At 38.5% G+C, this 72,089-nt stretch overlaps 2 protein-coding genes across 2 annotated transcripts; one reads left to right on the forward strand and one right to left on the reverse strand.

Annotated features, from left to right (window-relative positions):
- Window positions 1–5,015: 5,015 nt before the first annotated feature.
- On the reverse strand, window positions 5,016–11,200 carry DLX5 (distal-less homeobox 5). Its single transcript, XM_053467752.1, has 3 exons — window positions 10,641–11,200; window positions 7,445–7,629; window positions 5,016–5,727 (listed from the first exon to the last, which is right to left on the reverse strand). The coding sequence occupies exons 1-3, from the start codon at window positions 11,011–11,013 to the stop codon at window positions 5,395–5,397; spliced, it is 891 nt and encodes a 296-aa protein (XP_053323727.1). The 5' UTR covers window positions 11,014–11,200; the 3' UTR covers window positions 5,016–5,394.
- A 33,555-nt stretch (window positions 11,201–44,755) lies between these two features.
- On the forward strand, window positions 44,756–60,884 carry SDHAF3 (succinate dehydrogenase complex assembly factor 3). The gene is made up of 3 exons (XM_053466280.1): window positions 44,756–44,806; window positions 45,845–46,036; window positions 60,667–60,884. Exons 2-3 carry the CDS (start codon window positions 45,857–45,859, stop codon window positions 60,862–60,864), a joined length of 378 nt encoding a protein of 125 aa, XP_053322255.1. The 5' UTR covers window positions 44,756–44,806; window positions 45,845–45,856; the 3' UTR covers window positions 60,865–60,884.
- Window positions 60,885–72,089: the final 11,205 nt, after the last annotated feature.

A 72,089-nucleotide genomic window follows, 5' to 3' on the forward strand; every position in this document is an offset into this window, starting at 1 on the left:
ACTGCTGTAATCAAGACCTGGAGCATCTTTGCAAATTACAGATAATTGTAAACGTCCAGATTATGATAATAGCATCATAATCCAGCCTGCAATATAATTATTACCGAGTGTTACATGTGAAACTGTCCAGTAGGGCTCATTCAGTCATTATTTGGACCCTATTTTGCACTGCAGACTGGTTGCTGAGTGGAAAATGTACAATTGTAATTTCACTGGGCACTCAATGAGTAATAGTTTTGGGGAGAGAGAGATACAAAAAGTGAAATGTGAACAGCAGTGATCAGTGACAGAGAAATGATTTCTTCTTACTGCAGCAAGATTGGAGACATTCTCACACAGCTAGAAATCTCCTACAGAAGAGATACAATTGGCACAATCTTATCTGAAGCCTGTCCATTTATTTATCATAGAAATATAGAAATACAGGGTGGATAAGAACCATTCTGCTCACCTAGTTTTTCCTCCTGTAAAGAGTTAAACCTTAATCAGTCCTTTCTCTTGTCTTACATCCAGAATAGCTTTATGCTTATCCGATGCATGTTTAAATTCTCTCACTGCATTAAACTCTACCACATCTGATGGGAGGCTATTCCACTGATCTACCACCCTCTCAATAAAGTGAAACGTCCTTACATTACATCTATTCCTTTTTGTTTATCTCTAACATTTGTCCTCCTTTGAAATAACCCCCACCCATATTTTGTATAATCCCTTCATATATTTAGATGTTTCTATCACATCCCCCCTCTCTTCTCCAGGCTTCACATATTGAGCTCCCTTGGGTTTTCCTTATAATGCTTTGTTTCAGATAGAACTAGTTGTCTTGTTCTTAAGAAGAAAAAAAAATAGAGAAAAAAAACAATTACATGATCTGTCAGGCTAATTATTGTGGAATGAAGGACATGGATTAAAAGGTTTAGTGACGTTGTGCATGCACAGGCTGATTGTTTAACAAATGCTATAAATACCATTCACACACGAATATGACGTCACATACCGGATAACCAAGCAGGCCTGCAATTCACTTTCAAAGGAGAAACCTTTAGTGGTTATAGATGAAGCCATTAAGGAATATATACAGCCCTAATTAATCTGATATTCCGATGATAATTATATATATAAAAAAAACATTTTAAAGTCAATATATTCTACAGATTTTTTATCTCTCTATATTTCGATCTATCTATCTATCTATCTATCTATCTATCTATCTATCTATCTATCTATCTACCTATCTATCTATCTATCTATCTCTCTATCTATCTATCTATCTATCTATCTATCTATCTCTCTATCTATCTATCTATCTATCTATCTATCTATCTATCTATCTATCTATCTATCTATCTATCTATCTATCTATCTCAATCTAATATAGCTATGTAATAATCCTGTCCGTGCCTTCCTGTATAATAGCTTTTTGAAATACTAATATTTTTTTCTAGATTTTTGTTCTTTTAGTAAAGCCATGGGATTCAGGGAAACAGCATATTTTCTAATAAAACAACTACACTTGATTTATGTCTCTGGTCAGTAATTGCATGGTGGTTAACGAAAGAAGAAATACAAAACACACGGGTTTTCTGTAGCTTGTGGGGGGACAGACTACATGTGCTGGATCCCTGCCAGAGAGCTGTGACTCATAACATTACTTAAGGAAATCAGAGCAGTTCTGGAAGACACCCTGAGCCTCTGTGAGCCTCTATCACATACACAATGTATATGAAACAAACTCATTTACTGTCACTGGTGGATCACTCATGCCAGTGCCAGCTGTCTGATGAAAGGGCCATGTGTATTAAGGGCTGAAAATGAAAATCTCTTCTTCATACTAGTGAGTGGAAATTCTTAACCCTTTGTGTACCAGTGCACTCTTCTAGATCAACAATATTTTTATTGCCTCCAATGAGCATACTGGCATGAAAATGCAGAAAATGTTCAGGCGAGAGGGATACATACAAGGAATGTATCTCTTGTGAAAGGATTCACATTCTATACAATTAAAGGGATTGCAGTGAGAGTAGATTTACTATTAGGTATCCAGCAAGCTGTACTTTAAGGAAGTTTATCCTCACTATTAATATTCACATTTCCTGCAGTTATATTCCCTGATTTGATCATTAACCATTTTAGAACTAGGGTTTTTGGAGGCACTTGCAATGCCTTGTGGACCAAGAGGCTGGTGTTATGTTATTTTATCGTTGCCAAATGATTTATTGTAAGTAATAATAATTAGAAGAAATAATAATAATAATAATAATAGTTTTGTATTAGCAGAAGTGGTAGTAGCAGTAGTAGTAGTAGTTCTAGTAGTAGTAGTATCAGTAGTGACATGAGAGCTCAGTCCCATAAGCAGGTTGCGTATAATAGTAGAAGGCCCATGCACAGTGAATCCAATAGATCAGAGGGTTCGTCATACTGAATAACCCTCCTACATTCCTCTCAGACCAAAAAGAAAAGGAAACTGACATCACCCCAATTTCTCCCCCTGCTTTACTGTAGCAGTTTCACTTGTGTACTCTATAACTGCACAACATTGTCTGGCAGTTTCCAAACGATGTGGTTAACTAAAAACACATGTGTGATCCCCAGTTCTGGTCCCATATCTCCCTTCATGCATCGGAATACATATGTTTACAGGAATTCACACTGTGTACTGAATGACAAGGAGTCTGCCGCACAGAGAGGGTTCGTCCAGAAGGAAAGACAGAAAATGCCCCCATTCCCCATCTCGCCTAATATCTAATAGGATAAATCGTCTTAAATACTGATATTTTCAACATTAACACTATGGAACTAAAATATTTTATTATATTTATTATATTTTATTGCAATTTAAAGCAACTGTCTGTTGTTTTTTTTTTGTTTGTTTTTTTAAAAAAATAATATTTAGGGATACATCTGAAGGAGTCCTATATTCACTACTGCAATGGCTAAATCGTATTGATGACATCATCAAACATATTGGAAACAAACTCCAAAACAGTTTTTTTAAGTTACCCCAGTTCTAGTTATCAATAACAACTGCTCGATATAATGTAACCTGTTAAAAAAATCCCTCTCTTTCTGCAATTAATTTAGTAACCCCAATGTCATCTAGCAGACATGATACTTTGGGCTAAATAATCGGCAATAACTTTGGTGGAAAATGCTGCATTTTGATGATTTACAACATCAAAAAAAAACATGTTGATTTGAGAATTCAGTAAGAAACTATTTTATTTCATTGTGTTTATGTGATATATATATATATATATATATATATATATATATATATATATATATATATCGCATGATTGTTTTTATATTGGGCGATAAGTGGCTATGGATCTGAACTTTACATAACAAGGCCCCTTTAAACCCATTTGATTAGCTTAGTGATAAAGGGATCAATGAACTGCAAACTCAATTGTTATTGAAATGCGACTAACATAACAATTCGTTTTTCTAGCGGCACAACAAGCTCTGTGGTGACCAAATGTTTGGAGGCTGACTGAGAAAACCAGGATTGCAGCTCAATGTTTCAAGAGGTAGTCTGATTCTGATTTGGATTCTGATCCGGATACTGAGCTGGAGATAGCGAAATAATTGTGTGTGTGTGTGTGTAAGGGGGATCCAAATGAGACAATATTACAATATTGATCTTTGATATGGCTTTTTTTAGTTAAAATGGTAATTAAGGGCATTAACGTAATCACTCATAGTAATTTATAAAAATTAAATGTTCACTTTATCAAGAGCTGCTAGAATAAGTAATTTATTAAATGCATGCATTGTATAAAACCCGCTGCTCCAGTGTATAAATGTCAGTTCACATATACATAAACACAAGAAAGCCAACACATACCCCCACTCATATATAGTGTAGCTCCTACATACATTTAGATTTATATAGGGGCACACTGTACGCTCGTCCTTTCACACAATACATTCTAGGAAAAAAACAATCTAAGGGTTTCAGACAAAGCTAAGGCAACAGTCTTACATTTAATTTAACAGAAAAAAAAAGAAGCGGCAGCAATAACAAAGAGACAGACAGGGAGGGAGGGGGCAGACAAAAAGAAGATAAAAGCGTGGAGACAGGTAATAGCGCCCGGGGGCAGACAGCGCGTCTTTTCAGGTTGTGTCTACGGCGCTGCTAGCAGCGCTTACTGAAATCCTTAACTGACAGCAGGTAATTCTCTGCACTGGCTCCACTACCCCCTGCTGCCTCATGAACTACCTGTCTGATCACCTTCAACTGTCTGATCACCTGCCAACCATGTGATCACCTACCTACCTCTCTGATCACATACCGCTCTGATCACCCACCGACCTCTCTGATCACCCACCGACCTCTCTGATCACGTACCTACCTGTCTGATCACCTACAACCTGACTGATCACCCATCGACCTCTCTGATCACCTACCTAACTGTCTGATCACCTTGGTGTACCAGGTGTATTTTTTCCTGGGCATATTAAATGTTTACCAGTAAAGAAATAAGATTATATTTTAAAAAATGCACAATACATTTACCGCAATTAAGTAAATAAAAAACCTTCATACGTATTTGCAGCTTATAAAAGTGTTTTTTTAGGCACTGGTTTCAGAAGACACATTCAAGTTACCGTCTCGTTAAGATATATATATATATATATATATATATATATATATATATATATATATATATATATATATATATATATATATATATTAACACAGAGGAGCATTATTGTGGTTACGTGCAATCCTCTGTCACCTAGGTATTTTATCTGCACAATAAGACCCAGTAACTGTCACAGCTGCTTCCAGTCTGCAGACTGAATAGAGACCGTTCGAATACTATCATCAGGATGGTTGCCATGGAGACAGGAGATCTGTGCTTATCTCCCCTAAAGTAAGATTTTTTTTTGGAAGAATAAAGAAATACGTACTTGTACCCACCAGTTTGACACACACGGGTAAATACAGAAACATGCATGTGTGCATTTTAAATGAGCACGAAAGAATACACATCGAAAATATTCTGTACTAAATTCTGTTGACCAAAGAATAATTTTTCCTCATGGTCGAAATAATTTTATTTATCCAGAATATACAGTTTAATTCATCTATCTACATTTATTTACACGATTGAAATAAACATTGGAAAAAAAGTCTCTGGAGGGAAAAATGAGGTCATAGATTCAAGGCACCATTGTCATAGTGTCCACAGTTGCTTTAAAGTCAATCTGTAAAAAAAAGTCTCCTTTGAAATGCAATAAGTTACATGCAACAAGCTTTACACAATATACTTTGCTTTAAAAAAAATCCATGTATGCATTGGTTTGTAATTCTCCTTAATAATAAAACATGATAGTCCAAAAAATAATAATAATAATGATAAAAAATAAAAAAAAATCAAGATGGTTTTAGTAGAGTGTCCCTGATGCCAAAGCCAATGGGTGTTGTAGGGTACTATGGTTCTGCAGATGGGAGCTAAGGGAATTGGCTGAGGGGTACCAGACACCGGAGTTCTCCAGGTAAGTTGTGGCTGGGGAGTTGTTGGAGCTCTGAGGATGTGAATGCACATGAGGATGGTGGCTGAGGGACCTGGAGGATCCTTGGGGTTCCCAAACCACAGGAGACTGGGGGGAATTGCAAGCCATGGGGTCGCTTGAACTGGGACTATGCTCTGGAGGCAGCTCTCCATTTTTCATTATCTTCTTGATCTTTGATCTTTTATTTTGAAACCAGATTTTCACCTGCAAAAGAAATAACATTCCATTAGGGAAATAATGTTATGTGTTAACACATATATATATAATAAACCATATTACATCTTTACACATTGAAGCCAGAAATTCCAAGAGATCACATGAGAAATCATGTAACAAAAACAACTTTGAAGTATTAGGAACGGTCAAATTATAGGTTCTCCAAAGTAATTTCCGTTGCTTTAGGTTAAAATGCATTGTAAAAATATTGTAATGTAGCAAGAGAACAATTTAAACACAAGGCCATAGCACCCTGCAGCATACAGCACATCAATCATCTGCAAGGTTTCCTTTAAATGTGCCAGGCATACAGCTAAGAGGCTGAAATACTTTTCTTACATTTTAGGACAGACATGTTAGCTACAAATCTAAAAAAAATATATAAATATCTGAAAAGGAGATCTCTGCGGTTCGAAAGCATATGTAGCATTTTTTTTAGTCAAATAAAAGTAATTTATTTTGACTAGTTTTAGGTTCGGAATTGTACAGAATACCGCATAGGTATTGTGTATCGGGTTGTTGACTTATCAAACATAGTGATAATTTATATATATATATATATATATATATATATACACATATATATATAGTAATGTATATGTATATAGATATTTAGATATAGATATATCTATCTATAGCTCTCTATATAGATATATCCATTGATCAGAATACATGCAAATACGCAAAATAGTAAAATAATTTATGACACCTAGATTTTCTATAAAATCGTATTATACATAATACATACATTTTCTTCCATCTGCCTGCACTCACATCTATAGAATACATCACTGCCATTTTCAGATGGATGGGATTACAATTAATTAATGTGTAATTCATTTTATTGCTGTCTATGGGACAATTGGTATCCAATTAACTAAAATAAACTTTATTCACAGGTTTAGAGGGGTGAATTAATTTATGTGATTTACTAAAATTCATTTTGGTAATTTCTATTCAAACACTGGTGACTTCAGTCTGTGAGTCAGTAAAATTGTAGGATTTCGCAAAGATTTAAATTGCAAAGACTGAAAATGCTTTAGTCACGAAATCATTTTCAGTTCAAATGAGGACATGATTTCAACAAACTAAATAAATAAATCTTTGTGTCAAATGGGCGTATTTGTCTGAAAGCCAAGGAGGTTCATGATAAACCTATATCTGGCTCACATATAAAATTAATTTCAAGAAAGGGGGGGTATTACTTTTAATTTGGCTTTCATTATCATATTTCCAAATTCCAAGACTCGAAAATGAATTTAAAAAATAACATATTCAAAAACAAGATAAAATAAGATATTCAAGCTTAATGTCCTGTTTAAATCAAGTGTTCGTGAAAAAATTCTAGATCACCATATTAAAATATCCATGTGTTTCGTCTAAACACAGAATAACGAATAAAACATGTTTTGCAATTATATTGTGTCTAACTATGCCGACAGCTTGTGTCTAAACACACAATAACGAATATAAGAAATGTGCTTTTCTAGCTTCCAGAAGGCAGATTATTATTTGTTGATTTATATAGCGCCAACATATTCCGCAGAGAAGGTAAATACTTGGACTTGGAAAATAAGGAGACGAATCTGTTTTATGAAATAATACAAATACATAAATTAACTAAAAAAATGTATATGACCCCCTTTATACAGTGTCTGGATCTTTTGATCTCGTCCACACACCAGAAAGTACCCCATGACCCTACCTGTGTCTGAGTAAGTCCCAAGGAGGCTGCCAACTCCGCTCTCTCCGGCAGCGCTAAGTACTGCGTCTTCTGGAACCTCCTCTGGAGAGCTGCGAGCTGGAAACTGGAATAGATGGTCCGTGGTTTTCGGATTTTCTTTGGTTTCCCGTTAACCATTCTCACCTCGGGCTCAGATACTTCTTTTTCTGAACGAAAAAAAAATATATGTATCAGGTATTGTTAGCTCACGGTCCCTCTTTAAGATTCAAATAAACCTTGCATGCCTGTGATGCTCTCCATTTGTACGCAATTGGTCGCATGTTATGTTTAAATGGATACTCTCCTCTGTATGATATTAAACATAGATGTATGTGCATTATTATGTGTATTCCTTCTGGACAAAAAAATGGCATGTATTTTCCACTGTTTTCTCAAATTTCAATTCAATAGCAGCATGAGATTCATAATTAAAGCTAAAGATGTGATATATATATACATATATATATTTATATATATATACGCACACACACATATATACACACACACACACACACATATATATATATATATATACACACATATATATATATATGTGTGTGTATATATATATACACATATATATATATATAAATATATACACAAAGATATATATATATATATATATATATATACGTATATATATATATATATATATATATATATATACATATGTAAAAAATCTAGTAGTGTCATGCCGTGGTATATAGATAATTGAGTGCATAAATAATTAATATATTATCTATTTATCTATTATTGATATACAGAGCTAATACTATCTTTTGGATTGGATCAGCCAGTATCTGTAGTATGGGACTGTGTGCCCGATGTGCTATATTAGCCTGGATATGATTATTTATGCTTGCAAGTGACTATAATTTGTGAGGAAGCAGTGGGATCTGGCCATTCTATTTTGCCCAGAGGGGATAGCATGAGGTTGTGGTCATCCAGAGCTGGCACAGACTGCGAAGCGGGCACGCAAGGCACCAGATGGTGGGTCCAAGGGAAACCCCAGCCCAAGCCAGACACAGGATCCAAGGAGGGACAACACGAAGTTCAAAGCCCCAGAAAAAAGGCTGCTCTGTAATTTCTCCACTCCGCGGTTACTCTGGTCAGAGGAGACAGAGACAGCGGTTCACATCTAAAACTGGAGCAAAGGCTCCTTACACAATGTCTGGAGCTGCTCCCCCTCCTCCCCCAATACAACCCAACAATGAGTCTTTACAGAGAGAGAGAGACCCCCAGAAACAGCCCAACAATGGCACTACACAGACACACAGCCCCCCAAACTTTATCACACAACACATCCACAAACACGCACGAAAAGCCTGAGAAAATTCACAAACAACCCAAAAAAGAAATTTACCCAAACCACAAATTCACTTTCAAAGACAATGTCCCATCATCTACAGAGTCCGCAATGGCGTTTCTTCTCTTTTAAGTCCAAATACCCTCTTAGAAAATACAGAATTAATCTTCCTAACGAATATCCTACATGTGGGTCCGAATTTCACAAATAACTTCGTGGCTATTATAGAAAAGATACTCAAAAAATATTCTAATTAACGCCCCCAAAATAATGTAACAATGTCTTCCCCACCAATAACATGCAGCTGACAAAATTTAACAGAAAATGTCATATTATGCATTACAAAAATTATTAGTGGGAAAAATAAACTTGGATAGAAGCTAAGAGAAACTGATAGCTTTTATTGGGCAAATACATATAAATCATGCAGTCACATAAACCTTCAGAACCGCAGAAATCTCTTCTTCAGATGGACCCTGAAAGCTTAACATATATTTTATGTTGGCCAAATAAAAGCTTCTCCATCAAAACATATATACACACATGACTAATGAATAACATCAATGTTCCTGTTGACACTCCCAGCCCTTTTGCCCTAAAAATAATTTGCTACTAGAAAAAAAAAGGGTGACGGGTTTGTTATGTGGCCGTTGCTGTGGTCTCTTTTTTTTGCCTGAGCAATACCGCGAACCCTTGCCGGGACTGCCGGCTTTGTAAGCACTACCGCTGCCGGCTATGCGAGCCGTGACTTTCATTGTGTTTAGCTTTGTTTGTTGTGTTCTTTGGAAATATCTCTGCGGTTTGTTATGGTGCTGACTGGAGGCGCCTCGGTTATAAATGGAAAGAGATAAAAACCTTGAAGGAAGAAGCTGAGACGTGGTGTGCAGACTGCAGCCGGACCACAACTAGGAATAACTACCCGCACAGACACTACGACTCAGTCCAAGCCACTCACTGCACAGCCAATGAAACATACACACATATACAATTCTGTACATTAAATATTGTGTGTGTATATATATATATATATATATATACACACACAAATACAATTATGTACATTAAATATTGTGTGTGTATATATATATATATATATATATATATATATACACACACAAATACAATTATGTACATTAAATATTGTATATATACCCACACACATATACAAATCAAATCAAATTATGTAACTTAATTATCGTATATATATATATATATATATACACACACAATTATGTACAAATATATTGTGTGTATATATATAATACACACACATATACACAGCCAATGAAACATACACACATTAAATAATGTATATATATACAACATACACACACATATACAATTATGTACATTAAATATCGTATGTATATATATATATATACACACACACACACATACACAATTATGTACATTAAATATCGTATGTATATATATATATATATATATATATATACACACACACACACACAATTATGTACATAAAATATTGTATATATACCTACACACATATACAAATACAATTATGTACATTAAGAATTGTATATATACACACACATATACAATGATGTACAAAAGATATTGTGTGAATATATATAATACACACACATATAAATTTATGTACATTAAATATTGTATATATATATATATATATATATATATAATGTGTTAAGGCAAAACGCACTCTTTAAAAAATATAACATATATATACACACACACACATATAATATTTTATATACATAAATGTATATAGGTGTTCATGCAATATGCATAGCACTCTTTTTATCCCCTTGCAGTTCATCCCAATAACTATTGCCATTTCCACCGGTAGGTTGGTGCCCCACAGCCCACATGTACCCCTCCATGTCCTCCTACCTGGCTGGCTGCTGGGTGGCTGTACCCTGTTGTAAGCCCCGCTGTACTGGTGATGAGGGTGATATGGACTCCCGTAGCTGTATTCAGCGTAAGCCTTGGCAGGATAGTTCCCGGCAGAGCCATTCATGCCATGATACTGGTACTGGTAAGCATTGAGAGCCTTTCCATATGTAGCCGAGGTGGGCGAACAGTAGCCATGGTGAGGGTGGGCACCGGCTCCTCCGGGGCTGTAATAGCCCGAATCTGTAGCTGTGGATTCAGGTAAAGTGGGGGAATCCTGCGATGGGTGATGCATGATGCTAGGCGCCTGGAAGGAGGTCTGGAAGTCACTCGCACGGATGGTGGGAACTCTCCTCTCATATACCCCTGTCATGCTCTGGGGGTGGGGTGGCTGAGATCAGGACTCTAGAAGCTGCTGGACGAGAAGTTTTGCTCAGGCAGCCATAGCAGAGCTGAAACTGTCTGTAAAATAATGAGAGGGAGTCTGAGGAGGGTTCCTGGGTGATCAAGTCAGTTTGAGCTGGAGGAGGAGGGAGAGGGAGGAGGAGAGGCTGTGAGTGGCTGTGTGTGCAGAGAGTGCTGGCTGAGGCTCTCCGTAGGCTTGGTTAAATCCATAATTGCCCTCTTACGCACAGCAGGGTGGAGAATGTGGTGCCATTGGCCAGGGCATCAGAAAGCAACAGCAACACCCTAACCCGTCCAACTAGTTCACAAAACAAAGCTGCACTACAACAACAAGCCAACGGGACACAAAGAGGTCCCACTTTGACCCCCCAATCACACCCACAGAGCAGCAGTCCAGATCCCACCACACAGTGGGACCGGCGCTTTACAGCCAGGACCAGCAATGCAAATAAAAGGAATGAGAAAACTTTACATAAAGTGCTTTTTGCAGACACAACTAAATGATTTTAGATTGAATACAGGGGTAACGTTACTGCCCCCTCCGTACCCTTGACGTTTATATGTCCAACTACACTTTACAGGGCTTTATCATATTTACTAACACATGGCAAGAAATAATGTAATTATTTTAACTTCTATAAAGAATACACAAGTAAATAAACACATCTATACTCATACTGTTCAGATGGTGTAAATCCAGAGCATCTAGAAGCAATGTGTGGTATCAGGTCATATACATCTAGAGCATTGATCCAAAAGCAATGCATGGATCGGCTAATATGAATCCAGATCATCCATCCAGAAGCAATGTATGGCTGAAATCATAGAAATAGAGGGCACATATCCAGAAGCAATGTATAGACCAGATAATATAACCCAGAGCACATATCCAGTAGCAATGTATGGATCAGATAATATAACCCAGAGCACATATCCAGTAGCAATGTATGGATCAGATAATATAAATCCAGAGCACCTATCCGGAAGCAATGTATGCATCAGATAATAAAAATCCAAACCAATCCAACCAGTAGCAGGCTATTGATCAGATATACGTCCAGACTTTTGATGCCAGATACCTCCTAATCATGCGTTGTTACCACTTCCAATATCTGATCACTAATTGCCTAGCGATTTGCTCCTGTTTGGGGATAAACAGATGTCTGGACAGACTGGCTATCAGCACATTGTTATTTATGGAACAAATTAGGTGTTTTCTCCAAACACACAGTCACACACCAGTTAATGCATTTATTGGGCATTCTTGTTTCCATTTAGCAGCACAAATCACACTCTATGTTTAATGGGATGCATATCTATAAGGGAAATCATTACTATCCCCTGGGTAACTGCCAAAGATAGATTGAGATTCACACGTAATAATTACGGTCTTTTCAGCAATTAATTAAACACAATTTACCAACGTGATGCTATGTAAAAACCATTAGATATGTAGAAGTACACATTATTTGTGTACAGGTATACATAAGTGTTGTATAAAATGTTTTCTTTTTTTTTTGTATAATAGTATATAAGTGTAAGTATGTGTGTGTGATGGCTGCATTTCTAGAAACATAAATGCAGGCTTATTCGCAACCAGTTAACGATATAGAATAGACATGGTGTTTTATCTTAACTCTTAATGCAATCTATCAATCTAGAACAGACAATATATTAGCCTTTTAGTAATAATTCTCTTAATATTAATTAAATCAAATACAATTACATTTAATAGATTTTATATAGAACCTGTGTTAAAAAAAAACAGTTCACCAACTTTGTAAATAACAAGTTAAAGTTACCGTCTCCTGCCAGATGTGTTCTCTAGATCCTTTCTCCTGTGGTGTTCATTTCCAAATAGGGGAATCTATTTACCTGTTAAATAATATACATTGTATACAGTGTCTTATCCTTTGAAATCCTGCACTCTTCTAGAGAAGGGTATAACACCCTTATTTAAACATTTTGCTACAGACACATCATAGTTTGAACTTGTTGTGTTCATGCTGGATTATTGTTTTCCCTAAACAGGGATATTCAGTAATACACAGTGAGACTTGTAGAGTTTGTGGAATGCCTGGCTTGGGCATGGAAGTTGTGGGAACTTGGTATCCATTACCAAACAAGGCATGCACATGAGTCCATACCCCAAACTGGTGGGTGCTGAATGTATTTTTTTTCTTTTTAACCCCTTTTTACCCATAGACAAGAGATCCAGATTTTTTTCTGTGTTCCACAATAAACCCATTGTTCTTCGGTAAAAACTTCACTTGGAGAAAAAGACTGATGAGGACTAGAGTTTCAATGAGTCCGACTTTATGTTGTGTTTTACTTTTTACTGAGTGAAAGTAAAATTTAGAATTTACAGACTCCTAGTCTTCTTTTTCAATCTCACATGGAGATGGACAACACCAGAACGTCATCCCCCAAAACTATTCACTTGCAGCAACACGTATAAGAAGTACCATGTATTTCTGATTTCTGCTTCTGCTGTAGAGTTATTAGGATGATAGCTGTAGTTACAGCGCCACCTAGTGGGGAAAACAGTCTCTCCCTTTTTTGCTGCCAGTTCGTCATTGTAGTATATGTTTGCCATTTAAAGCATACATTATTATATTATTATTATTATTATTATTATTATTATTATTATTATTACCAATTCGTGTTTTTTAAATTATTATTTATGAATTTATTTTATAGCATGGGGTCTTTGAGGTGCCCATTGCATTGTAACTGCAGGTTATTACGAATTTGTAAAAAATATCTATTAGGATTTACATGATGTCAGGGTTTTGGACCCCTTTTACTTGTTTTCTTTTTCTGCATTATTTTCTGGATTTGCCCCTTTAGCTTAGAATTTTGCATTCATATTTTGGTGTCTTAAACATTCTCTATGACAGTTGTCTATAGGCTCCTGGGCATACTGGTATCTGAACATCTGCCGGATGGAACAACATTAAAGTGCGCTTGTAATTGAAAAATGACAAGATGTCACTTTTGCACAAGCCAATTGACTGGGAAACGTATAGAAAAAAAGGTATTTCAAATCAAAATGCACCCTCTCCTATTATAGCGGCACAGAGGTAAAAACTAAAAGTATGGATGACGGGTGTTCTATGCCCAGATGGGCGCAACCTCAATCCTCTCCATTATGAAACTGCACGTTCAGCATTCTGGGATTAAATGGAAGGAAGTCTGAGTTAGCGTACATGAGCGTGCATCACCTAGTTAGAATTTTTTTTAACCCCTAGTAACCATCATCTTAAGCATTCAGGTAAGTAGCAAGCAAAGTATTTTTTGGAGACCCATGAGCTGCACCCGGGCAAGTAGTTATTATTGATTCATAAAAGCTGAGTGCAAGCCTTGTTAACTTAAGACATATATATATATATATATATATATATATATATACTGTATAGATACACGTCATAGTAATTTTGCTATTACTGTGTATATGATTGCGTTGTACTTACCTGCAGTGTACTGTCACTTTTTTTGATGACAGGTCCACTTTAAGAAAATGTAGTCTGGTAATGACTGCTCAGTTGCTATGGTGAACTGTGTTAGGGAACAGTACTGAGTAGATGCTGAGCTGAGATAGAGGACATGTTTTGTGTAAGATGCGTGTACATGGACGGTTTCTGATTACCTAAATAAACACTTATAGGCTAATGGAATTACCACACTGCAAAATTTGGGCTAGACTTAAATTATTAGTGCTTTAAACTTGAAGCAATTTGTTCAAAGTAATTCAGCTATTAAAAATGAGGGTTGTGGGGAATGGTACAGTCAGTAAAGCTTTATGGGTTCCAGCCTCCATAGGGGCCCCATATACCTGACTGGTGTTCTCCCTTTCACATTCCTACCATGAATAGAGATGCATTGGTTTTCAAGTTAAGAACTTGTAGCATGGGGGACAGGAGAGCTGTATGCTTGTTAGCATGGCGGCCCTGAGGTTAGAGTTTTTTCAAGCACAAGGGACCCCTGAAGTAGATAGTTGGGGTTGGACATAATGGGCTGAGATACTATACAGGCCTGCTAAGCCGATACAGGGCCCCCCAAAGTTCTGATGGTCTTGTAGTCAATGTTTTTCTTGGTGATTCTTATTATTAGTATATGGCCATTGTGAACACCCCTAGTGCAGTGGCAGAGGGGAGAAAAAAAATTCAGGTTAGCACACAGGGCCAAACTGATTCAAAATGTGCACCAATAACACACAAGATGAAGCAGTGAGGAAAACCACTTCATTGTCCCATAGTGTTATGTACTAGGCAGTATGAAAGGTAGATGGACACACAGTGATGAATTTGGGCCTAGGGCAGCAGATCCAGGGCACAGTAGCCCCTCTGCCACATAACAGGGAGCTTCAGGCTTCCTGCAATGCCACTACTCAATGCGTGGGTTAAAAGGAAGATCACTGACCTCCCAACCAGCCCATTAACACTCCGGAGGGCTGTGCACAGTCTTCCATTGTTTCCTTCCATACCGTGCTTTATTTAAAAGTGGAGAGCTGGGATATCAGGTCATGTCCTGATTCTCAGAAGTAAGGACAGCAAAGTGGGCAGGAGGTTCTCATGCAGAGTGTGGCCACATATACCCAGCCATCAGCCACACACCGAGGAGCCTGATATGCCACAGGAGTGGTAGTATCCGTAAGTGTTGTGAGTCAAGTGATTCAAATGTAACCTCGGCCTGTTTTATTCAATGACCTGCTTTGCATGATTCAAGAAGTTACTGCATCCATTGAGATCACCCTAAATTTGGGGGTTATGTCAGAATAATGCTGATAGAACAACAATGTGGATACAGTAGGAGTGTATTCCAGAATAAAGGAGCCATCAGACAAAAAGCTATGTAGAGACCACAAAAGAACAGGAGATCACAGTGTCTTTAGGCACTTTATTTTTGAACACACCTCATCCTCCTACATGCACATAAAGGGGCAGGTGTGTCCAATCATTTTGTCTCACACTGTTCTGTGATAGCCAGAACACATACACACCCCTTCCCCACCCGGACATTCCACGAGGTTCTACCTGCAGCCGGCCTCCTGCCGTGTCTTACAGTAGTGCTTCAGGGCAGGCTCATCTCATCAAGGTGATGGACTTTCTCACTCTGAATTCGGCTGTGTGTGGCAGATGGGCATGCATGTGCCAATGAAATGCTTTAGCATTGCCCCTGCATCTTTCTTCACATTCCCTCCACAAGAACGCATCTGAGACAGCTACAAGGTTTGTATTCCAAAGGTGGTCCTAGGTGGTCTGCAGGATGGATCTAGAAGGCCTGCTCACCCACTAGGGTAAATAATTTAAACATAGGGCATTACATTAAATTTATTTATAGCGTGCCAGCAGATTCTGTAGCACTATTGCAATAGGGGGGCGGTATAGATTAACAGTAAAAAATACAATTTGACAATAAGATGAAGACATGTTAAGCCATACTGGCACAGGAGAAGAAGAGGACCCTGCTCTTGTGAGTTTACAATCCATTAATGGGGACCTTGAGGGTAGTTTTTAGGGACACTTGAACTGAACTTGGCACAAGAATCTGCTCAGGTACTGAGAGCTGTCCTCAGATGTATCCCCACTGAGCCTCGGCTGCCCCCTGCATCTTTCTATAGACTTTACAATTAACTCATCAGGATTACAGGTGCCGAGTGAGCCTTCAAATACAGTTAGAGAATTTACTAGAATGTGTGTCTGTCTCACATTGTACAAGGTCATAACTGTTAGGAAATCAAATAATCCATGTTGGGGGATAGTCAATGTGTGAAACTGTTCCTTTTTTATTTCACAGAAACTTTATGAAGACCCTAGTAGGAGGAGGACCGGAGTGTGAAGACATGAGTTGAATCTCCAAAGCTTGTATTACGGGTTGCCTCTCGTAAAATGGGTGTAGGGTGATATTGCTAAGTGTGTATAGGAAAAACTTCTTCACAACATCCAGCCAAGTGAAGAACACTCTCCAGGAGTTAGGCGTATCATTATCCAAGTATAACATATAACACAAGAGAAGAGTTCACAAGAACAAGTACAGAGGGTTCACTACAAGGTGCAAACTATTCATAAGGACAGAAAGGACATATTAGACTTTACCAAAAAGAAACATTCTGGAACAGCATTCTTTCAGCATATAAAACTAAGATCAACCTGTATTGTACCGGGATTTTTGAGCATGCATTTTACTTGCTGAAAACAAAACTTAAGGCAGAAAGACCCACAAACAAACAATGTCTGAATACAGCTGCAGTAAAGGCCTGACACAGCATCACAAAGAAGACAACCCAGCAGTGTGTCAAGATAATGGATGGGATGGTGTGACACCATGGGTGTGCTGTGAAATATACACATTCTAAAAACAAAAATAAAAAGGAGCAAAGTAAAATGCCTGTATGAGCCCATATAAAAGCAAGCTTGCTCTCCATCCACAATTTGCAAAGTTACCAGTGTTCTTTAAGGATCCTAGGTGAAGACACGAAAATAAAGCCTCAAAAAGCCTTTAATGGGCAGTAAGTAGAGGAAGGTGGGCAAGGGTATAAGCATGGGCCACACACCACTCCACTGTCAGGAAAAAGAAGAAACTGAACCGGATACCTTGGGAAGCAGGGCGTGATCCAGAGCCCCCATATCACCCTAAAGAGTTCTCAGGTATATGCTTTACATTATTTGACAGAAGTTATATGGCACAAATTATAATGATATAAACACCTGACTTAATCCATGATGGGACACAGAAGATAGCAGGTGTAGGGGTCCTAGTCACAAAAACAGGAGAAGGAAGTGCTGAATTGTTATTTCCTGGGGTAGACAAATTATATTAAAAATTAATAAAGCAACATATATTCAATTTTATCCATTCTTTTGAAAAAAAATACTTTCTAAATCTGAGTTATATGAATGAAATCAATATACCACACGGTGGAATAAGATTTGTTTTCAGCATTTCCCAACAATCTTTATGTTCCTTATGTCCTACTAGCCTTTTAAAGCCTAATCCTCTTCCTACCTGAATACCTACATCTGCACAGCTGTCTCTAACACCCCAATGACAAACTTAATACAGAACAAGTGAAAGCAGTTTAAACTGCAGTCCAAAACAATGAGGGGTTTTCCTCTTCTTTTGAGTCTGCTCCACACATCCTTTGTGAAATGGGACCTATCACAACAGATAAAGAGGATTATATTATACGAGTCTGATTTTTTTGCAAGCTGAAAATAAAAGGTACATTCTGCATTGGAAGTTCAGGTTACATTATGGCCTGAAAGGCTTGGCATTTGGATTCTTCATTCTTTTTCTTTTTTTTTTTTAGCCTTTAAAATAACTCAAAGAAAATCCTTTTAGTAGCTTGACAGTTCTTTAAACATGACCAACTATTTAGTTTCTGAACCCACCTATTTTTTATTGGTATGACTCCATGTGCTTTTTCAAATATGGTCCTTCAGGTATTGGCCGCTTGGAGAAAAAGTCCTCTTTTGTATATCTCTTTAGCTCATTTGGTGGCAAAACTATGTTTCAAAACTGTAAAACTTTTTTAAAAAAAGGCAAATATTCAGGGCCCCGTTACATATGGGCCTATAGCTCTATAGAAGAAGAACATTATATCAGAACACAATTTAGTGTATAACCTTTAACTTGTTCCACAAAAAAACACGTCCCTTACAAAAAAAATACTGCAGTTTTTCTGAAGTAATACTGCAGTTTTTTGGACATGAAAAAACTGCAATACTGGACTTTTACTGCATTATTACTGGACATTTACTGCCGTTTTACTGCATTTGTACTTCACTGTACTGCAGTTGTACTGCAGTTATTTTTGTACAGAAGTACAAATGCAATAAAGCTACAGCACATTGAAGTACAACTGTAGGTTTGCAATATAAAAAAAGTGCAGTAAACGTGCAGTAAATGTGCAGTAATACTGCAGTAAAAGTGCAGTATTGCAGTTTTTTCATGTCCAAAAAACTGCAGTATTACTTCAGAAAACTCTGCAGTAATTTTTTGTAAGGGGTTAGACTGATTCCTTACTCTCACTAATTTCAGGTCACTTAGACTGTGTTCTTAATTTAAAATAAAGCATCCATTTCATGTTCCTATGTCTCTTTAAAAGAAAATAAATTTAAAAGACGAAATAAAGATCGCCACAGATTTAACAAGGAGTATTCATGTTTATTTGTAACCATGTGCAACACCCTGAAAAGGTTTTCCAGATATGAGTTTTTCCTTCTTACAATAACTCATTCTATATTACATCACAGGGCAATACTTATTCTTGGGGCAATTCAAGGTGAGCCAGTAATAAAGCAGCACAAAGCACATTTAGATGACAACATGCCCAATGTGTACCATGCAATTTCAGCCAAAACAGAAAGGGAAAGCATACAATGACAATGGAGCACAGAACGGAGTCAGTCAATGAGTAAATATCTCCTACGTCCATTTCTAAATGCCCTGGTGGCTATACCTGGAATTGCATGTAAGACTCAACAAAGCTTCAGGTAGTGGTCCGAAATCAGAGAAGCAACTTCAGCTGTGCCCACCTTGCCAGCTCTTCCTTATTTTCACAAGAGGAGATCCTGACAACCTTCGAATACATATTTTATTACATATTGACGTTACTTGCTTCTGAACGGGATTGTGACTTTTATACAGTGCCAGAATAATACTTTTAAGGCCTTGATGCTTACTTGACAGGTGCCTGGCTCCACTCCTCCTGCACATGGCAGGGGATACAATGGACTATATATGGATTCTGTATTAAGGACTTGGGGCACTAGGCATGGGTAATCCTGTGCTGCACAAATGACTCAAGAAAAGGTACTAGAGCGTCATACATCCATCCCAAAAAAACAAAGCAGATTTTTTTGTAGTGATCCCTCATATAATAGCCATCATATTGTTTTGGCCCAAACAATCTAATCTTTCACATGTAGGCTTCCAAATTTTGGACCAGGCACATACATTACCGTTCAAAAGTCTGGGGCCAGTTAGAAATGTCCTTGTTTTTGAAAGAGAAGCAAATTTTGTCCATTAAAGTAACATGAAATGGATCATAAATACAATGTATACGTTGTTAATGTTGTAAATGACTATTGTAGCTGGAAACGGATACAGAGTACAGAGTATTTTATCAGCAACCATCACTCCTGAGTTCCAATGGCACGTTGTGTTCGCTTATCCAATTTTAAGTTTAAAGGGCTAATGGATTAAAAAAAACCTTTTGCCCCTTTGCATTCTAATTACAAGTTGACAATGCCATATATCTTTCGCATGGATGATGCCCCCACTTCACGGTCAAATTTGACCCTAACTTGTATTCTCTCAATTATTGTGTGTCAAAATGAAACACATAGATTAGGATGATATCCCTGCACCAATTATGAATAATCTAATCTCAAGTGGCTGCCTATGAAACAGAAATAATAATGGTGAAATTATTAATGATGGCAATTTACCTGCACATGGGAATCTCATCGGGAGACCTTTGGGAGTTAGACGAGATCAGGGGAAGAGACGGTGAGAAAACTGTTCCTCTGGTACTCCCCAAAGACACAGGGTAGTCTGCAAAATCATTTAAACTGGCATGGTTACGTAATACTGTCTGGTAGGAAGAGACAGTACTAGTATATGTACAGAACCACCAGTGACAAATATGTGGACATGATGGCTTAATGACTTTGCAAACTAGGTCTGCACTAAAAAAAAACACATTACCTCGTGAGGCGCAATCTTTATTCTACAAGTGTGAAATTATAGTAATAATTATTTACTAGTATTATTTTCAGGGTCACTCAGAAACTCTAAGGTTGTTGGCCAACTTCAAGAGCAATTAAAATTAATTTTCTACCCACCTACCGCTCTTCCTTTATTGATTTCCTTCATGGTGCACCCAGAAGTTGCTTAACATAGCTATATATCTTAGAACTTGGTTTGGTATCTTCTTATATGATGATTTACAACAAACAAAGTTTCATCATGCCTCTTTACAACTTCTATGGTATCCTATATAATTCCTATGCCTATATACTGCGCACATTTCTGTAGTACAATTGTACAGAGCACCATTCTCTCCTTCAGTGCCAAAATGCCTGTTTTTGTGTAAAATTACATGGCCAACCAACCAATCACTCTTAAATGTCTTCTTACTGTCTACCTGTTTTGCACCTGAGGTTACAAGCGAGTCATGACAATATAAACAAATGGTGTTGAGAACCCTACCAGCAACAGCATATACTCCAGAGGGTCTTCATAAAAATAACCAAATCACCAATGTATAGACGTGGACAAATTTCTAAATAAATATCTAAAGAAACCCATAGGAAATACATCTGCTCCATTAGAATTCCCCATATCCACACCTCAACGAGTCCATGAGTACCATGTGAATCCTCCTCAGTATAATAAAAACAATTCCCACCACGATCCAAATCCCTCTTACCAATTCGCAAACTCCTTGTGTTACTCTCAGGAAGCTACAGTCCCTAAAACTGGAAAATGAATGGAACTGAACTATTCAAGACCATCAGAATTCACAATATGAGACCAAACCTTGTCACCATCACAACCAACTAAGTTAATAGTCAAGCCAAGTCAACAATCACGATATCAAATTGTACCTCAAGTGGCCCTTCAAACACATCACGTCAATTTTATGAGACTCACTCATCCATTGATACTGGTCTTGATTACCAGTGCAATTGAATAATGGCACCATACCTCATACATTGCTGCGTCAGAAGATCAGGTACTCGGTTCCAATGAGCAGGAGCTTTTGAACTAGGACGCATTTCACCCATAACGAATGTAAACAGTATCTTTTGTCTAATATCCCCTTGTAATTACCTTGAAGAACTACCTTTCTTTAGATTCCAATGGAATGTGGGTTAAAGATGTTTATAAACTGAATCTGATTTACGTTTTTATCTTAAATTGCAAAAACTTGTGGAGGTATCACAGTTAATAATTATGGGCTGTTTTCAGAAGTGTCTTTTTCTGCTTATGTTTTTATAATAATTTAACCAATCTCCTTTCTTCTCAATTCTCAATGACAGGACAGACCAACTTTTCATTTATTAATGGAAACTACCATCCTGTAAATTGTAAAAATATCCCTTCCAGATTGTTAGCTTGCTTGAGCAGGGTCCTCTTCGCCTTTTGTTTCTGTAAGTCTAAACTGTAACGTGATGCTGTAGAAATCAACGATATCCAGATTAAAGTGGACATTTAGGATGGACCTTATGGTCAGCCTTAAATCACTGGGTTAGGTAATGAAAACCCTTTAATGTTCCAAAGGATCTCAGCCTTACTACCAAGGGGAAGGTAAGAAGTATATCAATCACAAGGTTTAAAACAATATCCTTGGAAAAACTATATTAAAGTAATACCAGCAATAACCAAAAATTAAAGGATATAGTGATTTCTGGTAGTCGATAACTAACACCTTCACACATTTGCCAAACTAAAGACTTTTTCACCAATATGATAAAAAAGAATCCAGGAGATGTAAGTATAAAATTGCTAGAAAGGGTATTTCACAAAACATAGAGTTGTGTCAATATTTGTGCTAAATTACTAACTGTGACATAACCATTATATTTAAAAAAAATATATATATGAAGGGATTCATTACAGACAATAGCTTAGTAATTGACCATCTGTACCGGAATACCTATGGCCTTCAATAGAAAAATATGTTGCGGCAAACTCCTGAACTTGAAAGATACTCGGCACGATCTTGGTCTCATAAGGACCCCCTGATTAAGATGCAGTGCTTATGATCCACGTGTGTTATTGAGGACACAACCAAATGCATGATATAGTACATATAGTTTGTTGACCCTATAACTATAACAACTGAACATGAAGACTTAAACATGGCATCTAATATTATTAGATGTGATAATTACTGAACTGAATATACAATAAAAAAAATAGCACTAGGCCACCAGCCTTTTAAATCTTTAGTCCCTAAGCCTGGCTTTCTTTCAGCCCATCCATGTAGGAGGAGAGAACAGGTGTAGAACAACTTATTTAACTGTACAGAGATCACTGCTGAGATCGGATGACAAGTATAACAATGCAGGCTCGACTCCCTTGGTGGCACAAGAATAATTATCCCATGAAATAAAAAAAGAGACTATAATACACAATTTGTCAGAAATCTCACGGCTTCTGGAAGCAGTTTGGATTATGTGATCGCCTTAAAAACATCTAAACACATGGTATGTGTTTAGAGAATACGCAGATGTTAACTACGCTTACAGATATACCGTGCTATGATTTACAAGTAGGACAAGTAATATTTTTGGACTGACAGAAAATGTTATGCATTATAGCAAAAAGCATTACCAATGTTATTGTAACTCTGTAGCATCTAGTAATGTTTAATGGACGAGGGCAGTTTTCTGTCCCTGACAGCCCTACTAAAGAAGAATACATAAATAATTTAATATCCCTTCTTCAACAAACAAAATAGTCACCTTAGGGAGAAGTGGGCGCTCCCTTTCTCCTCTGAGGTCTGACGATCCTCGCCACTGAATGGGTGCTTGAAACATAACAAATAACAGACCCATAGGAAGTGAAACGCCGTTAAATGTGTGCATTTTCAGTTATGCATTAATATTTTTTAATACTAATTACACCGTAACAAAGAATAGGATTTGTTTGTCAATTTTTGAAGTTCTTTTTTTTTTTTTTACCGCGGATGTTATCTTCATTAAATATATAATATTTTAAATAACTAAAGGAGTTGTTACAGGGTGACTTCATTTACATCCATTGAAAAGGCAGAACCTGTTTATCGTCGCAGTAAATTGAGATGCACTGAGATGGCGTTTGTATGTGCATGCAGACACATTGAGTTGTAAATGTGATCTGGCAGTGCCGGAGCCACAGTTCCATGGAACTGACAATATAGGGGCTATTCACTAAATCCAGGAGTTGCGGTAGAGATAATAATCTGACAGCAATCAACATATACATCCACTAAACTCTGTTGCATTGCAACTGGATGGAGTAGTCTCTGTGATCTATTTACCTAATGAGTTGAACGAATAGATAGGTTGGTGTAAAATTAAACATTTTATTTTAACTTTTTCATGCATTACGAAAGCCCAGTCTAGGAGAACATTTCCTGCAAGAAGTTGCCCTGCATTATGCATTTCTAAGATGGAGAGATTTAGTTGATTTGACTGATTTGTGCAAAACATCTACTTTCATGCTTCCCGACATTTCAAATGGTCAAACAGGGAACGGTTTAGCTTTAGGGCTATGGTTGGAATATTATGTTTAGGGGCAGGATTGGCACAGGCAGACTGTTTGGGGGCAGAAATGGCACAGGCAGGCTGTTTGGTAGGCAGAAATGGCTCAGGCTTAGGTGGTACAGACAAGCTGTTTAGGGGAAAAGATGGAAAATACAAGCTGTTTAGGGGTACTGACAAGCTGTTTGGGGGCAAAGATGGCACAGACAAGCTGCTTGGGGCAAAGATGACACAGACAAGCTGTTTGGGGGCACAGGTGGCACGTATTTGGGCCTTTGGCCTTTTAAAACTTTTGGTTCCTGAGATTTTACTGATAATGTGGTATTCTGTTATCATTAAGGAACTATTTAATATTTTTATATACAAAAAGAATGTGAATCAGATAGGTATGTATAAGGCGTGTGGGCATAAAAGCTCAACAACACAATTAAATATATGAGGCAGGTGTCCAAATACTTCCAGGGCCGCTTTTCATTCCCAGTCCAGCCCATATTGAGCTGGCACTTTATAATACACATTGTGCAGTGACGTCCAAGAACAGTTATGGGAGAGTTTGTTGGGGCTCATTAAACAAAATGTTGCCTTCAAAGCTGTTACTCCAGCTATATCTATTAAAGTTATCTGTAGTTTGTACTTTTTTGTTTCATAGCCATTGTTGTTGCTTTCAAAATATTTATTTTAATAGTAAAGGACTATTTTACTTAATAGAAACAGAGACCTGTGGCAAAATTTGCATTTCTAAGAATGAAGCTTGGTGATAAAGTCTTCTCGCCTTTTCAAGGCCTCTTCCTGATTTCTTCTATTTTTGCGTATTTGTCAAATTTAAATGTTTTTAATACAAAACAAAGACAACATGAGAAAACACAAAATGCAGCTTTTAAATGATCATTTTCTTTATTGAAAAAGTGAAAAAGTAATTGGCTCCTAAACCTAAAAACTGGTTGTACCACCATTGGTGGCAACAACTGCAATCAAATGACTGTAATAATCGACATTGAGTCTTTTACATCCCTGTAGAGAAATGTTGTCCACTGTTCTTGGCAGAGCTATTTTAATTCAGTGACATTGGAGGGTTCATGAGCAGGAACGATCACGCTACAGCATCTCAATCAAATTCAAGTTTAGGACTCTGACTAGGCCACTGCAAAATCTTAATTTTTTCTCTTTTGAGCCATTCGGAGGTAGACAGATCATTGTTCTGCTGCATAACCCAACTAGGTCGTGAACTGATGGCCAGACATACTCTTTCTGTATATCTGGTAGAAGGCAGAATTCATTGTTCCATCAATTGTCCCAGGTCCTGAAGCAGCAAAACAACCCTAGATCATCACACTACCACCACAGTGGTTGACTGTTGGTATTATGCTCTTATTGCGGAATGCTGTGTTAACTTCACACCAGATGTAACGGGACCCATGTCTACCAAAAAAAATCCTTTTGCCCCATCAGCCAACATAATATTATCCCAAAAGTCCTGGGGGTATCAAGATGTTTTTTTTTTTAGCAAATACGAGACAAACTTTTGTGTTATTTTTGGTCAGCAGTAGTGTTCGCCTTGCAACTTTCTTATGGATGCCATATTTGCAGTCTGTTTCTTACTGTGTATTTGTGAACACTGACTTTAACTGAAGCAAGGGAGTCCTGCAGTACTTTACATGTTAGTTTGGGTTCTTTTGTGACCTTCTGGATTAGTCGTTGGTTCGCTCTTAGAGGAATTTGTGGTAGGCCGGCCATTCCTGTGAAGGTTCACCACTGTTCCAAGTTTTCTCCATTTGGTTCACTGGAATCCCAGAACCTTAGAGATCGCTTTCTAACCCTCTCCAGTCCATGACTTTCTTTCTCATCTGTTCTTGAATTTCGTTAGAAGTCATGTGCTGCTTTTTGAGACCTTTTAAATTACTTTACTTTGCAAGACAGGTTCTATTTAATTAATGCTTAGATTCAACAGGGCTGGGTGTGTCTAGTGAAATGGAACCCAATTATCAATTACATTTGGTTTATTGGTTGATTTAGTAACTAAGGGGGCAATAACTTTTTCACATAGGGGCAGGTAGGGTTGAATAGCTTTTTTCCTTGTATACATGAAACTATCATTTAAAACCTGCATTTTGAGTTTGCTTGGGATTTCTTTGTCTAATATTAAATTAAGTTCACGATCTGAAAAATGTTAGTGTAAGAAATATGCAAAAATAAATGCAATCGGAAAGAAAGTACTTTTTTTCACAGCACCGTGCAATGGAATGAAGTAGTTAGGATTATCGCCCCCAAGGACTGAGCAACACACTCCTTTTTTTCAAGTTTTTTTGTACATGTGTACATTTGCTAAAATCTCACAACCCATTACTTTAAAAAACAGTTTCCTGATGCAATCAGATTTGCACAGAAAGTCACAGTCTTAGTTGAAATGTCTGGTGTGTAGTGTTTCGTTTCAAACTCACTTACTGTTATTTTTAACATAATATTTTTTTCCTTTAATCTTTTTTAAAATATTAGCCAAGACAGCGGGGAGATCAGACCCCCTTCTATTTCCATTTACTACCATCAATGTATTTTATCAACCAGTCAAACACAGGCTGAGTTTATATAAGAGGTTTCCCTGCTGTGTAAGATACTGCCATCAGTTGCCAGTACTCAGCTGGATTATCTGAAACTACCAGTGTGAGAAGGAAAATTAAAGAAACAGAATGAAAATGTGAAAATCAATAAAAGTAGAGAAAAAACGGTCTCTGCCCATAGAAACCGAGTTCAGGAAAATGTTGCATTATAGAGAAAAGGGGTGTGGAATACTGAAACTATTGGCATTCATTATATGGCTGTAACCACACACCATATATTATGAAAGTGACCGTGAAGTACAGGCAATGATTTTAGGACATTACTGCTTAATGTGTAAGAAAAAGTTTTAAAAATGACCTTCAGAATGAATTTTTGGAGGTTATTTTGAGGTTTCATAGCTATAAAAAACCAAGTGTGACCAATCTCCTACCCATCTCCATGCTTTGTACCCATTTTGCAGTTCAACTTTTGCCATTAAGTTATGCCTTACCATATTCCTCTGTCTTTCCTTAAAGAACTACTTTTATGTGTCATCTCAATCCCCAAATTCAAATTTCACAATCGTATCAATGTTTTTTAAAATAAAATAAACCAAAAATCCTACTTTCAAGGTTAAATTATAATTCTAGAGGCTAATGTGCCCTAATATTCTAATAGAATTTTTGGTAAGAGGGGATTCACCAAAGAGATATCACAATGCCCATATGCCAGATTGTAACATGACATTAAAAGTCTTGTTAAATCAGTGATCTTCCCATTGAATATAATATTCTTTTAACGCTCATATTTAGACTTAAATTAATGCCTGCTTTATGTAATACTTAAATAGAAATATGTTCATATGTTCTTTTTTCATGATGGTTGCCATTTCCCTGAAACATAAAAACATATGATCCATATCCTAATAGGTAGTGGAAAGGAGGGTCCAAACTCAAATCCATAGGAAATGTATTGTCTCCACTTCTACTGCATACCCCCTTATTTACGTCCATTAGCTTAGGAAAATAAAATGGCCTAGGATAGCTGGTCCAGGGTGGTGGCAGCAACTCTGCTGCCCAGCAGGAAAGTAATCTCCCTACTGAGTGATCAGGCTCCTTGTAGTACCACTTCTCAAAGGGCTGTTTAAAAGGGAGATCACTGATCTCCCCTCCGGCCTAATAACACTATCAAAGATTGTGCCGAGTTGGCACAACCTCCACCTTTTACTTCTGGCACGCCACATTCCTAAACGGTGGCGGCCCGGGCTTAGTCCTTGGGCAGCATTGAAGATAAATGCGTTTCTTTTATTGCCACTTATAGAAAACCTGTTATATGCACAAATTCTACAAACAGGTTATGTTCATAACGTTTACCGTAAAGATTGTGCATATTTTAATAGGCTAAAAGTTCTGTCATTATTTTGTTAATTGCATATTTTAAATATTTTGGAACTAGCTACGATTTCACACTTTAGTGAATTGTGATCTAAATGGACAAACGAGAGTAAAAATCAAAACCACCACTGTGTTCACGGTTTGACACGTAAGATTGCGGTAACAAACATGTTTCGCCTATGCATGCTCTCAAACAGGCATTCAATACAGCTCACTGTTATCAGTCTGAGAAATCTCTTATCTTAGAACCCTTAGAAGAACAAAGTCTGAATTATGATGCATTAGTAAAGGCATTGAAGATGAATAACAATTTTAACCTATTACTCAAGCAGAGGAACTAAGAAGGAGTCAATGCAGCAATTACACTCCTATTCACCAAAGAAATGTAGCCTAGTGCTGTGGGGAACAAAGAACAAAAAAAGACGACACTTCAAATGGAGAAAGAATGTGTTCGTGACACTTATATCCTATAACTACATTTTACGTACTCGTTTGGCAGTAGCATGCATTTTTCCTTGACTGAATAGCTTTCTTCTGCAGCAGATATTCAGCACACTGTTCTCTGTGCTGAATGTATAATGTATACTGAATGTATAATGTATACTGGACATAACAATATGGATAGGTTTAAGTGACCGTAGTGAAACTTATTTACCAGAAACCCTGTTCAGCTGTATTTAAAAAGCAAACAACAAAAAATGGAGCTGGCCCTGACTGAAAGGGAGAAGTTGATACCTATCAGTTGTTAGCTCATTGTGATCTGTAAGAAAGAAGGCACTAAAGTGGAAAATATATATATTTACATCACTTTATTAGAGCAGCGGATGAAAGGCATATTATCCTTACTTCACTTTGCAATCAGAAGATGTCCTGCAGTGCCATCAGCTCATCACTGGCAGAATCCATCTACTGTCCGGATGAAGTCTAGTCAGAAGTGGTCTTCATGGAAGACTTGCGACCAAAAAGCCATACCTCTGATGTGGGAACAAGGCCAATAGACTCTACTTTTCTCCAAAACACAAGAACTGGGGTGCAGGAAAATGGCAGCAGGTGATCTGGATATTTGGCTATAGCAGAATGTAGTTTGTTCACCAAAAGGAATGTACAAGAATGAACGAATCACAGTGAAAGTTCCTTAAAGGTTTGGGGGTGGATTTGGTCAGAATTAATCGTCTCCTTTACGGCTGAGACGTACAAGCAGATACTTGTCCATCATGCAATACAATCAGGAAGCTTCTGAATGGACCCAAATCTATTCTCCAGCATGAAAATGGCCCCAAACATACAGTCAAAGCCATTAAGAACAATCTTCATAGTAAAGCCCACAGAGCCCTGATCTCAACATCATTGAGTCTGTCTGGGAGAGAGAGAGAAGCAACTGAGGCTGCCTAAATCCACAGAAGAACTGTGGTTAGTTCTCCATTATGTTTGGAACAACCTACATGCCGAGTTCCTTAAAAAACTGTGTGCAAGTGTACCTAGAAGAATTACTTTGAGTTTTGTTAAATTATAAAAATAAACTATTAACTAAGTATTATTACTCATTTTTCCACAGCTGCCTAAAACATTAACACAATATATATATATATACATAGTATCTGTAAAGGCAAAGTGTAAAATAAGATGTTTTCACGTAAATGCTTTAAAAACACACATCATTTTATGTAACCTATATATATATATATATATATATATATAGACAATATGAAGTTTGGACTGATTTTCAATGTTTTGCAACCCCACATACCATGATATGCTATGCATTTTATATTTTATTTCTATAAAATAATTTACCCTCATGACGTTTGTACCATAAGGGTCATTTAATGTGGTACCAAACTAAATATGAATAGTAAGACATGGGGTTAATGAAACATATCACCCTGGTATTTGCTGACATCTAAGCACCGCAAACACTTTGACTTTTTTTTATACCAAATGTGACTTTGTGTTGATTCTACTGAGGTTTCCTGGGTGGAAACGTACAGAATTATAAAAATACAGCGCTCACTTCTCACCACGGTTAGAGTCCGTACTTAGCATTGAATGTGGGTGGTACACCCTCCGTGCCAGAATTAGGAAGGTAGAGGTTTATTTCTTTAATAGCTTTCATGGTTTAAGGAGTAGATTTTATAAAACTATAATTAAAACACTAATAAAATGTGTTTGCACAATGTATTAGTAATGTAATTTTTCCCTCTTAATAATAATTTGCAAATAAATAAATTACTTCAACAATTGTTACCATGTCATGTTTTTCAGTGTGTTCCAGAACACATAGAATGTTCATATGGCAAACACATTTCTTTAGGTTAATAGGGTCCTTTTTAAATTATTGGATATTAATATGCTGATAAAATTTGAAAATAACTTTTACTTTAATTTAGCAAGAACATTGAGAGGTGTATGTATAAGAAATTAGTCTGGTGCAAAGTTTGAAAAGTGGTCTTATCACCATAGCAAGCGATTGAATCCAATCATTAGGATCAATTGGTGTACCAAAGAATGCCAGCCCCCCTGAGAGACATAAGGTTGTTTCCCCCAAGCTACTTCTACACACAGTAATATACTTTGACACACTAACATACTAACATACACACTCACACAGTAAAATACTTACACTAACATAAAGACACAATAGCATAATTACACACACTAATATACTTACACACACATTAACACATACACAAACCCAGATTAATAAATACACTAACACACTTAAACACACACATACTAATATACGTGACGGAGTGTGACACACACAGTAACATTCTAAAAAAGGGGAGGGCTGGGGGAAGTAAGACAGTGAGCCCTCCCACTTGGTAATTAATAAATGTGCTAGAACACACCCACTCACTAAAACATTCTCACTCAGTCACACATCACTCCCTCACATCTGTCACATATCACAATCACTCACACCAATCACATGCAACACCTCGCCTCTCTCACACCTATTACACATCACGCCTATCTCAACTATGACACATAACACATAGGCTCCCTTGTGCCTAGAGGGATACCAACTGTACCCCACTGATGAGGCCAATGAAGGCAGGAACGTTTGTCTGGAGTTTGTTGGCTCCTTCGTGCAGGAGAAATTTGCCTCACATTTTGGTCTTGGACTGCCCTTGTAGATGATAGGGATTTTTCCTCTGTAATGGCACAAGAGAGCTAAATCTTGAGATGCTCCCAAGTGGGGACGCACCATAGGACAGGCTATGAAGCGGGTGTCCAATCTTGCTTTTCAAATCCCTTTCTTCCACTAACTTATACTCTCATTCACACACTCCCTCATACCCTCTCTTTCTCTCACTTACTTTCATAAGGGATGTCAGACATTAAATGCACTACGCTGTGTGTTTGTGTGTGGATTTAATCTCTGTGGTCTCTGAACGCCTGGCGGCTACACAAAAGTGGATGAGCTGGCCTTTGGTTTGTTGAAATGGACTTGCTCACTATATGCCAAAGGGGTGAACTACCAATGGAAAAGGAGCTGTGACGACATCTATGACTCCAACTCCTACCCTTTAGATTAGCCGATATAAACTAGTTTGCCATGCTCAAAAATGTCTGCCAAGAACACTCTAGGCAAGTAAATAGGCCTTTTTATAGAGAGACTGGGCCCCGACTGGTTATCTGGCATACTGGATAAATGCCCGATGGGTCACTGGTACATAGCCACCCATACTGCCAGCCTACCTGCAGATTGTGTCCCACCACATGTATCTAACCGTTTGCCGCACATATGTTAGTCTGCTTAGTCATCCTGAGTCCGGCCCTGAGTGAGACCAGGCAAGGAGAACACCTAAAATCAGACAATTTGCGAGGCCTGAGAATGGAGGATGACAAAGGATCATGGGTAGGTGGGTACCCATGTGAAACATAGAGGTATTTGGAATTAAATGTTTTAAGAGGTTTGAAGATAAAGCACTATGATAAATATTATTATTATTGCTTACATACTTAATGTTTTATTAAAAAAATATTGGACAGGTTTTTTGGAAGTTCCGCTTTGCTGCCAAAAAAGAGATAAGCCACACAGGGTGGCTCAGAAACTTTAAATCATAAGTAGTGGAATGACGGAAATTAAATAACCCTGTGGAGTGTTTACAGAGAGGTGAAGCACTGCCAGAGAAACCACATAGCTAGTATTTATATGCTCATATACAATGTATCTGATTAAAAGGGAGAGACACGACAACAGCTTTTATTTCTAAATATAAGGTTGTGCTGTCTGAAATCAGCTCTACTTTCTAAACAGGAAGGCCTTACATTTTGTGTGCGCTCTCTCTATATATATACATACATACATTTTGTATATATATATATATATATCCGTAAATCATAGCTGATACCAGTCTGATGTCTTTCTATCTGGAGCATCTAGACTGATCAAAAAAAATGTCTCCACCTCAGTAAAACAAAAACGCTAGTGTTTAGCATTACTCAATGAATTAAACGTCACTATTATTAAAAGTACACATAGCTAAACTGTTTTCAAGATATTTTGCTTAACAGTAGCGATCTGTTTTATCTCAAAGAAGATAAAATGTATCAAAAGGTGGCACTACTACTAACATGACTAATCAGTTTCCTGTCTTAAACTTTTATTTCCCTTTTCATTATCTCATACTTACAAAGGCTACTTGAACCAATAAACAACAATCAGCAACTAAACTGAAAGGAGATCTTAATGGGGAGAAAGAATGAAGCAGATCCAAAGACCATGAAGTCAAGACAGCTTCTCCCTTGCTGTATACATAAAGTGGGTTTTGATATGTGGCAGAAATTTCAATACTTTATCACAATGAACTTAAGCATTGCTTGATCCACTAAAGGCGAGTGCTTCAATTCTAGCATTGTAGGTTTTCTAAGTACATAAAGTGTAAATGAAATTGCACAGGTAATCTTGCTACATTTATTTAATTGCGGTTTCAGTTTACCCCATGTATTAGATTATAGGTGGAGTACAGCAAGAGTAAAATGATAATAATAGTTACAATATATGGACGAAAAAGGCCATTGCATAAATTGTATTGATGTATGTCTGCTATGATTGCATTGATTAAAATAATAAACAGTTAAAAAGCACAAATGCAAAGCATAAACATACACACCTTTTACCCTGCTAACAAACTACTTCAACCCTATTTGAAAGGAAACTCAATTACACTAAAGTTTTCCCTTTTAATCTGTGTTAATTTGTTTATTTATTTCAATAAAGTTTGTTAGAGCAGGAAATGTTTTCTTATAATGTTGATTATGAACTTAATTACTTTTATATTTAAATGCTATTGCAGACATATCCTTCTGAATATAGGTATATGAGCTGGCCTTCGGTTTGGTGAAATGGACATCCTCTATGCCAAAGAGATGAATTACCAATGGAGAGGGTGCTTTGAGAACATCTTGGCTATGGCTCCCTCTCCTACCCTTATTCTTATTGCGAGACCGGACGCAGACTGGATGCCCAACGGGTTAATAGCGTGCATAGTTACTGCCAGCCTACCAGCAGATTGTGTACCACCACATGTATCTAACCGTTTGCCACACATATTTTAGTCTGCTTAGTCATTCTAGTCCAGCCCTAAGAAGATCTAAATTCAGACAATTCTGCCTTTATCAAAACAAACGAGTAATAAAAAAAGCAAGCATGCAATACACACATTTATAAGCAAATATTTACAATTATGTGCATATATTTCAAGAGGGCTTCCAGCATATACAATGATCAATGTCTCCATCTAGTGGCAAACTAGAAAATTACAAGATCAGTCACAATTGCCAATATCAGGAATAGTTTTCAACACTGTCCATGGATAATTAAGATGAATACTAGTATATTTTAATTTAAATAATGATGGTTGCATGCTACTGTGCATTAAAATTTTAATAAAACACAATGTATAGCTTTTGAAGTTATGGTAATAAAACCATTTAAAAAATAGTTACAGAAAATCATTGCTAAAATGCAGAGCTGTGTTATCTGTTATTATTGTTTGACTATATCTCTCAATTCACTGCATCTCCTTCTAAAATCATTTAATGCAGAGTACGTTAGAATCATTAAAGTTCTTTTGGTTGCACCTTTTATAATTCTGCATGGTCACATACTGAATCATACGGGAAAACATTTTTTCAGAAACATAAATTCATTATAACTACAGATTTTCCAAGAGTTTTAAAGTTATTTTATAGAGTCTGTAAAGTTTTTTTTTTACTTTTCAGAAAATGACTATTTAAACCTTATATTTATCAACAGTAAGGCTTGTACAATGATTGCCTAAATATATTGAATATAAAAAGAAAAGTTACTTACCTTGGAATGCCCATTTGTCCCAGGGTTGATAAAATGTGGTCAGACCATTACTTCCATTAGCATTACATGGGTATATTCTTGTGAGAAATCTGCTATGTACATTTTATCGGAATCTAATAGCCAAATACAATATTTTGTGTACAAAACACGGCTACACGAATAAACTACTCTATGATGTATGTATGTAAAATCCGCATGCTGTTGTAGTTTAATTTGGGGTTAATTTCCTAAACTGCTGGTATTAGGTGAATTGTTCTTAAATGAAATTTTTTTTATCCTGGTGCATTAACTATGTATTTCCCTGGTCCAACAAGGTTCCTCTTGCAGGATAAACTCACAAGGGTTACCCGTGCATAATTTATAGTTTAAATCTCTTTGGAGATTACCTGCAAATTACTGCATAGTTAATAAACCCCCAGAGTGATTTTATTGGGTAAACAGCTTCAGACGTAGACCAAGACACCGTCATGGCATTTGGTCCCGCAGCTGTTGTCCCTAGCCTGGCTACACAGTTCTGCTGTCATTTAACAATATATGTTTATTGTGTGCCCAAAACCTGATAGTTAATCACATCCACATTTAGTAAAATTCAACTCTACTGAATTTAAGAAATGAAAGGTTTGAGACACGTAAGTCAAATTCTTTCCTGCAGTTTCCTAACCGTCCCTGCCTAGATTCAAGCTTTACCTAATCTTTGAAGTAGAAAGTAAAAAGATATAGGAATGTAAGTATTGTTGGCGAAGGGCTAAATTATAATTGTGAAAATATACAGTGTTCTATTTGCATTAAGTGATACGTTCTGAAAAAGTCACAGGCAAGGTTTGAAGTAATACAACGGTGTAATTTAATAAAAATCAATTACTTGGTTCCTTTTTAGTCAATGAAAGATTTAGATCAAGTTGCAATATCATTTGAAGAAAGATTTGTTTGTTTTGTTATTGTAAAACCCATCACATCCAAAGCACTTAAACCATAATTATACACTAAGTCCTGAGCAGACAGGTTTATAAACTCTATAATTAACATAACAAGGGCATTCTTTGACTTACATATAATACGGTGATCTGATCACAGCACAAAATGCTTTACTCTTACTTGCTAAAATATCAGTAAAGACTTCAATAAGGAAAAAACTCAAGCTGTTCTAGCTTTTTTATTTTATACTTCACATTAGAAATGCCCACATTACTGCCTCAATGGGAACCCATAATGGAAAATACACATCATATCTCTATTACTTTCATCGCTTACCTCATTGTCTGGTCAGTGGAAATGCTTATTCCTTAAAATATATCAATACTTTTAAACTTTGCCCCAGCACATATCCTGTTTATTCGGTCCACTGGCAATTTTACATGCACAGTGCCCAAATTTTGGCCAGACCCGTGCCTGATGTCGTTGAGTGCCGATGTGAACCATTTAGATTTTTTAGAGAGTCGCAAATAGAATTGTAATAACTAAGCTTCTATTCAAACTCCAAGATAATTCTATGCACATATTGAGATGCTCTTGATGCAGTTCCTCTTGGAGCCTATTGATGCGTATTCTATCACGTGTGCACGGACGCATTGTATGCATGCTGCACATCTGTGATCGCACTCTTTTGTTCCTAGCTTAGTAGTCCCATTTGCCTGTTATTAGCTTTGCACATGGCTTTTGATTCTGAAAGTGGTGGCCACCAACCCCTGTTGGATTTGTTTGTGTGCCTTTTTGGTTTTGTACATGTTTAGTGCTGCTGAATATGCTAGCATTTAATAAATAAAGGTTAATTATAAACATAATATCCTTCCCTAATAGTTGTGTTACGGTATTGTGCCTTGTACATTGTCCTTCATATTGTCAGCCTGCGCACAAAGCATAGCAATTAAAATCTTATGTGACACTGTGGTGAGAGTCAATCAGAAATGTCACTGTACAGCATTGCCTCTGTGTGCCAAACCCACCTCTGGTGTTGTCAAAAAGCTTCATTTTGGTTTCATGTGACAATAGAACCCCATCTCATTTGAAGTTCCAGTAGTGTCTAGCAAACTGAAATGGTGGAGTTTTTTTCAGAAGACATTTTCAAAGCGTTCTTTGTTCATTAGTGGAGGGCAATGTAGTACAATATTTTTGGAAACTCATTTTTTTTACTCTGATACCTGGTGATCAACCTTGCATGCTTAAAGAAAACACTAACACTGTCAATTTTGGATCAAAATCACACCATACTAGGTTGCTCTTTGACATCCTAAGTCTATGGGACACCTGCAAAAACAGGTCTTTGAGGATGCATTGCTCCCCGAGGCTGGGCTGCATTTGTTGTATGAGAACTAGGACCATTTGTAGTCAACAATCTACAGATCATCTTGCATTTCATAAGAGACCACAGGACGTGTAATTGCTTTGGACTCACAAGTAATTTTATGACAAGACACGGAGGCTCCTATTGCTTAACTCTTTCTTTACTGGAACAAATAGCAGCAATAAAGTTTAACAGAAAAAACAAAGTACACAATATGTGGCCCCAACAGCCAATCACCATACAGTATGCACTATAACATAAGTCTGCTCCCGGAAATCATCCTCTTTCTTTGCTGCTCACTGGATCAGATAAGTACAATCCAGTGTATTTCATTATTCTCCGTGTGGTCATATTGAATTATATATATATTTCATTTGATTGCTTATTTTCTATTATTGCTCCATTTCTGTTGTTTGCCTGTCTTTATTGCAGGTCCATATTTTATTATTACTTATTATTATTTTTATTATTCCCTTGGTTTTGTTCCCCTTTTGGGTTTCTCCCTGTTCGTTTAACCTCCATTTTATTTGGTTTCCCTTCCCGTTTCGGGCTCCGGTTTCGGTCCTCGGTACTTACCTTTTCCTCTCAGTATGTCCCTCATCTTGTTCCCGTCTCCCGGCTAACTTGCCGAGGCCTTTTCTCCCTTCCTTGCGTATCTGGTACGCTGTACTGTTCTTCCGCGCATGCGCGCGTCTGCCGCGTCTCTTCTATTTCTTCGCGGTCTTTCCTCCACGCGGCTCAGTTCGTTCGCGACTGTTCTCCGCGTCGTCCACAGTCTCCCGGACCTCGTTTTTGCTCGCCCAGGCAGGGGTAAGCTCCCAACCTGGTGCTTTTCTTAGGTCTCAGTTCACCTCCCGGTTTTTTGCGGTTTATAGTTTTGGGACACTCGTTTTGGCTGCTTTGCAGGTGTTTGAGTCTTGCTAACGGCTCATCATTATTTCATTATTATTTGATTATTATTTGATTTATTATTAGTTATTGCTATCAAACCCCTGTGGGTTTCTGTATCATTAATATGCCAAAGCCTGTAAAAGAGGTGCCTTCTCAGGCTGATCATGTTCTATCCCTTGAGGATTTAGATGCAGAACCTATTTTGCCTGTGCCTAGTGGGAGTAGTAATCTCCCCTCTACTGCTGGGCCTCAGATGGAATTTCAAAAAATCTGTGTCTGATGCTATTATAGCGGCTATGGGATCTATGACATCTACTTTGTCTCAGTCTATTGCCCAGGCAATTAATACCTGCTCTCTCCAAGGTGCGTTGGCACCTCCTAAATTGACGGCACATAAAAAGGCAGTGGCTAAACTAAAACACCTTGATCCTCCGACCTCCAGAATTACTGATCATGGCGATGCCCATACCGCCCTAGATAGCGTGGTATCAGCACGCAAGAGAGCCTATCCGCGCCAGGCAGAACGGGCGCGGCGGTGGAAGTGTGCCAAGACACTCACCGAGGTCTCGGATTCGGAGCCTGACTCCGCTGAGGAGGTCATGCCAATTGAGGATTCCTCTGATTCTGAGGAGGATTTGGATGAGGAACCTTTTGATTCCTTGGAACCAGGTTCCCCCAAACAAGAGGACCCTGGGGTCTCTCACTCTTCCTCCTCTCCAGGGATTGTAGACCCTCAAGGTGACTGTCTCTTTGATCCGGAAAGTCTCCATCACCCCCGTTCATCCGAATGGGTTCCATCTACCCACATTGCCCAATATCTTGAAAAGTGGGTCAGACGCCCTCTTTCTAAATCCGCGAGGAATAAATTACGTGCGGAATGCCCACGCCCTATCGTCCCCAATAAAGTATGTGAAACCCCTTCAGTGGATCCCAAAATGGTCCAGTATTTGGCCAAATCTGGCTGGAACCCTAGGAAGGGTTTAGAGTCTGCCCTGAGGTCCTGCCAAGATAAGCACCTAGATGTCTTTGGCCCATTGACAAAATTGTTTGAACTGGCATCCCATGCCAAAGAGAAAGGGGAATCTGTAGACCCAGACACCCTCTTGGGGTGGATCCAGAGGGCGATTTGTATAGCAGGGAATGTTAATACTTCCTTCTGCATCGAGAGACGTAAGGCCATCCTTCTGAAAGTGGAGCCTAAATTGGCCAATCTCGCCTTATCGGAGGCGGGTAAAGATGCGCAGGGTCTTCTGTTTGGGGATTCATTCATTAAAGAATTAGGCCAATTTGTTGGGGCTTTCACTGCATTGGACAAAGCACAATCGTCCATGAAACGGGTTTTTGAACCGCGGGTTTCCACCAGGGCCGGCAGATTTAGGGGCCGTCTGGCCGGCCGTAATGCCTTCAGTTCCTCCAGAACTTCCAGAGGCTCCTTCACGCAACTTCCTCCACGACGGGAGTTTAAGCAACCTTCACCGTTCTTCCCTTCTCGAGCCAGACCATGGCGATCCAGGGGTTCCGGCAGAGGTCATCGACGTCCCTATGGTGAGTACGTTATTAACCACCCCTTCTTCCCCGATTCAGGTGGGCGGTCGTCTCCGTCATTTTTTCCGATCTTGGAGAGACCTTACGGCGGACTCATGGGTCCTAGATTGTGTCCGAGGCTACTCGATAGAGTTGGTATCTCACCCATATCAGCGGGTCCTCCCCTCTCCCATTCTGTTTTCTCAACAGGACCAGGTGCTCATAGACACCGAATTGACCACGCTGTTGGCAAAAGGCGCTATAGAAGCGGCCTCAGACGACGCACCAGGTTATGTCAGCAACATGTTTCTGGTCCAAAAGAAGGGCGGCGGATTCCGCCCGGTAATCAATTTGCGTTCTCTGAACCTTTTGGTCCGTTACAGGCATTTCAAGATGGAGGGGATTCATCTACTCCGCGACCTCCTCTTAAGGCACGATTGGATGGTGAAGTTGGATCTGCAGGATGCCTATCTCACGGTCCCCATAGCGGAACAGTCTCGGGATCTCCTGCAGTTCTATTGGAAAGCGCAGAAATGGCGCTTTACATGTCTTCCGTTTGGACTCTCATCGGCTCCATGGTGCTTCACCAAGTTGCTTCGTCCTGTGGTGTCATGGCTTCGCATGCAAGGGGTGAGACTTATCATTTACTTGGACGATATTCTCATCATGGCGCAGGATCGTCACACTCTGCTGTCTCATCTGCACTTGGCGATCTCGTTCCTTTCGGATTTGGGTTTCCTCATCAACGAGGAGAAATCCTGTATGACACCTTCCCGCAGGATGGAATTTTTGGGCTTCATGGTGGATGCGGATCAGGAGATGCTCAGTCTTCCGCCTTCCAAGGTTCGCTCTATCCGCAAGGAACTGTCTCGCGCTCTGCGACGTCCGTCCATCTCCATTCGTTGCCTGGCCAGGATTGTGGGTTTGCTCACGTCTTCGATCCAAGCGGTTTTTCCGGCTCCGCTCCACTATCGGGCGCTCCAACGCCTGAAAATCGCTCATCTTCGCGGCGGAGCATCCTATGCGGATCTCATTTCCCTGGACACCGATTCGCGGGTCGAGCTGCGGTGGTGGATCCGGAATCTGGAGGCGTGGAACGGCAAGGCCATCGTGGGTCCCCGTCCGGATTTTACCATCGATTCGGATGCCAGCCTCCATGGCTGGGGTGCTCATTGCGAGGGACTCACTACAGGAGGCAGATGGTCCCTCGCGGAAGCTGGTCTTCACATCAACTCGCTGGAGTTACTGGCCGGGTCCTTTGCTGTCCGCAGTTTTTCCAGAGATCGGGCCAATGTTTGCATCAGGCTCCGGATGGACAATGTTTCCGCGGTGCGGTACGTCAACCATTTCGGCGGTACCCACTCCAAGACCCTAGCGGATTTGGCTCATCAGTTCTGGGACTTCTGTCTCGACAGGAACATTGTTATCCAGGCGGAGTATCTTCCCGGTTTACACAATTCCGTGGCCGACTGGTATTCTCGTTATCTACGGGATTCCAGCGACTGGAGGTTGGATCCAACGGTGTTCCACTCTATCAGGTCGCTCTGGGGTCCTTTCTCTACGGACCTGTTCGCCTCCAGGCTCAACGCGCAACTTCCGCGGTATTTCAGCTGGAGGCCGGATCCAGACGCGCTCGCGGTGGATGCGTTCACTCAGGACTGGGCCGGCGGCACCCAGTATGCTTTTCCTCCGTTTTCCATGATTCCTCGCACCTTACTCCAAGTTCGCCGCCAGGGTGTTCGACTAGTGCTCATCACCCCGCTTTGGAGGTCACAGCCATGGTTTCCTCCACTGTTGGAGCTGGCGATCGATCTACCCAGGTTGTTGCCCCACTCTCCTCTCCTTCTGCTGAACCCGGAGGGCCATTCCCATCCGCTGATTCTGGACGGGTCGCTACGCCTGGTGGCGTGGCTGCTTTCCGGGGACCTTGGGCTGTGCACGGAATTTCGGACACGACTTCGCGCCTCTTGGCAGCGTCATGGGCCCCGGGAACCAGGAAAGCTTATCAATCAGCTTGGGGAATTTGGTCTGGTTGGTGCTTGGCTCGGGGTTTGGATCCCGCTTCTGCACCTTTAAATGCGGTTCTCCAATTTCTTTCTTCCCTCTTTGATGAGGGCAGAGCTTACCGCACCATCAATGTCTACCGGTCGGCAATTTCGGCCTCTCATGCTGGTCTTGACGGGTGCCCGATTGGGCAACATCCTCTGGTTTGTCGCTTGATGAAGGGTGCCCGGCTTACCAGACCTCCCCGTCCTAGGTATTCGTCCACTTGGGATGTTTCTTGCGTTCTCTCCTTTCTAGCGTCTTGGCCGCCCAATGAGTCCCTTTCTTTGAAGGACTTATCGGCTAAACTACTTACCTTGCTGTGTCTAGTTTCCTGCAAACGGGTAGCGGACGTTCGCGCCTTGGATGTTGACAATCGCTCTTTTGACCCTTCGGGAGTTACTTTCAATATATCCCGGCGTACCAAGACTTCCATCCAGTCTGTTTCTTACCCGGCTTTTCCCTCTACTCCTTCCTTGTGTCCTGTAGCTTGCCTTAAGGAGTATGAACTGCGTACAGCACATTTGCGATCGGCAGTTCATCCCAACCTTTTTATTTCCTTCAAGGCTCCTTTTGGTCCTGTTTCCTCTACGACCTTGGCGCGTTGGTTGAAGAGGGTTCTGGGACTGGCTGGTGTGGACACCTCGGTCTTTGGAGCGCATTCCTCTCGCAGTGCGGTGGCCACGAAAGTCATAAGTCTTGGTGGCCGTTTAGAGGATTTGATGAAGGCAGCGGATTGGTCCAGGCCATCTACGTTTAAGGAGTTCTATTTTCGTCCGTCATCACATGTATTCTCTCCTATTGTTGCTCAGCTTTAAACTTGCAATAGGAGCCTCCGTGTCTTGTCATAAAATTGTATGATTTTGCTATTACCATGACGCAAAGTCATGATTTTATTAAAGACACGGAGGCGAGTATTGCTTCCCTCCCTTCTTCCACTGCGTGGGACTCATTCCCACCCTCTGGCCTATGGTTTGTATGGGGGGATGTTCTTGGTTTCATTTTGTTTATTTATTCTTGGTCACTTGTCATGTGTGCGGACGTATGTTATCTACAGGTTGTCCTTTTTGTACCATACTTTCTCTTATTACTACGGATCATTTGTCGGTCATTTCGCAGTCTTTGGTTTTGCCTGATTTTCCTGTTTACCAAACGCTGGAGTTAACCTGTAGATTCCTGTTTTCTTGTCTTCCTACAGCCTGATTTTCTCATTCGACTTCTTCGTTCCTGCCCTGTTTTCCACGGCAACTCCAGTTGGTGGTTTTTGTCTCTCCGCGGACGTCTCGTGTTGTGGTACTGATCAAGTTCGCCTACCAAAGAAAGAGGATGATTTCCGGGAGCAGACTTATGTTATAGTGCATACTGTATGGTGATTGGCTGTTGGGGCCACATATTGTGTACTTTGTTTTTTCTGTTAAACTTTATTGCTGCTATTTGTTCCAGTAAAGAAAGAGTTAAGCAATACTCGCCTCCGTGTCTTTAATAAAATCATGACTTTGCGTCATGGTAATAGCAAAATCATACAATTGTCTTAGATGCTTATCGAGCTTTATAAGCATGTTCTCTTGCAGTATGGATTTTATGAATTTATACTGAAGATGTTTCTTTGTACTAGACTATGTAGATGTACGGTTTCAGACTTTACTTGAAAGACCAGGTCTTTATGCACACCTAGCTGGCTGTCTCATGGAGGGACATGCCTGAAGGTTTTTGCTCTAGTCAACACAAATGCTAGGCATTATACAACTCTGTAGTCTATAAAGATACAGATATTCTGGACACAGTAGAGAGTAGCTATTCAAATGGAGTATGGACCAAGGAGCAAATAAGGTTTGCAGCAGAAAAAACAAGCAAACTTACATGAGCGGACTGGTTGTTATCTGCTGACAAAATCTATGTTTTGAAATATCCTTATGCACTGTGCATTGTGTTGTGTAACCCATGTAACAAGCTTTGATTGTTCGAAAGCACAGTTGCCAAAATTGTACCTCAACCAAACTGATAATTAGGCGAGGGACCGCCAGCGAAACAACCATAAATAAAGCAAAATGCTCTGAATTTTCTTTGGAATTTCATTGTTTTTTTCCACACTCACTCACTCTCCCTCTCTCCTAATGTCTTCCTACCTTCTTCACCGACCACTTTCAAATCCTTGTCTCATTTCCTGGAGCTCTGCTTCTTCTCGAGTCTTCTGTCTTCTATCTTTGCCCACTTCTGTGTCAACCTGGCCACTTGGTGAACTTTGGCAAAAGGGCGGAGCCTTTAGGCATGCTCTATACCCTGATTGGAGGAATGAGGTAGAGGGTGTGCTCAGAGTCCACGCCCTTTTGCTTAAATTCACCAGAATAATGAAGACCAATTTGTGGAGAAAGAGAAGTGTTTTCCACAAATCTATTGGCATTATTCTGGCCACTTAGGCAAAAGGGCATCGCCAATTGAACAGCCTCTCTCCCTTCCTCCGGTCAGGGAAGAAGGTGTGCCTGTAGGCTCCGTCCTTCTGGCGAAGTTCACCGGTAGGCTAGGTTCATTGCGAAGCGGATGAAGAAGTCAGAAGAACAAGACGAGGCAGAAGAAGCAGAGCTGCGTTTAAGGAGACGGACACGAAAGCTGTCAGAGAAGGTAGGGACGCATTAAGGGAGCATTAGAGTAATTAGAGTAACGGAGAGCATGAGAGTGCGAGACAGCATGAGAGAGTAAATGAGGGTGACAAGGAATTTTGTTTCTAATTGGAAAAAGCCCTCAGAATTTCACCCGAACCGAAAATGAAATGAAATGCACTGTCCAAAAACTAAACAAAAAATGTATCCGAATCTTTTTGATCCATTTGCACAATTCTACTGGAAATTACGATGCAAGCATGGCTTATCGCCATACCTGGGAACTCTGCGGGTTTGCCAGGAGATTGCTAGGTTAAGCACCGCTTCTGCGGTTCAAGACCCGGATCCTCCAAATCACGGAAGCGGTATCGTGCAACGGCCCGTTTCCCACCCATTTAAATTGGGGAGTTTCCCGCAAATCTCAGGTACAACCCTACTATAATACCACAAAGATTTGTCTATATAATCAATGTAATAGTTAATAATTTAAATAGCATATGGTTCAGCTCATTTGCCAGGTATTTTTTCAAACATTTACGTAAATTGGCACACAGCACCAACAAGCGGGGGAACACAGAAACGCGTGTTTTGTATCATGATCAGAGCACTAATCACTAGAGACAAAACGCACCCGTACAATTATGTCGCTATGAAGAAAACATTATTGCAGCTAGTACTACTAAATTATTTTCCAAACAAAGGAGTTTTGCTTTCAACCCAGCACAAAGCAGCAGAGACAGTTATCGACAAACAATAAACACAGTGTACCCGTCTCTATTGTTCTGAAGTGAAGGGAAATTTCTATATACCCACAACAAAGATGGAGTCAATGCGACTTCCGGTGGTAAGTTCTATTTCCTAGAGCCGTTGTACAGTGTCCGGCTAAGTACAAAACTTCAGACGCCTGGATTTCTGGTAAGGGAAATTCTCTGTGTGACCTTTATAATTATTTACCAATGTGTTTAATTCGTTTTCTCTTATCAGCCATACTCGGACTGGCTGCAGTGTTTTCCCTCACTTTAGTACAGATGATATTGTCTAATAATCTTATTAATATTTGTCTGCTGTTGTCACGGCAACCTTTGCAAGTTATGTAAAATGCAAGGTCCCTTTAACCCTTTGAGCGCTGATGGGTGTCAAAGGTAGAAGTTAGGTGAGAACTTTTTAAATCCTTTTACCTGTCTCTTCAAACAAATGAAATGAAGCATGCATCACATCAAATTGTATAGGCATTTTAGTTATTGTTTTTTGTGGCGCCATCATATTCTACAGCGCTGTACAATGGGTAAACGTGACATAACAAGTAGTGCATTACATAACAACTCCACTTACAGACACAAGAGGCAAGGAGGGCCCTCAGCTTACAATCCAGAAGGCAAAAAAGGGAGGGAAAGCATTATTTCCCTGTATTTTCCAAACTAAAAAAAGTAAACATTTTTAACTAAAAATTTAATATTTTCCTTAAAAGACCTTGTCGCACCCCCAGCTTTTGTGGACTCCCAGACTCCCATGATGCTCATCATCATTACAGTCATAATAAGTGTCTAGAGGGGATGTGTGTGCGTGTATGTTTAATTTAAAAGAATATTTGTAATAATATGTATGATGACCGCTATGATTAAGTGCTGTGGGCCTGCAGCCCACCGATGTGTAAAATCTATATTGTTATCTATACTTTCATAGTTACAGTGTATGTATTCTACATGTTGCAGGGCTTCAGTTTATCAAAGATAAGATTAGCCCACATTGTGTAGGTATTTATGGATACCCAGTTTTAAAATAGAACTCCTACATTCCATTTAAATGTTCTGAAAATAGACATTTTTCACCTTTTGTGCCTTTTGCGTGCATATGCTACAAACTGAACAGTACGCACGAGCGGCGTCAATACAAGTGCATTAATGAAGATTATTATTGTGTTTGTTATGTTCTAATAATTTGATGCTTCCGCAGCTTCTGATTAAAATGTCTGGAGCCGCCAGTCATCTGTATAAAGTAAGGGCCCTTTACAAGAAGATTCTGATCCTTCACCGCCTATTGCCCCTGCACCTGAAAGCCTTGGGTGACCAGTATGTTAAAGACGAATTTAGAAGACACAAAAGTGTAAACTCTCACGAAGCCAAACTTTTTATGGAAGAGTGGGAGGTACGTTCAAAGCAGGAGCTGTCGTCTACGCAACTTTTAGCAATGTTCATTTAGTTTATCATAACTAACTGTAGTTTGTGCCCTTTGTTCTTCAGTCATTGCAATTATTTTTGAGATATTTGGTTTAAAGGGAATTTATTTTATCCCGATACTGGTCAGTGGCAAAAACTTCTTAACTAATTACTGATTATTAAGACGCTAACCACCCTCCGCATCACTGACATATAAGCAGCCACACATACCACTCTCAGCCAGACTAAGGTACACAGCATTCTCAACTAAATGCTACAAATTTGCCACAGTGCGAGCTGCCGCGTTCCTAGGACATAGATGGGAGAATGATCTGGGTCCGTTGATTTTTTTGGGTGTTACGATTTAATGTTTTTTTTTTAAAAAAAAAAATATGTAAATCCATATACAGTACCATACTTAAAAACTTTCAAAATGAAAATCACAATGGGCTGTAATTGTGTTGAATTTCCACAAGGTGGTGCTATTGACCCATCAAAGATGTTCTACAGGATACACATGTACGCGTTCAATCTAAATGACTTTTTTTCTTGTTAAATAATTACTTCTTTAGGCATTGTATTAAAAAAATATACCACGTCTCTCATGGTCACCATGACTAACACATTTGGATTATATTTTCTAAGGAGGGCAACCGTAAATAATGGATTTGCCAAGTAAACCTTATTAGAAAAGGGACCCTTTGTGATCTCAATTAGTCACATGCAAAATTGTATATAGATTTACTGCTATCCGAGTTAAGGAATGTAATGAAAACACTTCAAGTAAATAAAACGTGGCTGGTAATTTGGAAGTGTGAAATGTATCTTCTTGATTTGACTACTAAGGATTTATAGTCGATTTTATTCCATTCCTTCAACCACAAGTTTTCTAAAAGTGACTTTAATTTCTAAATGCACCTTAAAGGTGCCGTTCCACCTTCTCTGCTGAACTTTTTGTTTGGAAATATAATTAATAGCTCTGTTGAATTAAATAAATTGTCTGCCAGGAACACTTAAATCGCCATGTAATGCAAAAGCAGGCTCTGTTAGGCTGTTGCCATAGAAATCTAATATTTAATTGCTTAGCATACTAAAGAGTGCAATTATTAATATAATTCAAGCATGCTATTAGTTGAACAGGAGCTTTGAGTACGATAGGCATGAATTGTGAAAGGGATACATTTCTGATCTCTGGTTATAAAAGCTCTACATCATACCTGGTGCTTTATACATGGCTATATATATATATATATATATATATATATATATATATATATAATATAATATAACATATTACAATATATTACATGCTGAGACCAGAGCACTACAAAATCTTGTTCTATATCTAATGTTAATTTTTTACTTTTTTCCCTTGCTACTTTTCTTTAAGGCCAGCAGATGGCGCATACGGTTATTCATCAATACAAATTCTCCTATTTAGTCTAACCAAAAGGCCAAATTAAAAAACAGACTTAAACACAGCTATATGGACAAAATGTTGGGCCATTACATCAATGGCACAGCACTTGTACATCTGTGCGTGCTATTAATATGGCGTGAATAGCAAATTCTTCTAGCTACACTACCTTTTAAAAGTTTGGAGTCACTTAGAAATGTCCCTGTGTTTGTAAGAATTTTGTCCATTAAAATAGCATCAAATGGATCACAAATACAGCGTAGATGTTGTTAATATTGTAAAGGACTATTGTAGGTGGAAACGGATATGTTTTATCAACAAGCATCTCTTCTGTGTTCCAATGCCTTTAAAAATGAATCTTGGGTTAGCGAATTGATCATTAGAAAACTGTAATTCTGTTAGCACAGCTAGAAATGTCCTTTTTTTCCACAAAACCAGGTAAGCGGCCCCAAACCTTTGAGTGGTATTGTACATTTGGGAAAAACTCACCAATTCTTAGCTGCGGTTTTTTCCCAATAATTCTGCATGTGAGTGATTTCTACATACTTGCATATGGTTTCACTTGAATCAAACCTTTGTTGGTTTACTAAAGAGTTCCTAATTTGTAAAGTCTCATGGGTTCAGGGAATATACATGGCAAGTACAATAACCAAGTAATCCCACTTTCCCTTCTTCGCTGTGGTCTGTGATATTAGTGTCTAATTCTGCTAAAATAACTTATTGTATAAGATTCTGTTCTTATGTGGAATTAAGTATCTGAGTACAAACAATGTTAGCTGGATAATCTAGGTAAATTCACCATGCAATGTATTCACTCCTTTGTGTGTAAACCTTTAAGGTATCTTCGGCACTGTCAGGATAATTGCGTGTGTCAGTCTACTATTGTTGAAAGATAATTTTCATGTAGAAAGATGTATTGAGGAGGACTGGGAATATTAACCTGTCACTAAAGAGAAGACTAATTGATGTATAATATTCAAAAAAGTGTTGTTTTTACTTTTCTATTGCAAAATAAAATAACCGTGGCGTATCCTTCTGACTCCCAAATGGTAAATTAAAGTAGGGTTCCCAGATTGTTGTGAAAGTACAGCAGTGTAATGTTATCAGGACTGCATTCTAGTGCTACCTACGGATCCGCTGCATAGTAAACGTTACATATATACAGGACTGAGCATATGGACGTAGAAAAAGGAGTTCTATTTTATACCAGTGTGGTACACAACATGTATTCCTCAGCATACCTGGAAACGTTCCAAGTTTGACCTGGAGTCTCTGGGTGGCACGCTGCTTCTCTGGGTCTCTTGGTCACTTTCCTATTTCTCTGGGCAGCTATGTTTAGAATCAAACCAATCCCCTGCCCTCTTTCCTTCCACTCCCACCGTATTAAAGCCAATCTGGGGATAGCCATGCCTTTTACCTGGCTAGCCTTAACTCTGTTAGTGGTTAGTCCTGCCACCATGCAAAACCACTCCTCCAGGTGAGTGAGAGCTGTATGGGGCCTATCTTCCTAGGCTTCCAGGTATGTTCATATCTGTAGTCACTTAGCCGGGAAGCTAACGCTTTTGTTGTACTCTGCTATGGAGTCATTGGCGGATTTCCTTTCCAACAAGTCGGCGCTCAAGCCATGTATTTAGTGGAAATTATTAAGGATTTACCCCTGAGCACAACAGGACCCAAGATGCTAAAGGATAACTATCAACTGATCATCATCAAATTCCAGAGGGGCTTGGCACCACCGTGGCTCAATACATTTCTGGTATGTTTTTATAGTGTAATGATGTGGCATGGTGGATGGCATCACTAGTAACGGTTCTTGCCAGTGGTTTCAGAGGTTCAGATGGGTCACATCAGGTTTAGGATCCAGCTCCAAAGGTAGTCAGTGGTGGAAACTCCGATGGCTGTCAATCACACATACTTGCAGAAGACAGCCTGTAGTAAACAGAGGACTCAGCAGGACCAAATGAGATTTTACCACTTATCACATCACTCATCTTTTTTTTTTTTTGTTGTTGAACATTTGTAGCAACCCATGTATTACAGTAATAGATGATTATCACCCTATTCTTTTAATGTCATTGGATATTAATAAATGATATCAAGAGAAGGCTGAAAGGCACTGCCATGATTCCTTTAATTTTAATGCCATTGTTAGATAATACCATAAGAAGGTTACTATGCTGAAGATTTTTGTAGTTAGTTTAAATACATGTTTACCTTCCACTATTATTTAAAAATAAATGGGGAAGAAAGTTTATTACGTTGTAAGCTAATACAAAAAGCATTAACCCTTTGAGTGCCAGAAGTATTGAGGCACTGTTGAATAAAAAAACACCTTTAATTTCTGTTGGAACTGCAATTAGTAAAAATGCTTCAGTGTGGCATTCAGCGAGATTAGCCTGGGATCAACAGCTGTTCTTGAGCTACGAGGTTTATCACTTTCCACTAAACCCTGACCGTCCAGAGGCCAGCTGAGATATGAGAGTTGTAGCTGAGAATCATTTCGAGAGCATTAAATTGAATTATCGACAATTGTCCCTGATCCGAATCCCTGCAGTTGCAATATGGCAGGTTTCAAATATAGTTCTTTTTACTGATGTATACATATACTTAACAGACCATCTTGCTGTATGCAGAAGCTGTTGTCTTGCAGTAGGTTATACATAGTTGTAAACGATCTCTAGGGACGTATTCACAGTCTGCTAAAGAATGCAAGTGAAGACCAGGAAGCAGGTTACAGCTTTCTACTTGAGCTTCAGGTAGGATTCTAATGCTAAAGATAACGTGATAGATTATTAAACCCATCACTCAAAGCTATGAATGAAAAAAAAATCTGTGACATGTTTTATCCTTTCTCTACATGGTTTTTTTTTTTTTTAAAGAACGAAGAGAAACCTAATTTAGTGTTTTCTCAGATACTAAGTTAAGAAAGAAGTTCACAACATACCGTTATTATGAATTGATGAGAACATGGTGCATCGGTAGGGATTGCATCTGGACTCTAATCAGCCAAAATTTCAAACCGCCACCCCAAAAAAAAAGATTGCATTTTCATTTGCAAAATAATTATGGATATAAGGAGATAGAGTTTGAAACTTCAAGGGAAATTATACACTAAAAATAACTTTTTGACATAATTATCTTTATCAAAAATGCACTCCCTTATAGTAGCCTATTTGAAGTCTTTGGAATCTGTAGGTTTGGCTGAAATTAAAGTGATTAGCTTGCTAAGGGAAATGATTATTAACTGCTACCCCTTTGGCCTACTCCCAGTAAATGTAAGTATAATGTGTGGGTACCGTACATGGTGCACACGTACATCACCATCCAGATGTAGCATACCCTTACTCCAGAACAAATACTTATTTTGCTTTGTTTTGTGGATCAACCTACACCAAACCACACACAGTTAAAAAAATAAAAAAAGGCTACTTTTTATGAGATGAATATGCAATTTTTGTATTTCTTTTATTGGTTATGTGTGTTGTGGCACAGAGTTGCTCATTCATTATGTCCATGTCCTTTAAGGGTGGTGTAAGCTCCTTACACCATCAGAGGGACCTTGATGCTTATTTGAATTTCGATTACACATACTGCCACGAAATTATAAATGATCCGGTACAAGGTATATGTTGTTGTATGTTGTATGTATACAAAGTGAGTGGAACCAGAGTGCAAACTTCTGGCCCCAAAGAGCAGGACAGAAAGTCGGTAAGTATGCACAGTATGAATGAGGTGATGAGCTAAGAGACCGCAGCATTTCTTTTAGTAACTGGGTGTTACACCCAAGGGAGTATTAAAGCTTATTTGCCACTTTTCCCAAATATTACCTTTTTAAAGTTCAACACCTTAAGGCATTTGAATATTGATATAAGCAATAAATATGCATGAGAAACCCACCTTATGTGTATGCCATTGGAGCAGCAATGTTAAAGTGTGGATAATAAGACACAATGTAGGTAAGTTCCGCACATTATATATACATTGTGCTAGTGAAATCACTCGAAAATGTATAAATAGGAATGCTTTCGTCCACAAAATGGCTGCCTAGGTGCTGTGCATGCATGATTAGTCACCCAGGCTGCCTTCTGTTTGATCCCAGAATATTTGTTGGTTTTAGCCTCTATGCTGGCGTAGTGACAGCAAAAGGAAAATGCCTCCTATATACCGCATTGGCTCGATTATGGGCCTCACCCGATTATAAGCCGCACCCTTAAAGTTTGGTGCTATTTTAAAGAAAAAATACACATTAGTGGAATGGTAAAACAGTATTTTATCTAATGAACAAGAATACATGTATTTTACCATTTTTTGGTATCTATTATGTAGTTATAGGTTATATACAAACAGAAACCATACTTATAGATATGCCCCCTAGATATGCTTTATGCCCCCTAGATATGCTTTATGCCCCCTTGATATGCACTCTGCCCCCCCCAGACTTACCAATGCATCCCCAGACTCCCTGGCGCGTAGACAACCTCTGCTGCTGTTCACCACTTCCGCTGGGGCTTCCATATTGGAGCACCGGCATGACATAGCCTTCAAGTGCTCCACCACAGAAGTCCCAGGGGAAGTGCCAGCAGCAGCAGGGGATGTGTGCCTCGCGCAGACGTCCACCGGCTGCCAGAGAGGAGGATCCAGTATATCCAGTATTTCCTGGTATTTCCTAGCCAGCTGGCTAGCACTGTATATTGGTGAAACATTAAGCCCTACAATTTGACACCTTTTCATCTTTCAATGACAGAGGCACTTTAATTCCTGTTCTTTGGATCTGCATGATTATTCCTTCCCTATTAATATATCTGTCTCTTCCTCAGGAAAGGAAACTGATCAGACAATGCTTAGTGTCACGGTGAAACATATGTTTCAGTTTCGGTGACGTAAACGTTCAAAGGAAATATTTCTAAATCGATTTTAGAATTTCGAGAGTAGACGCAGAGCTTCAGTATCACACCTCAGAAAAAGTAATTTCCCCTTAATCAAGAGCATTATGAGAAACTGAAAACAAAAGCTGACAACCTTGAAGTTTCTCTGTCACGCTTGAGTCCTTTTTCTTTGCTCCATGGTAAGCTTTAGAAAAGTTATTTATATTTGACATGGTTATCAGTATCTTCAGACTTCCTTTTCCAAGGAAAAAAGTTATATACAAAGTTTTACTTTTCAACATATTTTGTGAAATCAGCATACTTTGAATTATGTTTCCCGGCACGAGTCTTAAAGCGAACCGGTCAAATAAGTAACAGCTAAACGCCAACTAACAGAGAATGTCAAGTCACACTTCTAATCAATGTCAAATAATTCACTAGATATGTTTAAACTGACTTGGGGTTGAGCCAGATGTCTATCTTGGCCCAGCTCGTAATTAGAGGAGGAGTGTGAACTGCAGAAAAGCCACTAGGCACTGGAAGCTGACACCCTTCCTTATGTCGTATTACTTGGTCATTGATGGTGTCCTTCTAGAAGCGTGTGAGGACCATGTCCCTGCCAGATGATAAACTCCATTGCTGGACTACACTTGTTATGCTAACACCATACCATCCCCAGTGATGACAAATCCCTGCACGTTTTTATTATGACCCCAATGACAGAATCCGAGCTGTGTAGGCAGAAGAACGGAAATGACATGAGCAATGTTCCCAGATATGAGTAAGTGCCCTCCGTAGCTTTCTCACCCATTTCACTCCGGAAGCCTTGGTAACGGCCTCTGTAAGTATGAAAAGCGGGATTAAAGATCCTCTTACGTATTCATCATCATATCTAGAAAAGCAAGCTTCCAATAGTATAACTGTCTGTGGTGAGTACAGGAAGCAGAGCAATGCTTCTCAAGGTGCACGGCTTTACTCCCACTTTGATTAATGCTTTTAATTGTTTTTTCCATAGGGATGGGCCTCTCTGAAGGTATATGTAACTTCTTAAACAATGAAAGGAATTGGCCATACCGATGTGATATTTTAGTCTGCAGACCTTACCGAGAGTCATTAGGATCAAAGTACTTAGAAGGAAAGAAAAATGCTACCTTTATTCTATCTATACTAATTGGGTTTTCTTTACAGACAGTTGTGTCTGGCCGACCTGATTAACTGATTTCATTATATTACGTTACTATGCAGGAATGTGATACAGTACATTCGCAGTAGTACTCCATAACAGGTTTCATTAAGATTTTTTACGCTATGGGAATAGTTCTGTTTAGCACCTTGTATTTTTAACCAGTTTGTAAAGGTCTTTCCTGTGCACTGCTCAATAATTTTAACTATAAGATGAACATAATTATATGTACTTGAAGTAGTTCCTTCGTGCTATGATTCTGTGTGATTAGAGAACTCACGGCGAAGACAAATCCCTTTTTTAAGTTCTTTCACATGGATAAAAATGCGAAAAGGATAATATGTGTTCTCTAAGTTTTATACCCAGTAGAAAACAAAGTTATATGGACTGTTAGAAGGTTATATGGACTGTCCATAAGGGTGTATTGTGGGATGAAAGGGAAACTCCTACCATTTTTATTACAATTTAAACATTGTTTTATTTTAAAACAGAACTAGTTTTAGATGGTAGAATATAATGGCTGGAGTATCCCTTTAATGGTCAAATCTCAAGACATAATGCACATAATTACAAAATTGGTGTTTAGTTATGGATCAATTAAACTTAAGTCCCCTGTTTTACAGGGCCGGCTCGTTACAATTATGTTTGTCTACCTATGTAATAATATTTATTATACCTTTGAACTTCAGACACAGTGGATGAGATTCTTACATATCAAAAATCTGAGCTACTGTAAACGACAGTGTCGCCGGCCACAGGTTCTGTATCATTTAGATTTCCTGATGTTTGCAGCAATGCATGGTGTGCCTAAAATCAAATGTATGTAATCAATTATATTCAACAGTGTATTTTACTTTTACTTTTAAGGTAAGTGGGCATTCTGTTTATTTATCTTTTGAAGTCTTACAGAGCGCTTTCGTTTGATTGCATACTGTGTTACTCACTTAGTTACCCAAGTCTGTCTTATTATAGATATATGATATACATACACACCAGGGTGTCCTGAGTGGTACCGAGTCTGATGAGGCCTGATAACCATTCTCTTAGAGGAAAGGTTCTTCGAAACAGCCATGATCGCCGTTGGTTTATTCAAGTGATGGGGTTATACTTTTAAAAGGAATGTGATTTAATTGTACTCCTTAGTAATCTGGTATCATACTGTTTCCTCCTAATTACTTTAATTGCAGTCTGGAGGATCACTTTAACACAAGATTGATTTTTTCCCCCCCTGTATGTTTTGGCCTTCACCTTTCAAATGTGCCTGGTTTACCTCAGCAATTTTGTGTGACCTTTTTCTTATTACCATATTCTCTTCACTAATTGAAACCTCCAGATAATGCAGAGTCGCTTGAATGTATTGATGGTTATTTAAAAGCTAGGTATCATCATTAAATATATCTTCTTTCAGAAGAAAAAAAACGAAATGTTTAACTCTATGATTCATTTATAAAGGTGCTGAACACTTGCTATCTCCCTTAAAGGGTCAGTCATGCCTATTTATTAGTAGTTCCAAAAGATCAACTATATACTATTGCTGTTTCAATGCTTTGTACTTTGAATAATGGAATTTGGAGAGGACAATATATATAAAATATAAATAAATAGTGTTTGTGGTGCAGTTAAATTGCAACTAATTATCACTGAACAATGCACTTTTTATACATAATCTATATCGAGCTCTCATGAATGACCTTGTGCATGATGTGATTGCATGTGGCATTTTCCACTTGTAGCTGGGTTCAGGATTATACACTAGACTTATACATTCGGGTTTGTCTGAATTTTTAATGTTTTCTGTAAGTTGTACCCAGTAGAAAACAAAGTTATATGGTTAAAGTTAAAAATGGTGGCGATTCCGGTTCCCAATTGGAGAATGTCTCTGAAAGCGCCGCCATTTTGGTGGAAGTTCACCGGTCATGTCCGAGGATCAACTTAACAAAGGGGCTTTACAGTACGCAAGTATTCTACGTACATCAGTTACTGAAATATCTTTACGGCAACGTGCTTCTGAACACAGTCAGTTATTAAGGCATACAACAAAAAAGTACTGACATTAGGAAGTACTATAGCCCTAATATTCTACTAAAAACAATGGCAATCTAGTAAATCAGCTTTGTGAAGAATTTCCTTCTCATAAAAACATACAATTGTATTTCTAAATCCTCAGGGAAATATGTTTAGCTTACACTAGCGTCTTGCACAAAGCTTCAGAAACTCAACAAAAACCTAATTTGAAGCTGTCTGAAAGCTTGTACTGCATGTCTGTGCATCTTTAGAATGCTTATTGAAACATTGTAGAATTACACTGCCCTTTGTGGTTACGCAGCATCTATATGGTGATAGGTGGATGCCTTCTATTCCAACTAGGGTTGCCACCTTTTAATTTTTTCTAGACAATCTATAAGAGGTTGTTCTTTTCCCACACATCCTAAAGATCATCTCTTCCTCCACGTGCATTCCAGTGCTGAAAACAACCAAGGTCACTTACCCAAAAGCTGCCCAGTGCCCCTGCTCAGCATTTTCTGGGAGATAGAGGTAAATCCAAGACCTGTAATTTACCTCTAATTTCTGAACTCTCATAACAAGTGAAATGTGTAGAAATGTTGAATTCCTTTGTTTGGACTCCTTCCAATACTGTACTGTGTCTCATCTGGAGAGATCATTATGGCAACCCAATGTTGGCCAATTTTTACAGGATGAATACAAATTTCACTTGTTGCTGACCAGCACATGTGGATGTTATAAGTGTCCTGGAAAATGGCTAATGTGGCCACCCTACTGTATACCTGCATCACAAATTGGTGAGCCACAAATAATGAATTATCCAGTTTACTCAAGGATTCTCTTCATTTTTATGACATTAACATTTGTGTTAATGTGTATCAACAAAGCTGCAGATGTTTTTTTTTAAGGGTAAAGGAGAGATATCTCAACAATAAAAACAACTTTCATTGGTAAAACTTGTAAGGAGCTATAGCTGGATGCTGCTAGACATATCAGTACAGACTGACTAATGTATTGCTTGCTAGTGAGGACCTCATTTTTCATACAGACTGTAAATCTCCTAAGAAATATAGGTTTCCTTACTTTATGTGCATACCAGGAATATTCTAATCGCGCTTACTCTAAGGCTGTTCAGTATTAACCATTTAATAGCCTAGCACAAAGACTAAGTAATGGTGGCAACCAAATGGCTCTCCAGAAGTCTTTATGAAAGCCACACTGTATATGAGGGGGTAATGATATTCCAAATTAAAACACCTGTATTGAATAAGTTATTTCAACTGTGACAAAATCAGCAATTGGGATACTCAGCTGTCATTAAATTTGGGTAGAATATGAAGAAACAAGTTCCAAACTGACCTGAGAATCTGCCTCTTCACCTGGAGAACCTCAGGTCTTCGGAGCAGCCCAGTGACAATTGCCTCATTGTCACCTCTGGTTTTGATAGTAGGTATGTTTTAGATGAGCTGGCTTACATTGACATTGGAAGCTTGCAAACGTGTACTGGTTTCATATTGGTTACTTTCTGTATTGGCCTAAGGAACTATACTAAGCATGAACTTTTACACGTTGCAAAGTTCTATTTGTGAATGTAACCCATTATTCTTGTAAACAACAATAATGAGTCATAACCTCAATTCTGTAGTATCCCATACACTTCTTATACTGATTTTAAAAAACCTTGAATGTTTTTGTAAGCTCCATAACACATTTGATAATCATAGCTGTATGTGGCCATACCGTCTGAATGAGGCAGGTTCTGCATCCAGCGGCTGCCCTTTGTGCGACATTATAATGCTCGCATTCACTGGCAGCCGAAGGTGTCAAGTGGGAGATTATATGTGTGTGCAGCTCTGTTGCGCCTCGCTCTTTTAAAAGCACTTGGGGTTTTCCATTTGGTTTTGACTAGTAGGGGTCTGAACTACAGGAGACATATTTGTCTGCCACGGTGTAAAATGTCAATGTCTCACAGAAAATCGAGAAAAAAAGACTAAATTACACAGATCGTTTCATTTATGTGTGGTATTTGTAAAACTGTCTGTGAAGTCTATATGTTAAAGCCTCATGGTGTTGAAACTTTGGTAACACCTCACAGAGGACAGAAAAAGTTGGGTGTGATTGATTTAAGAAAATTATAAGATTCCTTAGCGTGAGCTTTCTTGAAAAACTGAAACGCTGTAAACCTTTGAATGCCTCAGGGGCTTCCGGTCATTTTATCCGTACAATGAACAAGCCAGGATGATTGCAGACGAATAGATGCAATCATTTCTTTATCCCTTCTCCTTTTATTGCATTACATCTGTATGCTAGCTGTTTAACAGAGCTAAACTACAGCTGTGCCAGTGAGTGTGCTGTGTGCGATGTGTGGTAGCGTAATGTGTCAATGAAATTGAATATACCAAATGGACAGGTTTTGTCATTCCACACATTTGAGGGTTACAGATCTTACTTGAACTACACAAGACAAACATTTGTCCTGGTCTATCAAGGTAAGTCATGGTGTCACACACTTGACTACTAGAAGCTTGTAGGGCTTCTACTTCTCGTTGGAGACCTCAGTGGTCCCACTCATGGCACTTCTTGAGGGGGGACCAAGAAGATCTGGCTCCTCTGCAGGCTTCGGCTGACTGGGGTGGCATATCCCTTTGGGGAAATCCCAGACAATTTTCAGGACTGTCATGTCCTAAGCAAGACCCTTTGTAACTATCAGGAAACTTAATTAACCAACTAATTTCTGAATTGCTGTAAAGCTCTTGCTATACGGTTTACATCTAATTTAAAGTAAATAGTTACTTTTCCAATAAAATAAACAAACTAAATGTATGTATAATTTACATCTCACATTTATAACAATAGTTTGGGAATTTCCATGGTAACAATTCATTATTGCATTGCATAAAGAGAATGGCTGTCAGTTTAGAAGAAACAACCACCATATTCTGCAGCGAAAATCTTACTGCCCCTATTATTAAGTATTTTGTTTTGAGCACAAACATGTTTACCCCACCTCTCCACAAACAGCAGTTATTTATAAAATATGTACGAGTTTTTGGCAGCACCTCTCTCGTTGGAACAGATGGACACAGACATCATTGCATGGAATACATCTTATAAACCTCACTTCCTAAATTTGCTTCTGTCTTGAGGCATTGTCGCCTGGGGTACAGCAATAAGTATTTATTTTGGAATGCAGTGAAAAGAATAGGCTTGTTTTCAAGAACTTAACAGCAAGAACGTCACTCCCTAGAGGTTTTTTTTCAGAATTTAATATCAAAATAAAGTGTGCGACCAAATAAAAATGCTATTTAGAAACTCATCAAGTTTATTGGTATATGGGACTTAAGTTTCTATTTTACTGTTCCCAGATTATCTAATTGTGTTTCCTTTTTGTTTTAATTTGTATATTTGTTCAGGGTCTGTAGGAAACAAAAAAAAATATGTTTCACTGCAGTTTTACTTATGATCCTCGGCTATCCTACAGAGACTGAGTGTCATGATAGCTCTTTGTTGTTTAATATACAATATTTCTGACATATAAAATAACCATTCTGTGTATGCAGAAACTGTGTAACCTTGATAGGAACACCCACCAAGCTTACTATGTCTAAATGTCAGTGTAGATCAACATAGAATCACAGATTTTGGTGGCAGATGAGAGCCATTCGGCCCATCTAGTCTGCCCATTTTTATTGGTGTAAGGGATTCAAACCAGTCGTTGACGATAGTCCCATAGTGCAGTTGTTCTACAGTTGCTAAATTCCAGTCTTCTGGAACTACTTCTGCCATTAGTGATTGGTTAAATAAATTTGCCAACGGATTTGCCAGGACACTCTGGAGCTCTTTTTTTGTACCAACCCATCGATTTGTCTGTCTTTACTTTGAGTTCAAGTAGAATTTTTTCCCTCTGTAAACACATTTCACCCTATTTACCTAACAATGCTAACAAGGATCCCTCATCTTCATCTTCCTCTGTAAAAACAGAATACAATAATTTAAGTAGTAATCTAAAACTTTAATATTAGTGTGGTTCAATGCAATATTTCTCCTTTTATTAAACCACACCGATTGATCACCGGAGCCCAAAAACTCTACTAATGGAGACTTAATTTTGAGTTTTCACTTCTACCAACTGCCTAAGACACAGTTCATGTAAAGAATTTAGGACATCTCTACTTCTGACTGACCCAGATGTTTCATTTTTTAAATCTACATGAAGTCCCCCGTAATAATATCCCCTTCCATTGACATTTTAGTAATTTCTGCAACTACCAGATGGTCAAGCTCCTCTGCGTTTCCAGGGGGTCTATCAATCACACCTATGCGAACAACCACTTTGTTACCAAGTTCTAAAGTTACCCAAACTGTCTCTAGGTTCCCCGAGATGATTAACCTTTAAGATATTTAATCCTAGTAATGCAACATCCCAATGTATTTATTGTACTAGGAATCACTGAATCCCCATCACTTGTTACCAATGCAGTGAGCGCAAGGAACTTATTCCCCAAACTGAGAATTTGTTCCCATCACTTCCATGCAACTGTTTTTCAACCTAGAGTACATGTCACAACATGTTGGGGTTTAGCCTTTTCTGCATCTATACTTATCCCACAATCTGTTTTCCACCTTCCCAAAACTAAGCCCTGAACTGAACCTACTCTACTTATCCCTTTACTGCTATGTTCTCCCTCTCCGTACACTCTAATTCAAAAGCTTCCCCAACAGTATAATAGCAATGGAAAAAAAACCCCGACAGTGGTCCATACAGCCGACCTCCACCTTCATTCATTACTAGGACTGCTAGGTGAATCAATATAGGGAACAAATTAAAACATGTTAGGCAAACACTGTTAGGCAAGAGGGCACAACTTATTTTACTGTGTAATTAGACATATGAAGTGACCGTATATTTTATAGCCATACTTTTTTTTTTTTTTTGTGGTTTCCACTTGATTTTATAGAAAAATGATAAAAAAAGCAAGTTTCCCTGCTTCAGTAGAGTTTTCTGCACAACCTGCCATGAGATGAACAATGGCTTTAATTAAATGTTATTAATAGCCACACAATTAGTTGGATTCTTCACCTGTGTAGTTTATAATAATTGAAACTATAACGTGCAGCATTGCTCTGACGGTCTTTGATTTATTTTTTAGGCCTATGCAACAACGTTGTGGAAACAAGCCAAAGAGCAACGGGGGACAGAAGGTGTGCATAGATACGGAGCTCCTCTTTCAGAGCAAAAACTTAATGCTTTCCACGAAGAACAGTTGGGACAATTACTCGAGCTTATGCAAGAAGCCACCAAACCTAAACCTCAGTTTGAAGTTGATGAAAATGTTGATCCAAAGTAAAACCTTGCCACGTATTTTAAGTTTATTTTTAAAATTGTATTGCTTTTACAACAACCTTTGGGATGTGTGTGAATAATATATATATATGTGAAGGGCAATAGGATTAAATTAAAATAAACCACTATCCCAAGAACGCATTTAATATATTTAACAACAACCATTACATACATACACTGATCAGCCATACCATTATGACCAGTGGGTGGGGTATATTAGGCAGCAAGTAAACATTTTGTCCTCAAAGTTGAAGTAACAGGAAAACGGGCAAGTATAAGGATCTGAGCAACTTTGACAAGGAGCAATTTGTGATGGCTAGACGACTGGGTCGGCGCATCTCTAAAACCACAGTTCTTGTGGGGTGTTCCCGGTCTGCAGTGGTCAGTACTATCACAAGTGGTCCAAGGAAGGAAAAGCAGTAAACCAGGGTGAGGGGCCACCAATGTTCATTGATACGCGCAGGGGTGAAGGCTGTCTCGTGTGGTCAAGTCCAACAGACGAGCTACTGTAGTGCAAATTGCTGAAAAAGTTAATGCTGGTTCTGATAGAACACACAGTGCATTGCGGTTTGTTGTGTATGGGACTGGATCAGTCAGGGTGCCAATGCTGACCCCTGTCCACTGCCAAAAGCGCCTACAATGAGCTTAAGAACTGGACCACGGAGCAATGGAAGAAGGTGGCCTAGTCTGATGAATCACATTTTCTTTTACATCATGTGGATGGCCGGGTGCGTCGCTTACCTGGAGAACACATGGCACCAGGATGCATGCATGGAGGCTGCTGGTAACATCTTGTAGCCAGATACCACAGCATACCTTCAGAGGTCTAGCCCAACAGGGCGGTCTGGGATGCCTTAAAAGGCGCCTGCTGCTGGAGTTGAAGGACCAGTGGGGGAGATCATGGATCTCCCTTCAACTGGCCCAAAATAAAGGAAACGAGAGGTCTGTTCAGTGATCTGCTTTAGTGCTCCCTTGCGCTTTGTGCCAGGGATTGATGGGTGTTCATGTATAGTGTTCAACTGCGTTGGGTGGCAGTGTACGTTGTTAGAGTGAATATGTGTATGTTGGGGGGGGAGTTGTCAGTATACAATGTTTGGGTTGAGTGTCCATGTACAGTTCAGAGTGTCTGTGTTAGTGTATTTTGAGTGTATGGTGTTAGAGTGAGTGTGTGTTTATGTATAGTGTATGAGCCGGGAAGGTTATTCACAGAGTGACATGCAGGGAGAAGAGCACTGAGCAATGAAGAAACTGTACAGAGTGGGGACAGAGCAATTATTTCCTGTGCCGGGGTGTGATGCGCCCTATGTACCTGGCTCAGCTGCCCCTGCCCCTTCTTCACTACTCGATCCTGCTAGGTTTAGGAATATTGCCATCAATGTAAAAGCTGTTGGCTCTCGTCTAGTTTATGACAATTTATGACAAAGCTGGTTAACACTTTCAAGACTATGCTATTAGTACAACTGAGATGTCAGAACTGACATTAAAAAGCAAACTATTATGTGACATTTGTCATGCTATTTCACAAAAAAACTGACCTTGATATCCATTACAAAGAAGCTGTCTGCTATATGACGGTTCTAAGATTTTGCTCAGCTCATTGCTGACCACAATGTTTTTCAGACCAATACAGATAAAACCATATTTCCTGTAACTCTAAGGCTGTCAATTCATTTTTATATATACAGAAAAAGTATGTAATATGAAAAACATATTTGAGGGTGGAGGTTACGTATATCTGGACAAAATATAAATATTTGGATGTGCGTGCATTTACATGTACCCAATGTTTTTCTCCTTTGCATCTATTGTCTGCAAGGAATGCAGCGGCAACCTTTCTGTGCCGTTTAGGCAAAATGCTGTTGCACATGCATGGCTGTCATCAAAACGAGGGGGGCTTAGCAGACCTGCAGAGTCTTACATACACAATGCAATTTAGAGTAAGGCTGAGATGACTTCAATCATTTAATCACTTCTGGACTTCATGACTTACATTGATGTCATGAAAACTGTGGGATTTATGACCACATGGTATGTCATGTTCAAAAAATGCTTTAAAAACAATCGGCATAAAAACTGATGCACAGGCTCCCTCATATCCCATCGGTAATCCCCCGTCCAAAGGGTTGCATGATGAGCGGGACCAGAGAATGCTTGTGTTCGGCTTTAGAGCTTTGCAAGGTGGCCACCTGGGAGCTGCAATGTATAAGCTCATTTTCTCCCCAATCAGCCCATGATCCCCACTGCCTACAAAGGAAGGAGAGCGGTGCATTTCAGCAGGACAACTGAAAAACAAACAAAAAAATAAGACGGTTAGGCAGTATTCTGTAAAGATTATAGTTTTTGTCCAAATTAAAATAGGTAACACAAAACAGAGGTAACAATCTACAGATGCCTGTATTTTTTTTTATTTTATTTAGTTCCAAAAGTGAACGGTATATATTTACATTTGGGAATTTATATAAAGTTATGGGACTCACACGGATAGCTGGTTCTCAAGTATTTTCTGCTATGTGTATAGAATGTAAAGTCTTACAGTCTATGGCGATGGATTGTCGTTTCTTTTGATGCCAGACAGAATTGCCCCTGGTTCCTTTTTGCTAGTCAGAACTGAAAATCCTTTGAAAGTGAATAATCCCTGCTTCAGACTCTTTTCAAACTCTAAACTTTTCAAACTCTATGCAGAATCAATCTATAGTACATAATGTCAGTCCAGCTCCAGAGCCTCTGCTTGAAGGATTGCATGAGCTAACTCGTCTTATTGAAAAAGACAACAGCTATATTCTTTCCTGGTTTATTATGCGATTAATGTTTTAAAAAAATTTAGGGGGATGTATAGTGTTTTTATTTAATTTATATATTATATATATATATATATATATATATATATATATATATATATATATATAATATGTGTGTGAATAAAAAGGAGATGATTGCACAGAAGCTCAGGATCAACCATTGCACAGATGGACCTTTAAGGTATGGTTCCACCTTCTTTTTTTTTTTAGCTAAACGCAACATTAGAAGCATTATTCATAGGGCTGTTGAACACCGAGACCTTTACCACAAATAATTATTTACTTATTATTATTATTTTTTGCAGAAAATTGCAGAAAAATTTGACACAAAACCAGGTACTGATAAATTAGATCCAAACATGGGTACTATCCTAAGTCTGAACTTAGTGACAACATATCTTTCTGCATTCTACACCCTGTAGTCTTCATAGGTCACCAAATCAGGCCCATAACTGGTCAACATCTCCTCATGTGTTAGTGCCACAATTTACCTTCATTCAACCATCTGCCCAAATCTGAGCCATGTGGTTCCCAACATGGTCCTCAAGGCACACAAATACTCCAGTATGAAACCATTACTTGATGGAGATATTCATAAATCATTAAGATAATAATGCACCATGAGAACTTGGTTCTTCTCGGACTTCTTCTTCTGGTAGAGGCACCGTGAGAGGATCACTGACTTTCTGATAAAAATTTGGATAAATAGAAGAAAATGAGACGTGAACCAAATCCATTAACATATTTATAGATATCGGTACAATTTGTTATTCACTCTCACTACCTCTTTTGTCACTTCACGGATATTATAGTACATATTACCATGTTACATGGTTAACTAGCATTCAATTATAAATGCCTATAATAAAAACGATCTCCCCTCAAAATGTCGTTTTTAAAATTAAATTTCACATTTTCATACTTTTTTGTCATCATGATGTCTTTAACAAAAGAACTATAATAATAATGAATTTAGGTGCAATAAATTATTTAAAATGATTGCTCATATGTTCTTAATCAAACGTTGTATCATAAAGGATATGAGATGATTGTTTTTCGGTACTGGCACGCACCGGACCGTACGGAACAGTATGTTCTGTGCTAACTTGCTTTGTACCTAGAGATTAAACTTTTGATAGCAGACAATAGCATTATTTCTCTACAGTAAACAAACAGGTGCCATATGGCGAGTTGAAAACCAGCGTGCGTTGTTTAGTTTGAAAATTAAAAAAAAAAAAGAAAACCGTGATATACCTGTGTATGTATAACCTTTCCACCCTCATCATCTTTGATCTTTGCACGTTAATATTTGTACATCAGAGCCATTTAATCATGAATAGACTATTATGAAGAAAATAGTATATTTGGGACTTAATGAAATACTCATGGGATATATATATATATATATATATATACTGTATATATAAAACCTTTAATAAACATAGCATTTTGTGTATTAAAGTCCTATGCCCTTCAAGACACAACAAAGCGTGAGGCTACTTTTTAAATCTATTTTTGAGTGTCATAAGTAACACAAATGCCAAGTGACACTTTTGAAGTGACACATAGTGATTTTGTTACGTTTTAATGTCTATATATAATTTATATTTCTTTCTGAAGAAAATCTTCCTTTTACATTTCTGGTGTATGTTGTTCTTGTTTTTTTTTTCTTTACCCCCTCTTAATTCCTCTATCATTTTCCCTTACCCAGCAGGATTAACTTACCTGCCCGTGTTCAAGGTATGATAACACAATAGGTTTTTAAAAATCAATTTATTCTTTAAGCACCTCTGAACTGGACAACAACACGTTGATTCTGTATTGCTGAAAATTATAGGTTACCGAACTCCGGGATGATAAAACGGCATCATGGTCGTAGAAATCAACATTTTTTAACAGCTGAAAACAGAGCAGCAGTTTTCATACAGTTGTCAAAAAATTATAGGTTCAATGTTGCAAAGGAAAAAGTGTATTACAGCATCTAAGAAGTTTTTTTTCTTTCTAGAGTATACATTTAATTTGTTTTATTACATACTTTGTACCATGAAGCATTTTTGCTAAGGAATATGACAGAAAATAAAATCTGAAGTTATACTCTGAGGATACAATTAATAATGAATCATCACTTGTTATGGAGAACCAAGGGATACATATATGTGTTATTAATAAGGTAATATTAATGTTGTATGAGAGGGTTATTCCCAGTTACATATGTCTCTAGGTATTTAAGTAACCCAATATTAGAAAAGTATATTCACACTAACAAAATAGTTTTAAGTTGTTTAATATGACTGGCAGATATTTTATTATTCTGTCCAGGGGGGTAAAGACGGTTATTAAATAAAAAAAAAAATATATATATATATATATATATATATATATATATATATATATATATATATATATCTATATCTATATAAGAAATCATAATATCATTATTACATAATATTTACATACATTTGTAAGTACTGAAACACAAATAATAAACTCCAATCTTACATTAAAGTGCAATTAGTACATCAAATATGGTTTGACACATACAAAACCTTATGCACGCACACCCACAGACTATCTATAGTGTTACATACTGACTCTAACACAACAGAACAGTACACATACAAACACACATACACACTACTCCCCCTCTTATCTTACTAAGTCCTGTCTCCAATGCAGCTCACACTCTGCATTAATATACTTACACACACAGTAACATACTAACATGCTTACACATTCTAACATGCACACTAACATACCTAAACACATAGTGTCACATTTACATACACTAACATACTTACTTACACACACATACTAGCAAATAGCAACATACTTAGACGACTACCATATTTACACTTACACTCACAACCTACCTTTGTTGGCCCAGGAGGGGGTAGGCCGGTGTTTTTCTGCTTCCTCAAGGTCCTCACGCTGAATATCGAGAAATGATGTGATATTCTGGCGCACAGACTTAGCATGTTAGGCTTGAGGAAGCGTGGGCTGCAGTGCCAGCCTAGCGGTATGTCCCGGGGTGGGGGGGGCTAAGTGAGCTGGTGGTCACTGCTAGTCCATCCACTACCGTGCGGTCACGTAATGCGTGTTATTTGACCCCACTGAGCACTTCCCAGATGGCGTCCTTGGTTGCACAGAGTGGTAAGAGAAGTACCAGTGAAGTGTGAATTAATGCGATGTGGGACACCTTATTATTATTATTATTATACTTTATTTATAAAGCGCCGACAGATTCCGCAGGGCTGTACAAAGAAGAAAATGTTACAGATAACGACAAGTACAATACAGCAATTGACATACAGATACAAGAGGAGTGAAGGGCCCTGTTCCTGCAGGAACTTACAATCTAGGTGGATAAGGGGTGAGAAACAGGAGGTGAGGACTGCATGGGAGTGAATTACGTTAATGTGGGATGAAAAAAGGGTTGTAAGTGGGTGAGAGAGAAGTTTTTAGGGAGCGTTTGAAGGAGGGTAGAGTTGGTGAGAGTCGGACAGCATGGGGAAGAGAGTTCCAGATGGTTGGTGCTGCGCGAGAGAAGTCCTGTAGGCGGGCGTGGGAGGAGGTGATGAGTGAAGGTGCAAGGAGCAGGTCATTGTTGGATCTTAGAGAGCGGGCTGGAGTATATTTGCTGATGAGGGAGGATAGGTAGGGGGGGAGCGGCGTTAGTGAGACCTTTGTAGAATAGAGTTAGTATTTTGAATTTAATTCTGCTATGGATGGGGAGCCAGTGGAGGGTTAACCTTAATTGGGGGTAGTGGTTATAGGCAGGCAGGGCTAGAGACACATACCTTACCCATTGGTAAAGTGGAGCTCCAGGATATGATGTCATCAAATAATCTCCCCAACTGGCCCATTATCCCCATTGCTTCATTGTTATTTGTTACATAGGTTTATTTTGTTTTATGAACTGCAGAATATGATATTTTGGAAAACTGGAAGAAGAAGATTGCTAATAGCCATCCTTTCTCTTTATATAAAATTACATTATCAGGGGCATTCCTCTAGCATGCTAGTAGCTGTTTACCCATTTTTATACTATGTCCAAATATTTGAAGACCTATATGTTCACTGCCTAATGGACAGTAAAGAAGCCCCACACGTTAGTTGGACTAATAGCCAATTTTGTCCTTTATAAATAACCTCTAATAAAAAAGCGACCTTTGATCATGCAAGGAGGTGTCTTGTAGAGCTTAGACTCTTGGTGTGGCTTTAGGGAGGACTTTAAAAACCCAGCGAACAGATAACCTGCCGGTGAAATCGTATACACGTTACAACCTTAAACATTATTTTCCTTTTGTTTAATTAGTTGACTAAAACCTTCAAGACAGGTCTAATATTGTGGTGGAGTCCAAGGAGATAGCCACCGAAATATGTTCCCGTGTGTACTTGGCGTCTCCCATTAACACATCAATTGCAATAGAACAATTCTTTCAAGCCTTGGAGTTAAAGGTTAGAGCTCTTAAATATTTTATTACATGAGTATTATAAAGCTAAGGTGGATTATTTATTGAATGCCTTGTGTGAAAGTGATTTGAACTTTGAACACTGCTTGGAAAATATGGACAGAATACATATCTTTTAATCATAAAAGCTTGTTACAGAATTGCATGTTTGATACGTGCTTTGTTTTTCTCTACAAATGCTACAAGAATACATTGAAATACAAAAAAAACCCAGTCCAAGGGCTGGGAAAGTCAAGGGATGTGAATATTCATTTTCATTCAGATTGCAAAATCAAACATAATGAATAAGTTCATAAAATTATTTGGAAGCCAGGAAAGAGGAAAACAAACTAATTCTGTAACTGCAACACTCCACTCTCTGGATAAGGCATTACTGATAGTGTCCCAACATGATGAATGCAGAATACTGTAAAAAGGCAACCAAACCTATGGGCAGTCCCATATCACAAAATAATTAGACATCAAATTGGGTTCTTGGTGATGTCACTGATATTTGTATGTGGTCATAAAGTTTATATTTTATTATAAATGTTATTAGATTTAATGTAAGGAGCTATTACTGTACTGAGAGGGTGGTAGATAAGTTAAACAGCTCCTCAGCAGATGTGGTCGGGGTTAACACAATAAGGGAATTGAAACATGCATGGTATAGGCACATGGCTATTCTGAATCTAAGAGGAGCTCAAGAACTGATTCAGGTTTCAGTCTTTAAAGAAGGAAAAAAGGACAGCCTAGATTCCTATAGAGATTTCACTGATAAGTTCAGGATAGTAAGAATCATTATTGCTGGGCATTAATCCCTTTTATGCTTTTAAGTATTAAAAATATTGTGAAGCATGGTTTTATATACAGGTTTACCCCGCTATCCAAAAGCGGAGTGTCCCTATGAAACGTTTTGTAAGCAATAAACGCTATTTTAGTTTTACTACTTTTTTCATAAAAGCAAAAGAAATCCAAACAAGATTTCCGGTTGCCGAAAACAGACGCTATTGTAAGTCTTTCCCAAAAAGCAAAGTGACGTAAAGCGAACTTTCGAAAAGCATTTGATTTACACGTGAATGGATTCTACGATGAGAGTATTCTTAACGGAAAGCTTAGTCGAAGGTGATGCCTTTTGTTTGACTAACGTAGAAAAATATGATTAGGATCAGGACCTCAGAGGTCTCTTCTTCAGTATTCTTAAGGCAAACCCATTCCTTTTTTTAACGGATGCAAATGTATTTTTGTCTAGCAAATGAAGCAGATCATTTTTGTGTTGTTTTCTTTCTTTGTGCCATCCTAGACGAGAATAATTCTAGTTCGAGAATAATTGGTCCATAGCTCAATTTGCTACACTTAATACAATCTGATTACAGCTTTTGTCATTTTTGCATCAAGCCAGTGGGGGTAAATGGATCATTTTGTAGACGTGTTTGTCAGGGAGCATCACGCACTATGTTTTTCTGTAACCAAAGCTTGGTTGAATCACTAACATTAAGTCTTCTGGTGCTCAAGGCATAATGTCTGACTTAATCAATATACAGTATAGAGGAATAATGTACTTGGTGTCAGCAAAGTTTAGAACTGTTGATGGGAGTTTGGATGGTGAATTGGCTCTAGGGTTAGCTGTCAGAGAATTACTACTTGAAAACTATTTCTAAGAAACAAAAACTTGACTCATTTGCTTTGATATCATTTTTTTTTATCCTTCTTAACAAATTATTAACTCTTGTGGATCTTTCTGGTATACAGTAAGCACGTTATAAAAACATTATGAACTGTAAAGAGGTGTCAATGTTTTTGGAGGTTTAGGAGGTTAATCAGGAGTGTTTTAGAATTGCATATAATCTGGTATTCTGGTGGGAGATCGGTGGTGTAGCATGTAGCCTCCGCCTAAATGTGCCCAGCCGCAAGCTATGTCAGCATACAGACCTAAGAAGCATACAGCTTACATCATTGGTGGCCACTGACCGTAAAGTAGCCAAGGTCGCCTCGTTATCCCCAGTACCACCAGTTGGACTCCAGTGGGTTTACTACAAAAGAATGGAACTGAATTGAAAGTGTTAAGCATCTCAGGTCTTGTGACCTATGAGTTAAGCCCCAGTCAGGTGCAGCTCTTGGTTTTATGGTGACCCATCTGTAACGCAAGTGGTGAAAACAATGATTTTGCATAAAATAAGCAGCACAAAATGTATGTCCACTAATCTGCTTAAAGAAAACCACATCGTAATGATATACCATTATTAGGAATCTGTGTAGGTATGTTCCTCCATCCTATAAGAATCCCTCTTACTATTAAAAGTAAGATTCTTTTCATATGAGTATTGTTATCTTTGGCTGAGATAATGGAGACATTTCATCCATGGTTTACATTATGGGATATCAACCTTGTGAAAAACCCCTCATGTCTCCATCAACTGTTACCTTTTCTTGGCACAGAGCACCATTCTTTCTTCTGACATCCTCTATATCCCATATTATGGTAGGATGATATTCTGCTTCTTCCTACCTGTTTAAATGTTTAATTTAAGAAAAAAATTATATAATATGGTAGTGTGTGCATCGGCAGGGTACTTTCACAGCAGCAGGACGCTTCAAAGTACTGCTAAAATGAACCAACGTGTTCATACAACAAAACAAAGAATCAGCATAACCCAACTAATACCATTTGAAAGCAAAAATTCAAAAATATTGGGGATTTCGTCACACCATATGGCCATATATTGTTTACCCAATTTTGGTGAGTCCTATCTAATTTACTTTAATGCCTACCAAGGAGCTGAATCAGTAGGACTACACTACCTTTTAACCCACTGAGACATTATACTGTATATATAATTTGTGCTCATACGCATAATGATATATTATGTAAATAATTTAAATCCCATTTAGATAATTTATGTAGCAGAAACAGAGCATGTAATTAGAATTTAATGAACTGCTTCTAAGTTAAGGTTTCCCAGACGATTTAAAATTGAAATCAAATTATTACTCCGCTGAGACAAATCCTAAAACCTTAAACAATGTATATGTGATTCACAGTAATTTGGCAACTGATACCACCCTAGAACGAAATAGGTATAGTGACATTTTAGATCAATATATCTAATATGATATATGACATAATGTGTTTAGTACACAAAAGCAATAAGCCTGAATGTATGTGTTTTTCTTTAATAATACAAGCAAGTGTTTTGGGTCCCACGTTGACTTTACACATAGCAGCCCTTTTATTAATTTTCTGAAGCTTTTAGTCCAGAATTCTGAAGACCCTCCAGGGAGAGAAATCCCCATGAAATGTCTTACTTGCAACTGACAATATTTTCAACCACATCAAAAACCCCCTATCCCACACAGAAGTAATGTTCCATGCAATAAATAACCTATAACCCTTTCATTCGGCATCAAAGAATATTTTATTGCTGCTAAAATTGTTGCGTCATCCGATATAATCATGATACCCTGGGCTTTATTCACTAATACAAGAGTTAACAGGAGGGTTGTGGTCTCCACTCCCTTTTTGTATGTACAGTACATTATACAGGGCCAAGCAAGCACTTCCTACAGCAGAAATCTCACTGATTAAATTATACATTATAAAGGGCAGCCAAGTTCTTCCTGCAGCAGAAACTGGGTTTGGACTTTCACAACGTTCAATGAAGTGAAGGAGTTGAAACCATAACGTTCATCGAAACTCTCCCACGAATTCCTGCTTTAGTGAATAACCTCTATGTATATATAGGATGTAAAGCTTGGTCAGGTTGGTATATGTGTGTTTTCTAACTAGAGTAGAGTCAAATGTTAGGAAGCAGAGGAACCCAGTGGAAAAGCACAGGGCTACCAGGAAAAGGGGTGAAATACTACAGTCTATGAGGGATTGTTCAACACATCCAAACTGTATCAAACACAAAAAGATAATAATTGCTGTACTCTCCTAGGGAACATTGTTTATATTTCCAAAATGCACTACATCTCCGATC

This window comes from Spea bombifrons, chromosome 5 (genome assembly GCF_027358695.1).
Source record: "Spea bombifrons isolate aSpeBom1 chromosome 5, aSpeBom1.2.pri, whole genome shotgun sequence".
NCBI lineage: Eukaryota > Metazoa > Chordata > Amphibia > Anura > Pelobatidae > Spea > Spea bombifrons.

Bases quoted from the DNA above. Each gene is read 5' to 3' on its own strand.
- DLX5 (XM_053467752.1), bottom strand. From the start codon at position 11,013: ATGACAGGGGTATATGAGAGGAGAGTTCCCACCATCCGTGCGAGTGAC. The intron at 7,630-10,640 runs GTAGGAGGACAT...TTTTTCGTTCAG, and splicing joins GCCACCCAGCAGCCAGCCAG to AAAAAGAAGTATCTGAGCCC. The intron at 5,728-7,444 runs GTAGGGTCATGG...TTTCTTTTGCAG, and splicing joins TGGGACTTACTCAGACACAG to GTGAAAATCTGGTTTCAAAA.
- SDHAF3 (XM_053466280.1), top strand. From the start codon at position 45,857: ATGTCTGGAGCCGCCAGTCATCTGTATAAAGTAAGGGCCCTTTACAAG. The intron at 46,037-60,666 runs GTACGTTCAAAG...TTTATTTTTTAG, and splicing joins TTTTTATGGAAGAGTGGGAG to GCCTATGCAACAACGTTGTG.